This window comes from Zingiber officinale, chromosome 4A (genome assembly GCF_018446385.1).
Source record: "Zingiber officinale cultivar Zhangliang chromosome 4A, Zo_v1.1, whole genome shotgun sequence".
NCBI lineage: Eukaryota > Viridiplantae > Streptophyta > Magnoliopsida > Zingiberales > Zingiberaceae > Zingiber > Zingiber officinale.
The window spans coordinates 118687980-118760068 of record NC_055992.1 but is presented as its reverse complement, the minus strand read 5'-3'; positions in this window follow the sequence as shown (position 1 = coordinate 118760068).

Genomic DNA, 72089 nt, shown 5'->3' with positions numbered 1-72089 from the left:
CCAAATCAACTAGACACATGCCTAGGAATGCCTCAAAGAAAAATGACAAATCAAAAATTGAGGTATTAGAGAAGGAGAATCAAGTCTTGAGGTCAAGACTTGATACTTTGGAAAAGGCTCTTAAGAACTTGGAGAAGTCATCTCTAGGGTTTAAGGGTCAAAAACCAATGTCCAAGGACAAAAAGGGTTTGGGTCACAAACCTAAGTCCCAAGTGGTCAAGCCCACTTATCATAATGTTCCATTCAATTATGGAACAAAACCTAGGGCTAGGAAGACCACCACCAAGGTCACAAGGGGAGTCACCCCTAGAGTTGATCTTGATGAGTCCCAAATGACCAAGGCTTTAAAGCCTAAGAGGGTCATTAGGAGGGTTGCTAGGGAAGTCATCCCTAGTGAATTTTTAGTGAACCCAATGAGCTCAAGTAGGTATTGGGTTCCTAGGAGCATTTTCTCTACCCCATAGATGGGTTAGAGAGTGTCAACTCCAATAAGAAGGGTAGTTAACCCAACTTTGAGGAAATTGACACTCAAGGAGCATTTTCAAGGTTTTTGGGAACCTTTGAAAATGAAATGGAATAATCTTTATCATTCACTCCTTGGAAGAGTAAAATGTGCCATTATGGAAAAGAATGATTTTAATTGGCACAATTTGAGGAAAACCTAGAGAAATACCATAATTGGGATTTTGGTTTTCTCTTAGGGATATATGGGCAATCTAGGGTTAGATTTTAAGTTAGCTAAGGCTAAGGATACTTAGATACGGATTTAGGTATTTTATTTGAGCTAACTTGCCATGATTGGTTGCCATATGCCATGCCATGACATCATATTTATTTTATTATCATTTGAAATGTCATGATAATACTTAGGCTAGTTTATATGTCATGTGTTAGTTTAGTTTCAAACTTTATGCCATGACATCATGACATTGGCACATGTTCTCATTTATGATACCATTTTATGCCATGTCATCATCTCTTGCATTAATAATCAATTGAATTGATTTAAGGATGAAAAACATATTTTGATATTGAGATCAAATTTGTGTTTAGAAAATGCATGAGACCTTAGCCTAAGATACCTAAACCCATATCTCACATCAAAATTGACATGGATGTGCTTGATACACTTTAGATGTGTGTGAGATATTAGGATCATGAATTAGGATCAAGGTGCATAGTTCTTGTACCTAGATGAGCCTAATTCAAGATATGGAGGATCATAGGGAAAGCTTGTGTACAAGTTATGTGCATATAGCCCTAAGATTATGGTCCTAAATTCAAATGGTTTTAAAAGCATTTTAAAATTGATTTGAAAAACCTTGATGAAGCTTTCCTAGTGATAGCATTCATCATTGAACATTGTGATACAAAGTTGAGTTAAACTTGAACTTTTTCAAAGTTTTTGAACTTTGTATCAAGATTGAAAAATGGAAACTATCTTCATAGAAAATTATTTTTCCATGATAGTGTATGATATGAGGAATGTATCCTCAAAATTTCACAATTTTGAATTTTGGAATTTATTAGGGTTTTCGAATTTCGGGAGAAGAAAATCAGAAATCGTCATCAGTGTCTGGATCGGTCATTGGACCGATCCAGGGGGGATCGGTCCTTGGACCGATCCAGTCTTATGGATCGTCCGTGACCGATCCGGAGGTCTGATAAGCGTGCAATGTCAAATTCACGCATGTCCGAAATTTCGGTGACGATTAGTTTTAGATTTATAAAGGTTTGAAACTCTCCAAGACATTGTTGGTGCAATGGTCAAGGGGAGTTGCCTTAGGGGAGTTTTAACTATTAGAAGGGGAGTTGACTTTAGGGAGTTTTACTCCTTGAGGATTAGTGATATGGGATTATCACTAAGTGGATTGTTGAGCTTAGTATCAAGGGAAATTAAGAGTTTCAATGAAAGGTATGAGACTTTCATTAAGAAGAAACTCTTGACCTTGATACTCTCCTTTTCTTTTGATGTGTGTGTCAAGAAGAGCTGTTTGAGAGTTATTGGAGAACCCAAGTTAGGTTATCGGTTTAACCTAAGCTAGGGAAGAATGTCAAGGAATGTTCGAGGAAGAACATTGGAATTCTTTTGATGTGTGTCAAAAAGGGGGAGAATTATTGGAGAACCCAAGTTAGGTTATCGGGTTAACCTAAGGGGAGAATGTCCAGAGAATGTTCAAGGAAAGAACATTGGACATTGGAAGATGGTTGGAAAACCTAAGTTAGGTTATCGGGTTAACCTAACTTGATTATGATTTTGTCAAACATCAAAAAGGGGGAGATTGTTGGTGCAACCTTAGGTCAAGGTTGACCTGGTTGACCCGACTCAAGTTGACTTGACTCGAGTTGTATTTTGATGTTTGACTTGGGAAGATTGTTGATGCAACTTTAGGTCAAGGTTGACCTAGTTGAGTTGCATGTTGATGTTTGACACTCGTGAGGGAGTTCTATTCTTGATATGGGACAAGAATAGATGTTTGGGAGATTATTGGTGTAACCGTAGGTCAAGGTTGACCTGGTTGACCTGAAAAGTCCAAGTATGGAGACTTGGCACTGGAAAGGTCCAAGCAGGGAGCTTGGCATCGAAAAGTCCAAGTATGGAGACTTGGCACGGAAAAGTCCAAGTATGGAGACTTGGCGAAAAGTCCAAGTATGGAGACTTGGCACGGAGAAGTCTAAGCAGGGAGCTTGGCACGAGGGAAAGTCCCGGTGAGTGAAGCCAGGCGGTGGGAAAGTCCTAACGGGATGTTAGGCGGTGTGGAAAGTCCCGTGAGTGAAGCCAGGTGGAGAAGTCCCGGTGAGTGAAGCCAGGCGGTGGGAAAGTCCTAACTGGATGTTAGGCGGTGTGGAAAGTCCGGTGAGTGAAGCCATGAGAAGTCCCGTGAGTGAAGCCAGCAATGGAAAGTCCAGTGAGTGAAGCCAGTCAGAAGTCCCGTGAGTGAAGCCAGGCAGTCAGGAAATCCTGGTGAGTGAAGCCAGGTGAAAATCCTAGTGAGTGAAGCTAGGTGAAGGGAAAGTCCTTGGTAAGTGAAGCCAGGCATTCGGGAAAGTCCTGGTGAGTGAAGCCAGGCAGTTCGGAAGTCCTGGTGAGTGAAGCCAGGCAGTTGTGGAAATCCTAGTGAGTGAAGCCAGGTGAAAACCCTAGTGAGTGAAGCTAGGTGAAAGTCCTGGTGAGTGAAGCCGGGCAAGGGAAAATCCAGATGGATCAAGGGTGATCGGACATCTGGTGTTGGGAAGTCCAAGTAGATCAAGGGAGTGATCAGATACTTGGCACGAAGAGGAAAGTCCAAGTGGGTCAAAGGGATTGACCGGACACTTGGTGGAGAGTCTTAGCAGGTCAAGGGAGTGACCAGATGCTAGGAATTAAGTACCAACAGGTCGAGGTTGACCGAATGTTGGTTTGGGAGACTTGGGACTTGGTTTGGGCAAAAACCAAGCTCTGGATCGGTCTGCAGACCGATCCAGTGATACGTTTGTGTATCTGATCGGTCTGGTGACCGATCAGATAACAAACAGAAGGCAAAGCAAGCTTACTGATCGGTCTGGGGACCGATCAGCATGAAGCTTGATCGGTCTCCACGACCGATCAGAGACGCAGCCGGGAGAGGTGGGATCGGTCTGTGGACCGATCCAGCTGTGACCTGATCGGTCCACAGACCGATCAGGAAACGAACAGAAAGGTGGGCAACTTTCTGTGAATGAAGCTGATCGGTCTGGGGACCGATCAGTAGGTTCCCTGATCGGTCCACAGACCGATCAGGGCACTAGCCGTTGCAACGCAACGGCTAGATTTCTTCTCCGCTGGCTTCTGTCTTCGCAGGTATAAAAGAATCGAGGGCATCTTCTGTGCGACAACTCTTCTTCCTCCTTCCTGTTGCTAAGTGCTGCTGTGCTTGAGTTTTGTTGAGCTCGTCCAAAGCTTCGCGTGAGCTTCCCCGACTGGAACAGCTGCTGCTGTTAGAGTTTTTGAAGCTGCTGCTTCATCCGGACTCCAGTCGACGAGAAAGCAAGATTGGTAGAGTGCTTGTGTATCCTTATTGTATTTCTTGCTTACTCTTTGTTCTTGTACTCTTTGTTTGCTGTTGCAAACGTTTGTGGCGAGGTTTCTCCACCCACAAGGAGTTTATTGTATTAGCCGGTTCTCCGGGGACTCATCCACCGACGGATTGACTGGACTCGTCCACCTTACGGACACGCCGAGGAGTAGGAGCCCTAATCTCCGAACCTCGTTACATCCTTGCGTTTGAGGTTTGCTTTCTTCTCCTTAGTTTCTTCCTTGTATTTCCGCTGCAACTAACCTAATCGTAGGAAGAAACGCGAAAGTTTGGGGTCGGCTATTCACACCCCCCTCTCTAGCCGTACAAAGGATCCTAACACTTAACACGTTTGATCCAAAACTTAATCTATTTGTTCTTTTAGGTTTTGACTTGGATCTCCTGCGGAACTTAACACGTTCGACCCAAATCGCCTTAAGTTATTAATTCCATTAAATATTAATTTCCATAATTGGTTCCCAGTACTGACGTGGCGAGGCACATGACCTTCTTGGATATGGGAGCAACCACCACCGACTAGACAAAACCTTTTATAGAAATCTAATATTTAATTTCCTAAAATAACTTTAGGTTAACCGAAAAGAACAATCAAATCACAAGGAAAAAATAAAACAAAAGAACACAACTTCGAAAAACATATTCGAAATACTATAATCGTAAGCATCTTGTATTTGGTATTATTTCCATAAATAACTAGCATGATGCGGAAAGAAAAATTACTAGTTATACCTTCTAGAAAGACCTCTTGATCTTCTACCGTATTCCTCTTCTAACCTCGGACGTTGTGTGGGCAACGATCTTCCGAGATGAGAAACCACCAAGCACCTTCTTCTTCTCCTAGCTAGGTTCGGCCAACACAAAGAAGCTTCACCAAGGACGAAGAACAAAACACCAACCAAGCTCTAAGGGATACAAGCTTTCTCTCCTTCTTCTTCTTCTTCTCCAAGTAGTATCCGGCCACCACAAGAACTCCAAGCAAGAGATAGGTTTCGGCCACCACAAAAGAGGAAGAAAGGAAGAGGATGGCCGGCCACAACAATTTTCTTCAAGGATGAAGAATTTCGGCCACCACCAATGCTCCAAGGGATGCTAGAGATGAGACTTGCTTTCTCTCCTTCTTCTCCTTCCTTGATCCGGCCACAAACAAAAGCTCCACCAAGAAGATAGGTTTCGGCCAACAAGAGGAGAAGAGAGAAAGGGAAGGGCCGGCCACCACACCAAGGAAAAGAGGAAGAAAAATAATAGAGGTTATTCACCATGAAGGCACCCTCACCCCTTCTTTTATATTCCTTGGCCTAGACAAATTAGGAAATTTAATTACAATAAAATTTCCTTAATTTTCCTTGACATGAATTAATTTGAAGTATTAAATAAAACTTCCTTTTTATCCATGTATTGGCCGACCACAATCAATAGAGAAAAATTAGGAGAATTTCAATCAACAAATTAAAACTTCCTAATTTATCTCCGGAAATTTTAAAATTAAAATTTCTCTTCAAAAATTCCTTCATGGTTGATAAAAAAAAATTTCTATAATTTTATTTTTCAACATGTGAATAATTCTACAAAGAGAAAATAAAATATCTTTCCAATCTATAAATAAGGAAAGAGATCTAATCTCTTTCTTTAATCTTTTGTAGATCCTTTTAAGAGAGATATTTTAATTTTAATTTTCTCCAATAAATTATATCTTTCACATAAGAAAAAATTAAAATTAAAATTCTTTTTATTTTATTATGGCCGGCCCCCTCTAGCTTGGGTTTAAGCTTAGGGCCGACCACCTCATTAACCATGCTTAGGCCGGCCCTAGCTTGATCCAAGCTAGCTTGGCCGGCCCCCTTTAGGTGGGTATAGAAGGTGGATATAGTACTCTATAATTAAGAGGCTACGATAGGGACCAAGAGAAGGAATTGGTTTTGGTCTCCCGATAAAATTAAGCATCCCGTGTTCGCCCTGAACACACAACTTAATTTTATCAATAATAATTCATTCCACTAAAGAACTATTATTGAACTACCGCACCAATCCCAAATTACATTTTTGGGCTCCTTCTTATTATGAGTGTGTTAGTCTCCCTGTGTTTAAGATATCGAATGTCCACTAATTAAGTGAGTTACTGACAACTCATTTAATTAATATCTTAGTCCAAGAGTAGTACCACTCAACCTTATCGTCATGTTGGACTAAGTCCACCTGCAGGGTTTAACATGACAATCCTTATGAGCTCCTCTTGAGGACATTATCAACCTAGTATCTCTAGGACACAGTTTCCTTCTATAATCAACAACACACACTATAAGTGATATCATTTCCAAACTTATCGGGCTTATTGATTCATCGAACTAAATCTCACCCATTGATAAATTAAAGAAATAAATATCAAATATATGTGCTTGTTATTATATTAGGATTAAGAGCACACACTTCCATAATAACTGAAGTCTTTGTTCCTTTATAAAGTCAGTATAAAAAAAATGACCTCAAATGGTCCTACTCAATACACTCTAAGTGTACTAGTGTAATTATATAGTTAAGATAAACTAATACCTAATTACACTACGATCTTCCAATGGTTTGTTCCTTTCCATCTTGGTCGTGAGCTATTGTTTATAATTTATAAGGAACCGATAACATGATTTTCTGTGTGTGACACCACACACCATGTTATCTACAATATAAATTAATTGAACAACTACATTTATCATAAATGTAGACATTTGACCAATGTGATTCTTATTTCTAAATAAATGTTTATACCAAAAGCTAGGCTTTTAGTATACATCCCAACAGCTTGGATAGACACAGGACCATACAAATCAGAATGAACCAGTTCTAACACATCTTTGGCTCTATACCCCTTGGTCTTAAAAGGTCTCTTGGTCATCTTTCCTTCCAAGCAAGACTCGCAGTTTGGAAAATTTTTCACCACCAATGAATCCAAAAGTCCATTAGCTATTAACCTTTGAATTCTACTCAAGTTAATATGACCTAGCCTAAGATGCCAAAGATATGTTTGGTTCATTTCCGAAGGTTCTTTTCTCTTATTAGAATTAGAAGATGTGTTATTAATTTTCATTTGTTGCTTTGTGGGAGTAATTGGATTTAGAGTATACAAATTATCAACTAATGTACCTGAACAGATAATTACTCTACTTTTCTTGACAGCCATATTGTTATCAAAAGTAACAGAATATTCATCCAAAAATAGTTTAGAAACTGAAATTAAATTCTTTCTGAAACTTGGTACATAAAGACAATTTCTCAAAATCAAAGTTCTATTCCTATCAAATGATAAGTAGATGTCTTCCACTATAACAGCCGCCACTTTCTTAGCATTGCCCATTTAGACGGTTATCTCTCCTTCATGTAGTTGTCGGATTTCCTGGAACCCCTACAATGAATTATAGACATGATCAGTGGCTCCCGTATCTACACACTAGGTACAAGTAGATAACACCGCTAAACATGTTTCAACAACTATAGAATAAGATATACCTTTATTGTTCTCTTTCCTACGAGGACAACCCGCCTTCCAATGTCCTGCCTGCTTGCAAATGAAGCACTTGCCTTTCGGCTTCTTCACTCCAACCTTTAGTCCAGTATCTAGAGATCAATTCACTTTCTTTGCCGAACCAGCTTGTTTCTTTTTCTTCTTCTTGCCTTTCGACTTAGAAGTAGAAACATTTTCAGCAAAGTGAATATGAGAACTATGACGAAATATACCTTCTGCTGCCTGAAGTTCTGTCAGAAGTTCCGCCAACATATAAGCCCTTTTGTTCATATTATAGTTTAGGCAGAACTGCTCAAAACTTCTGGATAGCGTTTGGAGAATAATATCGATCTGGGTTTCCCCATCGATTTCAGCTCCAAGGATTTGTATTTCGTTTAAGTAAGCCATCATCTTTAGGATATGATCCCTTACGGGTGTCCCCTCTGACATGACGGCTGTCATTAATTTTCTCATTGCCTCTTACCTAGCAGCCCAATTCTGATGTCCGAAGAGTTCCTTGAGATTGTTCATCATGTCATAAGCAGTTGGTAAGTCCTGATGCTGATGTTGCAGCATATTTGACATTGAAGCCAAAATGTAACACCGCGTCATTTCATCTGCCTTTACTCATTTCTTATGATACTCAATCTCCTCTTCACTAGAATCAATATTAGGCACATTAAGGTAGACCTCTAACAGTACAAACTTATAGCCTTCAGCAGTTAGGACAATGTCCAGGTTTCTTTTCCAATCTATGTAATTGGGACTAGTAAATTTGTTCTCTTTCAGTATAATAGCCAGTGGGTTGAAAGTCATCCTAAAAATCACAAAATAAGTTTTGGTCAAGACTCTAAATTTAGAATAATATTGATTCCTCAAACAATACTATTTAAATTTACCAACACCTCAAAACACCGTGAATTTTGCATGCCACGTTAGTGTGGACATATACAAATTCAAACATTTATAAGAGGAGGTTTTACCCATTAATTTTATTATCTTGTCATTCAAACTTTATGACAAATAAAATTAATAGTTGATTTTCCTTTAGTCACGTAAAAAATAGCAGTGACTCAGTTGGGGAGGATACTATTGAATGCGTCTAAGTGTATACCATTACTTGATACTTAGTCCATTAAATAGGATTGTGCCCCTTCAGTTGGAGAAGATCACACGCTCCTAAATAATTTCCTATAATCATCCATAAAAGGAAGTTTGATCTAGTGACCCGCAAACAAACTCATCCGTTGTGGAGGAAGGCACTCAGAGCCAACACGCAAGTTTGTTTGCATCACTTTCAAACCAGTAATGGAGGCCGTGGAATTTATTTAAAATCCTCTTCCACTTAATTATTTAAGGTGAGGAATTTTATCATGCAAGCACACATCACATGCACACACACATCACAATAAATAAAAGCAATAAATATGAAAATTAATTTTCCAACTATTATGACTTCTTCCATCACTGCCCTCCGTGTGTTGTCAGCCCTAGCGTTCATGTCGTCGGGTCCATTGAGCTTCCTTTTCTGCTGCGCCTCTGGTCCTCCAATAGTACCACACCTTGCAAGGATATGATCCGCGACAAAAATAGAATTTTACATATATCGATCCCATATTCCACAAGAAAATGTACATGAAGTCTAGATCGAACAAAAATGTAAAATCCTAGGGCTAATATAGCTCCTACTGTATTTAATAAATACAATCATACACACACATAAAATACCCTTCACATGTCCAAGGGTCCAATCACACACAATCACAATAAGCCATAATAGTTGGAGCCTGCAACCACAGAGTTAGCATATCCTACTATTATCCTGCCTAAATTATGTATGACATGTGCATAATTAAATTGAAAAACCAAACACACAGAGTCAAACCCTACCTCTGATACCAATTGTTGGTTGCTACTCGGAATATCGTACTGGTTTTCCTGTACAAAAATTTTGTACAAGCCCCGAATATTTCCTAACAACCTATTGTGTTCTTTAGAAATTAAATTTGGAATCGCAAATAGAACTTAACATTATTGATTCCAAATTCAACTTATCTGTTCTTAGAGGTTTAGACTTGGATCGCAAACGATGCTTAACATTATTAATCCAAATCTACCCATGTTACAAATTTGATTAAATATTTATTTCAGAGATCGGTTTCCAGGTTAAACATGGCGAGGTAATAGACCTTCTTGGGTATGGGATCACCCACCACTTCTTAGACAAAGTCTTTCAACGAAATTCAATATTTAATCTCCTTATAGTAACCCTAGGTTTAACCATTAAGAACAATCAAATCACAAGATCGAAAAATAAAAGAAACACAAAATCGAAACATAAATTCGATAGCCTAGAATCGTTAGCCTCTTGTGTTTGGTATTTCAAGATCTAAACAAAAGAATGAACTAGTTATGATGCGGAAACTAATAATTAATTATACCTTTTGTAGCTTATAGACCTCACGACCTTCTGTCGTATTCCTCTTCTTATCTCGGACGTCGTGTTTGCGATGATCTACCGATATGAGAATCCACCCAAGCCTCCTTCTTCTCCTTGCAAGTTTTGGCCACCACCACCAAGCTCCAAGGGATGCTAGGAAACAAAGCCTCCTTTCTCTTCTTCTTCCTCAAGCAAGATCCAGCCACCAAAAGCTCCAAGAGATGTGATGTCGCTGGCCTCCAAGGAAGAAGAGAAGAGGATGAGCAAGAGAATAGGGTCGGCCACCACCAAGGAAAAGAGAGGAGAGAAATAATAGATGTGTTGTGAGGTGAGGCATCTCTACCCTCTGTTTTATATTCCTTGGTCTTGACAAATAAGGAAAGTTTTAAAACATAATTAAAATTTCCTTATTTTCCTTGCCAATGTCTAAGAAGGAAAATTTAATTAAAAACTTCTTTATAAACCTTTAATGGCCGGCCCCTACCTTGTCCTCCAAATAAGAAAAGTTTTAAACAAAAAAATTAGAACTTCCTTAATTGTTTCTGATAAGAAATTTTAATAAAATTTCTCTTTTAAAATTCTCTTCATGGTTGGTCATAAAAGAAAACTTTTATAAATTAAAAATCTCTCTTTTAAAACATGTGGATGGTTACAATTAAGGAAAGTTTTCTCCAAAATTAAAATCTTCCTTTTAACTACAAATAAGAAAAGATATCAAACTTTTCTCTTAATCCATTGTAGAAAGCTATAAAAGGAAAGATTTAAAATTTTAAACTCTCTTTTAAAACCATTGCTTCCACATAAGGAAAGATTTTAAAATTAAAATCCCCTTTTAATTTATTGTGGCCGGCCACCTACTTGGGCTCCAAGCTAGGGCCGACCACCATTTGAACCCATCTAGCCTTGGTTTGGCCGACCCTAACTTGGGCTCCAAGCTAGGCTTGACCGACCATCTTAAGGTGGGTAAGAAGTTGAGTTTGGGTGGGTGTAAGACTTTATAAATAAGAGCCTATGACAGAGGCCGAGAGGAGGAATTGGTTTTGGTCTCCCGATGAACTTGAGCTTCCCGTGTTCTCCCCGAACACCCAACTCGAGTTCATCAATAATAACTCATACCACTAAAGAGTTATTATTGAACTACCGCACCAATCCCATATTACTATATGAGCTCCTTCTTATCATGAGTGTGTTAATCTCCCTGTGTTAAGATATCGAATGTCCACTAATTAAATGAGTTACTGACAACTCACTTAATTAATATCTAGCTCCAAGAGTAGTATCACTCAACCTTATTGTCATGTCGGACTAAGTCCACCTACAGAGTTTACATGACAATCCTTATGAGCTTCTCAAGGGGACATCATCAACCTAGATTACTAGAACACAGTTTCATTCTATAATCAACAACACACCATATAAATAATATCATTTCCCAACTTATAGGCCTATTGATTTATTGAACTAAATCACACCCTTTGATAAATTAAAGAAATAAATATTAAGTATACGTGCTTATTATTATATCATGATTAAGAGTACATACTTTCATAATAACAGAGGTCTTGTTCTTTTAAAGAGTCAGTATAAAAAGAAACTACCTCAAATGGTCCTGCTCAATACACTCAAGAGTGTACTAGTGTAATTTTATAGTTAAGATAAACTAATACCAAATTACACTACGACTATTCCAATGGTTTGTTCCTATCCATCTTAGTCATGAGTTACTATTTATAACTTATAAGGAACTGATAACATGATCTTCTGTGTGTGACACCACATACCATGTTATCTACAATATAAATTAATTGAACAACTACACTTAGCATATAAATATAGACATTTGACCAATGTGATTCTTTATTTCAAAGTAAATATTTACAAAAAGCTAGGCTTTTAGTATACACTATAACAGAGGTCGCGTTGAGTGCCAAGCGGGAGAGTTAATCAGCAGAGCAAGCTGCGGCGAAGGTCCAACTCCCCGCTAAGAATGCTGACTTGGCCTCGCTGAAGGCCGAATTGGAGGTATCCCGATCGGCCTTCTAAATTTATCAAGATGCAGTGCTCGATCGGCTTGAAGTCTTCAAGTGGGATTATCTCCGCTTGGACTCCTTCAATGACCGGCTCACAGACCGCGCACTCCGCCTCTTCAACTTTGGCATTGACAGGACCCTCAACCAACTGAAGGATGATAGCTATCTCCCTTCCACAGTGACCAACGCGATCATCAATAGGGAGAAGCTGACCGACTCGCTGCCAGATGACGTACTAGATTATCTCGAGTGATCCCCCCTGCCCCACATGCCTTCTTTTGTACTGTCTCCTAATGCCTTGTAAAAGATTTCTACGTGCCAATGCATGATTGCTCGTTTGGCGCATCTTAATTTCTTCAATTATTTTTTGCAAGTGTTCCCTTATGCATTGTCGTTTGACATCTCTTCACTTCTCTAGATTTAACAAACGCTCCTTCATGCCCTGCCGTTTAGTGTTCCTTTACTTTGTTAAATTTTGTAGACACTCCTTCGCGCCTTGCCGTTCAGCTCCAGTGGGTTGTGTACTACTTAGCGTTTTGTGAAATTTCTCTAAGTATAATTCATTACTTTCCCAATTGTCAGTAAAACTAGTCTCTGAGACATCCGAATGCTCATTCCAGCATAAGCTGAACGTCCATACCGCAGCGATGTGCCCCTGCTTTGGTCACTACTCGACCTGTCAACTTTACTTTTGAGCTTTATGGAAGCCGCTTGACTTTATTCATCACCGGTTCAGTTTTAGGCCTCCGCTCGGCTATTATTTGTCGTAGACTCGAGTTTATAGCTGCCGCTTGGCTGTTGTTCATCGTAGACTCGAGTTTATAATCGTCGCTTGACTGTTGATGTGTAAACTTGGGTTTATAGTCGTTGTTCGACTGTTGATGCGTAGACTTGGGTTATAGTCGCCGCTCAACTATTGACAAAGACTAGGGTTTATAGTCGTCGCTTGACTATTGACGAAGACTAGAATTTATAGTCGCCGCTTGACTGTTGACGAAGACTAGAGTTTATAGTCGTCACTCAACTGTTGACGAAGAGTAGGGTTTATAGTCATCGCTCGACTGTTGACGAAAACTAGGGTTTATAGTTGTCGCTCGACTGTTGACGAAGATTAGGATTTATAGTCGCCGCTCGACTATTGATGAAGACTAGGATTTATAGTTGTCACTCGACTTTTAACTTGGACGAACGACATAAGAGTCTAAAACACTTGGGATTTTTATTCATTATCTTCCTGCATCCACAAGACATACACTTGTACAAGTACATTTGATTTAACCATGCACCTCTCACCCGGCCGTATAGGGCTGGAGATAGTTCGCGCTCCAGGGTCGTTCGAGCCTTCTCCTATCTTTATCCTGTAGGTAGTAGGCTCTCGAGTGTAGCTTCTGGATTACTTTAAAAGGTCCTCCCCAGGGAGACTCCAGCTTGGTGACATCGACGATTGGCTTTATTCTTTTCTACACTAGGTCGCCAATCTGGAATGACCTTGGAATCACCCTCCAGTTGTAGTTTTGCTTCATTCTCTACTTATACGTTGTGAGCCGGAAGGCGGCCTTATCTCGGACTTCATCTACCAAGTCAAACTCTATGAGTCTCCGCTCGGCGCTCCCCTTGTCGTAGAGTTATACCCGATCAGATTCTACTCATACTTCCACTAGAACCACCGCTTCACCATCATACACCAGATGAAATGGTGTGACGCGGGTCACCTCTCTTGGTATAGTGCGATGGGTCCACAGTACGCTGGGGAGCTCATCGACCTAGCTGCCTCCAGCGTGGTCGAGTCAAGCTCGTAACCCTCTGAGGATCTCCCGGTTGGTGACTTTCGCTTGGCCGTTGCTCTGGGGGTAGGTCACCAAGGTGAAAGTATGTACAATGACATAACCTTCGCACCACTCCCTGAGCCTCCGTCCTGCAAATTGTCATCCATTATCTGAGACGAGCCGACGAGGGATGCCAAATCGACACAAGATATTCTGCCATATAAACTTGATGACCATGTGTTCGGTTATCTTGGCTAGCGGTTCGGCCTCCACCCACTTTAAGAAATAATCTACTGCGACAAATAGAAATCTACGCTGACCGATCGCCATTAGAAATGGTCCAATGATATTCATGCCCCATTGGGCGAACGGGTAAGACACCATCGATGCATTTATCTCCTCGGTTGGTCGGTGAAGGATGTTGTGATATTTTTGACACGATAGGCAGGTGGCCACTATCCGAGCAGCATCATCTTGCAGTGTGGGCCAAAAATATCTCGCTAACAGAATATTTTGGGCCAACGATCTGCCGCCCGGATGACTTCCAAGGAGTCCTGATGTAGTTCTTGAAGGATGTATTTCACGTCCTCCAATTTGATACACTTGAGCAGCGGTTTTGAAAAAGCTCTTTTCTGGTTCCCGATCAGAGTGAACTATCTGACCCTCTTTTTCAACAAGCTAAGCGAGCTTCTTCCTAATCGACTAGAGTGCTACCCGATCGAAGGAACTCTATCAATGGGGTCCTCTAGTTGCTCGGAAAGATTATTCCGTCCATCCTATTGATGTGTGCCACCAATGAGACCTGCTCGATCGACTGGCTTATCACGATCGATGATAATTGTTGGAGTAATCCCAATGGTCCGTGCGACCATGTGTTTTGGTGTTTGGACAAAGGGTTAAGTTAGGTTGACCATTATATTTGACATGTGTATATGAGTGTGTAGATTTGTAGGATACACATATGACTCAGCTTGATGGCTTCGGGTCCAGTGAAGGATGGAGCATCCAAGGGACCGTGGACAAGGCATTAAGGACAAGGGCCGAGGGAATAGACTTCGAGGCATACGCGAAGGATGACATTAGGGATGAGCCAGAGGCTTGGATGCATCCGAGGGACGACAACCAAAGGAAGTAGGCTTGAAGGTAAGAGGTCAAGACTGCAAAGAAGTGTTAAGTGAGTCATAAGAGTGAGGGTCCGAGTGCTAAGAGACTATACTCAGGGTACCAATTGACTGATGGAAATAGTAGTCGACTGGTACAGTTGACTGGGAAGTCGAGTGGGAGCAAACAGAATGTTTCTGTTCGCTCGACCAGTGTGGAGCAGTCGACTGGTACTTTCACTAGTCGACTGGTATCGAGCCGTTGAGTTGAAACAGTCGAATTTCCATAGAGGACAGTCAATTGGTGGTTTCATCAGTCGATTGGTAGGTGGAGTTTTCCAACCCATGGCCTATATAACCAAGGTTTAGAAGCTTGGTTAAGGTTGACGAAATAGAAGTGGTCAACCTCTATTAGTAGTCTACCAGTGCTCTAGCTTCTAAAGAGTTCTTGTGAGAGTTGTGGTGAGGTTTCTCCACCCACAAGGAGCTACATAAGCTAGACAGAGGTCTTCCGGGGAATAATCCACTGACAGATAGGGATCGTCCACCTTACGGACAACCATGAAGTAGGAGCCTTATCTTCAAACCACGTTAACCAACATGTAGTGGTTTGCTTATTTCTTCTTTGTCTTTAGCTTTCTTCTTTGTATTATTTGTATTCTACTGCGCAAACTAACAAGTGTAGGAAGCTATCAATTTAGGGGTACCGACTATTCAACCCCCCTTCTAGCCAGCCATACAAGATCCAAGATCTCCAATAAGTGGTATCAGAACGAGGACGCTCTCCTTTGGAATAACCGCCGAGGAAGTAAAAGATGTCCGAATTGATAGCACCTCCGAAGTTTGAAGGAGGAGGCTTGTGGGACATCACCTATTGGATAATGAAGATGGAGGTCTTCTTCAATATAGATTGGGACACCATGATGGTGGTCAAGGAGTCATTCAAAGTCCCAAGAGACAAGAAAGGGAAGAGATTTCGACCACATCCTTGGACGGAGGAGCAAACCTCATGATCAAAGGCAAATGATAAGGTAATATCTATTTTGATTTATATTTTATCTAATGATGTGATGAGCCGTGTAGGTGAATACAAGAATGCCTACGATTTGTGGAGCAAGATAAAGAAGGTTCCTTGGGAAGAACCTATGCCTACACAAGAAGAAGAAGAAGAAGAAGAAGAAGAAGAAGAAGAAGAATGCGAAGAAGAGCATGAAGTGGCTCAAATAGAGGAGGAGCAACCGGAAGATGCCATATGTTCAACTTCCGAGGAGGAGAAGGATGATGAAATGTCATCCACAAGTGTGGATGAGGAAACAACCTCAAACGTTGAAGAAGAATCCAAGACAAGTGAAGAAGAAGAAGTCTTGGAAGTCAACCTAGTGAGCATCTCCACCAAAGTGAAGTTAAAGGACCACGTCATTTACTTTGGGTGCAATGAGAAGGGACACTACAAGAGTAGGTGTCCATTGGATAAGAATAAGGTAACTCCTAAACTCATTCAAGTTAATTTAAATACTAACAAGGGTTGTAGGAAGAAGAAGGAGAAGAAGCACATTAGATGCTTCATGTGTGGTGAAATGGGACACTATCACACAAAATGCCTAAGGAAGAGAGAGTCAAGAAGTTGGAGCAATTGAAGTAATGGGAGAAAGAGAAGAAGAGGAGGTCAAGTCAAGGGGGAGCTTCAAGGGTAAGGTAGGTATACCCTAATTTAAAGTGTAATTCAAATTTAAATTCTTATACTCTCATACATGCTAGGAATAATTTTCATTATTTACCCATGCAAATTTTGGCTTTAGGTATTATGATAGAAATAGGATAAATATTAGAGATAACCCTAAGGTACCTATGCATGATAGATCTAGAGATGTCAAATTCTCATTACCTAAGAAGAAGAAGGTAATGGAGAACTTAAGCATTAATCCCAAGAAGGGCAGATATATGCCTAAGAAGGGTAGGTCTAGGAATGCCCAATGTGGATAAGTCAATTCTAGGGTTAGGAACCTAGAATGGGAAAATCAAGCTTTGAAGGGAAAACCTAATCAATTGGAGAAAACCCTAGATAGATTCAATGTTGGATCTAGAGGGTTAAGTATGGTGTTGGGTAGCTAAAGACCCAATGATGTGCGTAAATACTATGATCATTTATGCATGTTTTAACGCACATTCACTTACTTTATGCTTGCATATTCTTTACATAATTGTCTCTTTATTCATATGCTCATCATAAATACTCTTTTGTTCGGAGATCTGCTCTTTGTTTGGTTTTGTGTTGACAGGGATAACTTTTGGAGCAAAAATAGCAATTGTCGATGCACCGAAATGATACAGAGAACACGGCTGTGCAACCTCGCATGACCGTGTGGACAAACATAGGCAGAATGGTGCATGGCCGTGTAACTCTTGCACGACCGTGCAATCGAAGTAGAAGCAAGTCAGCACACGGCCGTGCAACCCTGCACGGTCGTGCCACCCTAGACAGAGGCGAAGCTTTGCACGATCGTGCAAACCTGCATGGCCATGTCCCAGGAGATAGAGCCCAGAGATCACACGACCGTGCCAAATGGCACGGCCATGACAAATGGCACGGCCGTGCCAACCTCCCAGAGGCAAGGAAGGTCACGGCCGTGTGAATCCACACGATCGTGTGACCTCGGCAGAGACGAAGAAGGCCACGGCCGTGTGACTCAACCTGAGAGGAAGCCGTGTGAGGTCGTGTGGATTCCACGCGGCCGTGCGACGAAGAACGTGGGCCATGCCATGCCAAGACAGAGTTGTGCTGAATTCTGGGCAGATTGCAGACCGATCATAATTCGGCCATAACTTTGTGCTCTGTTGGATTTTTGGGATGTTCTTTATACCTAAACGTAGATGACTTCAAGATCTACAACTTTGCTTCAGATCCAACAGAGAGAAAGAATTGTTTACCCGTTCTAAATGGCATGGTCGTGCCTCCCAACCGCGGGTTCAACTGGACCTCCGCCCAGACTGCAGACCAAACTTTAAACCGCCAAACTTTCAGCTTGGTTGGACCCATGGCTCGATCCAAGTATCAGATTAAAGATAATTTCAAGGGCTACAACTTTGGTTCAGGGTAAATCATGAGAAAACCTGGTTTAATAGGTGAAAATACCGGTTTACCGGACCCCTATAATCCTGATTTTCCTGGGCAGTATGGAGGAGGTATAAAAGGGTCAAGAACCCTATTCTTGGGTTCATCTTTGGTTCGGGACTTCGTCCCTCCCCTGGGGGAAGGCCGTCGAGCTTCATCTACCACCGTCTCTTCATGATCCGTCCATCTCCGAAGCAAGGAAGCATCCCCAAGACATCGGAATCATCAAGCATCTCTTCTTCCTTTCCTTCTAAGGGTTGTAAGTATACTTTTCTTTATGTTCTGGGGTTGTTCTTTCCCCACAATGGAGTAGACATCCTCTTCTAGGATTAGGGAGTATTTGTAATGCGATGGAGATGTAGAACTATGTAGATTCATCCTGTTTCTATTCGATGACTTATCAATATCTTGTTCATGCTTGTGTGACATGTTTATATTTCTATGCTTTGATTGATTGATGTGGAGGATTGTTGATCTCACAAAGGGGATACCTTAGAGCGTATTGACCAAGGTACCCTAGTGACAGGGGTAACCCTTTTCGGACGCCTAAGACGTTCCCTCAAAAGGAGAAACAATCCCTTAGGAACTGCTGCTCTCGTAAAGAGAGTGCTCTAGATCGTATACCCGAGGGGCCTTAGTGATAAGGGTAACCCGTTCATGGATGTTTAGGACATTCTCTTGAAAGGAGAGGCAATTCCTCCATAAGGAAATAGGCAACCGTACCGAACCTCTACCCTTATTCTTATTGTTCTTTACTAGATATGTATCCAAGTGATCTACCGAGGCGCCCTCGTGACAGGGGGGTTAACTGTTACAGGATTTCACAGGGATCATCTCTACGTGATACTTAGGGATACTGGCCAATCTAATTTCCTGCAAGAGCATTGACATAGAGGATGGAAGCTAAGCAATCTATGTAGTATCTCTTAGTATTATAATGAAACTGAAATCCTAGAATCCATCTCCCAAAGCTCATTCCCTCCAAGATCAGTTCTCTCTTTTCTCTCTTCTCACTTTCCTCTTCTCTCTCTCTCTCCTCTCTCTTCGTCTTAGCCTTCTTTTTCTCTCTTCAATCACTCTCGTTAGTTTGCAAGCGCCAAAGCCAATTAGCGACCGTCTAGATAACTTACTTTGCGACATCTCTAGTGCTTAATCAACAGTCCCTGTGGTTCGACAATCTTATATATTACTGACGACGAATCCGTGCACTTGCGGAATCGTAACAAGTTTTTGGCGTCATTGTCGGGGACTGTTCGCATTAACATTAGTAGATTAGTAATTTAGTTAATCTAGACTTGTGAATAGCTTTGGTTTTTCTACTTTCATAATTTTTAAAAAAAATCTGCATCTTCTTTCTTGTTTTTAAATTCTGCATTTATTTTTTTGTTTATTTTTCATATAGCATTTTATTTCTTGTCTTTCATTTTTCTCATATATATTTTTTTAGATATCTTGAGCACTAACATGTCAAGTAGGTCTTCAAGAGAATTTTTCACACCCATATGCGCAAGATCTTCCATTGATGAATATTATGATTTAGAAGATGATCAATTTGAGTTCCTTTGTGGAGTGTATGGTAGCACATCTCAACCAGCTGCTATTTGCCATTTTTTCCAAAAGACTGCTATAACTCTGGAACTTCAGTGTTTGGGTCAACCTCAACATCAAGATACCTATGAGTAAGTTCCTGATACTTATGGCTATAACTGGGAAGATCATCAAATTTAGAACCTTCAACCCCAGTTCATTTTAGAGCAGAGTGAGCAGTCATCTTCCCAGCAGCAGAACTCTAACCCACCTCAGCACTACAATCAGGATTGGAGGGATTATCAAAATTTTAATTATAGAAGTGTGCAAGGTGTTGATCATTCTTTTCAAGCATCTCAAAGTTTCTCAGAGTTTCAGGATGATTTTTCACTAGGCAGACCACATCATTCACAACCAGAAGAGCCGATTGACTTGGAGGACTCCCAACACACAAATATCCTTATTCCAAGTCAGATGGAGACCACAACACAAGTTTTTGAAGAGCTAATAGTGCAACTGGGGATCTCAGCTTTACGATTATTATTTCAAATATCTGATAATGTTGTTGATCCCTCCATTGATGTTATTGATGTTAGTGGACTCCTCAATACTTTTGATGGTGATGTGATGGATAAAAGTGTAGGGACGTGTACTATGGAGGAAACGTCCCAAGAATCACTTCCTTTGATCATTCAACCAATTGACACTATGGAAGTTGAAAGAATGGAATTGGTTGATGATAAATGTGTAGGGACTTGTGCGATGGAAGCAAAGCCCCAAGAATCACCATTTTCAAAAGTACCACCACTTGAGTCAGAGCTAGAACTAGTACTTAATTCTGAAGAAGTCACATCCACATGTTTAGAACTCTCACGTATATCTCAACAAAGCAAGGTTAGTATCTTTTGTGATTTTTTGGAAAATTTCATAGATATACCAATAGTAGATTTTGTTGGATGTGATTCAATTTGTGATACATACTTAGTTCATCTTAATAAGGTTCTAGTTCTATCTAATATAGCATGCTTGGGAGAGGTATGTTTTTCTTTTGGGTGTGCAGATTTTCATGGGGCCTGTAAATGGAAGTTCGATCTGAACCGTCTTCAACCACCTGAAATAACTTTAAAGAAGACGAAGATGGAGAGGGTGATTCTTCACTCTTTGATGAAAGCTCCTTCCATAATAAGAGCCCTTGGTAAGAAGGTTCTAAAATATCTTACCCCTCCAAGAGCGAGATTTAAATGACTCTAATGAGGTGGTCGAGCTAATGACCTTAAAGAAGCGCTTCTTGGGAGGCAACCTAAGTTCATTTTCCTTGTTTTCTTTTTAGTTTCTTTTTACTTCATTGATAATAAATCATACCCTCTACTTAATTTTTCTTGTCTATCTTATTTTTGTAGATTTCAAAGTTGTGGAGGAATGTAAGCATTGGATAGAGGAGTATCTTCAAAAACATGAATGTCAATGATTTGAAGCTCATCACTTGGTAACTTCTCTAAACTTCATAAATTTCCTTCACATTACATTTCTAGTTTTCATCGGGACGATGAAAAGTTTAAGTCTGGGGGGATGCATTAGATGCATTTAGTTTAGTTCAGCTTTTGCTTATTTCTTTTTGCATAATAAAATTTTTGCTAGTTGCATCCTACATCACATTATGATTGTTTGTTCCTTAATGCAAAATACTAGCACGTCTATTCTAGATTTTATGTGGTTCATGTGTTACTTATGTTTAGTGATCTATCTTTTTCTATCTATGATAGCATGAAGTGAGCAATGTTGTTACTATAAGAGTTTAAGTATTGGCCTTGTTTTAGGACCTCTATACACTATGTCTATTTTTGATGGTTGATAACTCTAAAATAGTCATGATTCATAGAATTGGACTAGTACTTGTACTTTTATGGTGACATCTCAACTACATTTTGGTTACTGGATAAACTCATATCATGTAAGCTCATTTGGAAAAATCAATCCAAAAAAAAAATTGAAGGTTTGTTCAAGTTTGAAACTTTGCAAACATTCAAAGATAAAAAAATGAAAAAAAAATAATAAGGGATAAAAAATAGTTGTCGTGAGTGGAAACTAGCAATTCACCCTTTTGAAATCGAGTTAGGTTACTGGGGAAATAAATGCTATGTTTCTCTTGATACTGAGTACTCCTTTGAGACTTTGTGTAGATGATGCATAGCATTTTTGAGAGGAACGAACCTTGCGTGTGGCAGGTAAGTGCCTATCGCCGAAAGCATAAGGAACACAATTTTATGATGGCTTGACTAGGCTTAGGGATTGAAACTTGATAAATTTATGTCACTTTTACACTGAGCACGGAGGACTACTACTTAGGTCATACTCAGACTACTTTTGTATCTTGCTTACCAATGAAATCATTTGATAGGATTAGATTGACTTGCTAGAGGTTATGATGCACTATTTAACCACATGAATCTAGATTGTGGGTTTTGCTTGAGGACAAGCAAAGGTTCAAGTCTGGGGATGTGATGTGCGTAAATAGTATGATCATTTATGCATGTTTTAACGCACATTCACTTACTTTATGCTTGCATATTCTTTACATAATCGTCTCTTTATTCATATGCTCATCATAAATACTCTTTTGTTCGGAGATCTGCTCTTTGTTTGGTTTTGTGTTGACAGGGATAACTTTTGGAGCAAAAACAGCAATTGTCGATGCACTGCAACAAGGAAGAGAACATGACCGTGCAACCTTGCACGGTCGTGTGGACAAACAAAGGCAGAATGGTGCATGGCCGTGCAACTCTTGCACGACCGTGCAACAGAAGCAGAAGCAAGTCAGCACACAGCCTTGTAACCCTACACGACCGTGCCACCCAAACAGAGGCGAAGCTTTGTACGGCCGTGCAAACTTGCACAGCCGTGTCCCAGGAGACAGAGCCCAGAGACCACACGGCCGTGCCAACCTCCCAGAGGCAAGGAAGGTCACGACCGTGTGAATCCACACGACCATGTGACCTCGGCAGAGACGAAGAAGGCCACGGCCGTGTGACCCCACACGACCATGTGACTCAACCCGGGAGGAAGCCGTGTGAGGCCGTGTGGATTCCACACGGCCGTGCGACGAAGAACACGGGCCGTGCCAGGCCAAGACAGAGTTGTGCTGAATTTTGGGCAGATTGCAGACCGATCATAATTTGGCCATAACTTTGTGCTCCGTTGGAGTTTCAGACTGTTCTTTATACCAAAACGTATCTGACTTCAAGATCTACAACTTTTCTTCAGATACAACAGAGAGAAAGAATTGTTTACCCATGCTAAATGGCACGGCCGTACCTCCCAACCGTGGGTTCAACTGGACTTCCGCTCAGACTGCAGACCAAACTTTAAACCGCCATAACTTTCGGCTTGGTTAGACCCAGGGCTCAATCCAAGTATCAGATTGAAGATAATTTCAAGAGCTACAACTTTGGTTCAGGGTGAATCACGAGAAAACCTGGTTTAATAGATGAAAATACCAGTTTACCGGACCCCTATAATCTTGGTTTTCTTGGGCAGCATGGAGGAGGTATAAAAGGGTCAAGAACCCTATTCTTGGGTACATCTTTGGTTCGGGACTTAGTCCCTCCCCTGGGGGAAGGACGTCGAGCTTCATCCACCGTCGTCTCTTCACGATCCATCGATTTCCGGAGCAAGAAAGCATCCCCAAGACATCGGAATCATCAAGCATCTCTTCTTCCTTTCCTTCTAAGGGTTGTAAGTATGCTTTTCTTTATTTTCTGGGGTTGTTCTTTCCCCACAATGGAGTAGACATCCTCTTCTAGGATTAGGGAGTATTTGTAATGCGATGGAGATGTAGAACTATGTAGATTCATCCTGTTTTTATTCGATGACTTGTCAATATCTTGTTCATGCTTATGTGACATGTTTATATTTCTATGCTTTGATTGATTGATGTGGAGGATTGTTGATCCCGCAAAGGGGATACCTTAGAGCGTATTGACCAAGGTACCCTAGTGACAGGGGTAACCCTTTCCGGACGCCTAAGACGTTCCCTCAAAAGGAGAAACAATCCCTTAGGAACTGCTGCTCTCGTAAAGAGAGTGCTCTAGATCATATACAAGAGAGGCCCTAGTGATAAGGGTAACCCGTTCACGGATGTCTAGGACATTCTCTTGAAAGGAGAGGCAATTCCTCCATAAGGAAGTAGGCAACCGTACCGAACCTCTACCCTTATTCTTATTGTTCTTTACTAGATATGTATCCAAGTGATCTACCGAGGCACCATCGTGACAGGTAGGGGTGAGCATTCGGTTAATTCGGTTAATTTGATATTAATTTTGTATAAATTCTTGTTATTATTATTTTAAATAAATTTAGTTAATTCGGTGTTAACCGAAATAACCGATTCGGTTAATTCAGTTTTAGTAAAACTTTGATTTGATTCGGTTAGTCAACATTAAATCGATTTTCGGTTAATTCGGTTAATTTATGGACCGAATTAACCGAATACTCACCCCTAGTGATAGGGGGGTTAACCGTTATAGGATTTCATAGGGATCATCTCTATGTGATATTTAGGGATACTGGCCAATCTAACTTCCTGCAAGAGCATTAACATAGAGGATGGAAACTAAGCAATCTATGTAGTATCTCCTAGTATTATAATGAAACTGAAATCCTAGAATCCATCTTCCAAAGCTCATTCCCTCCAAGATCAGTTCTCTCTTTTCTCTCTTCTCACTTTCCTCTTCTCTCTCTCTCCTCTCTCTTCGTCTTAGCTTTCTTTTTCTCTCTTCAATCACTCTCATTAGTTTGCAAGCGTCAAAGCCAACTAGCGGTCGTCTAGATAACTTACTTTGCGACATCTCTAGTGCTTAATCAACAGTCCCTGTGGTTCGACAATCTTATATATTACTGACAATGAATCCGTGCACTTGCAGAATCGTAACACCCAACAATGATAGATCGGGTTTGAGATATAGATCTAGTGTCTCCATGGCTAAGGGAAAGTCTTATACTATGGTTGCATATGACTATAGCAAGGAGAAGGCAATAAATGGCAAGGGAAAGCCATTTAATGGTAAGGAGAAGTTAACCAAGGACAAGGTGTCCAAGGTTAAGAAGGTTAGGTTTGTAGGCCAAATGTCACTAGAGTTGCACCGATGTGGCCTAGCAATTATGGATGAGTCACCTAGAGAGGCGACCAAGGTTAAGAGCTCTAGGGGGAGCTCAAAGAGTCAATTTGAGACCCATGACAAATGGATCTTAGGTGAGTTTTACTTGGAAGTCTAGATTGGGTCATGAAATGTGCCAAGTGGTTTGGAGACGGATTTGAGTCTCAACCTTAGTAAATTGACACAATTAGGATGTGTTTCATGCAAGAAATATGACATTGGGGGTCATATTGCATGATAATTAATTTTGGATGTATAGATGCCATATAAACTAATGCTAGGGATGCATTGTGATTTAGTACTGGCAAATACATCAAGAGGAAGTCAAAACTAGGACTTTATGTCAAGGTTAAATTGAATCATTTAGTTAGTTTTAGATTTTGTGTCAATCTTGGGATTGGTGATAGATACAATTTTAGATGTATTTTTCCCAAGTAGACATGGGTAAAACAAACCTCTCCACAAAATTTGGAGGTTTTTGGATGGCTGTGAAATTTTTTATGCATTTATGAAATTAGGTTCAAAATATTATTTAGGATGAAATCAAGGTGCCAATCGACTGGTACAGTTACCAGTCGATTGGTAATAATGTATTTTGAACATAGAATGGTTCTGTGGGTTTGTTTCGATAAGGGCAGTCATCTGGTGCTTCTGACAGTCGACTAATATACCAACGTAAAACTATTTTCAGCATTGGTTAGTGACCAGGTCAGCTCGTATAGGTGTATGAGATCCTTGGGGGATAAGTACACGAGTTTAGGGTCAGTTTAATGATAAGTTTCTGTTGGTGCGGGAAGCATCCGACGATCGAACCTGAGTTTTGATAATGGCAAAGGATTCAAAGTTAAGGGTTGTTGTGATCTAACATACTTGAATGAGTATTTCAGGAAAGTCCTAACTGCGGTTAGGCAGGTGGAAAACCCTAGGGGGTGGTAACCCTAGGTCATAGGGGGTGGTAACCCTATGCGGAAAGTCTTGACAGGTCGATGGCTTCAGGCAAAAGTCCTAGGGGGTGGTAACCCTAGGTGGAAAGTCCTGGTGTCACGAACCAGGTGAAAGACTGGACTAGCCGAGAAGCGGATGTCCAGCAGGAAGTCCGGAAGCGTCGAGTGTTGAGCAAAAGTCCAGTCAATCTGAGGATCGACTAGCAACAGGTAAATCTCCTGAGTGGAGTAGGTGAGGACGCGTTCCCCGTAGAGGGAACAGTAGGCGTCGGGTCGACCTAGGATTTTCGGTTGGAAATCCGAAGTCATACTCGGACAGTCCGAAGACTGTCAATTCTTTGTTACGATGTTTTATCTTATTCTAACACTGTTTTGCAGGGGATTTTGCTCGGACTAACCTTTGTTTGCAGGTGAGGAACCTGCTGGAAAAAGGCTGTCCGGGCGCCCGGGATGGATCCGGGCGCCCGGAGGTCCGGGCGCCCGGGACCAACTTTTATCCCTGCCGCGACTTCGCCACGTGGAGCATTCTGGTTGGTTGGCCACGTCACACTCCAGGCGCCCGGAAGGGATCCAGGCGCCCGGAACTTCATATAAAAGAAGGGTCGAGGTGCAGCTTCAATATACAACAATCCAAAGTAATCTCCCTGCGACAGGCTGCTAACGACTCGATCCAGAAAGTGCTGCAACGACACCCCGACAACCCGGAGCTTCGATTTAGTCTTTTGTTGTCGGTATAATCTGTTTACTGCTTTGAATTGTAGTTAATCTGTAATAGTTTTATCGTGCTTATAGTTGTTGCCCACAGAAAGCGATCAAGGATCGCGGGCCTTCGAGTAGGAGTCGCTTTAGGCTCCGAACGAAGTAAATCTTCCTGTCTCTCTGTGTTTGTTATTTCTTTATTCCGTTGTGCTTTTACTCGTTTGTTTTACGAATCGAAAGAAATAGCCACGAACGCTATTCACTCCCCCTCTAGCGTGGTCTCGATCATCGGAAGGTAGCTGAAGTCCCGTCTTAATGATCATCCATGTTTCGAACTGAATCTTCAGATACGTCTCCATTCTTCCCTTCCAGTAACCGAAATCATCTCCGGAGAATAGTGGGGGACGAACAGTACTGAACCCCTCTTGTTGAGCCATTTGTAATATGCAACAAAAACAACAAAAATATATGTTCCAAGACTACGTCTTGGATTAGTAGTGCGGGAATAAAGAATAGTAATAATAACGAGCTCGAGTGGTGTTGCACCAACTTCGGGCAAAAGCCGATTCGATAAAAGAATTAGAATAAAGCTTTAAGGCTAGATTCTAATTGACTCCGAAAAATATAAAATCAAAAGAAAAAATTTGTTTTGAAAGGTGGTTGCACCAATTCAAAACGACCCCGCTCTGATACCAATTGTTGGATCGAAAAGAATTTAGATATCTCCACAATTGCATGATATTGTCCACTTTGGGCCTAAGCCCTCATGGTTTTGCTCTTGGGCTCTCCCCAAAAGGCCTCATGCCAATGGAGATATCTTTTCTCTTTATAAACTCATGATCTTTCCCATGTGTTTCCAATATGGGACTATGTTTGCAACCTTGCAACCCCAACAATTTCAACAATTGGGATATTGTTAGAGTTTTTTAATGTTAGGCAAAGGGAGAGAAGTAAAGTTTAGTTGGAAAAACCTTAAATGCCTTCGCATGAAATTCCTAGCTCAATAGGGAGCTTAGGTATAGGGAGAGCATTGGGATAGGTTCCAATGCATATTTGCATATTTGTTTCGGCGATGTAAGTCCAAGTGTGTAGCCTTGGTAACGTAAGTCCATTCGGCGGTGTAAGTCGAAGTGTGTAGCCTTGGCAACGTAAGTCCATTCGGCGGTGTAAGTCCAAGTGTGTAGCCTTGGCAACGTAAGTCCATTGTTTTTAGCATGTTTATTTGCTATTATGTTTTTCCTAACTTAAACGTATTGCCAAACATCAAAAAAGGGGAGATTGTTGGAGTAATCCCAATGGTCCATGCGACCATGTGTTTTGGTGTTTGGGCAAAGGGTTTAAGTTTGTTTCACCCTTGTATTTGATATATGTATATGAGTGTGCAGGTTTGCAAGATACACATATGATTCAGCTTGATGGCTTTGGATCCGATGAAGGATGGAGCATCCGAGGGACCGTGGGTAAGGCAGTAAGGACAAGGGACGAGGGAAACGACTTTAAGGCATACGCGAAGGATGGCATTGGGGATGAGTCGTGGGCTTGGATGCATCCGAGGAATGAGAGCCAAAGGAAGTAGGCTTGAAGGCAAGAGGTCAAGGCTGCAAAGAAGCATCAAGTGAGTCGTAAGGGTGAGGGTCTGAGTACTAAGAGACTGTATTTGGGGTACCAGTCAACTGATGGAAATAGCAATCGACTGGGAGTGAACAGAATGTTTCTGTTCACTCGGCCAGTGTGAAGCAGTCGACTGGTAGTTTCACCAGTCGATTGGTATCGAGTCGTTGGATTGTAATGGTTAAATTTCCACAGAGGGTAGTCGACTGGTGGTTTCATCAGTCAACTAGTAGACGGAGTTTTCCAACCTGTGGCCTATATAACCAAGGCTTGGAAGTTTGGTTACGGTTGATGAAATAGATGTGGTCAACCCCTATTAGTAATCTACCAGTGCTCTAGCTTCTCAAGAGTTCTTGTGAGAGTTGTGGTAAGGTTTCTCCACCCACAAGGAACTATGTAAGCTAGCTGGTGGTCTTCCGAGGAGTAATCCACCGACGAATATGAATCGTCCACCTTACGCACAGTCGTAGAGTAGGAGCTTTATCTTCGAACCACATTAAACAACGTGTAGTGGTTTGCTTGTTTCTTCTTTGTCTTTAGCTTTTGTATTTGTGTTTGTATTCCGCTGCGCAAACTAACATGTGTAGGAAACTATCAATTTGGGGGCATCAACTATTCAACTCCCCTTCTAGCTAAACATACAAGATCCAAGATCTCCAACAATAATGAACTGGCTAACTTAGTCAGCTCGTCTATGGCCTAGTTGTCTGATTGAGGGATCTTCTGTATAACAATTTCTGGGAAGTTTCTCTTTAACTTCTCGAAAGCTTTTGCATATAGCTTGAGTGGGGAGCTGTTTATTTTGAATGCCCCCAATAGTTGCTGGGCGGCCAGCTGAGAATATGAGTTTGATGTGGACTTTTACAGCTCCAACATGCCGAGCCACCTGCAAGTCGGCTATTAGGGCCTCGTACTCGGCTTCATTATTTGTAGCCTGATAATCTAGCCGCACGAACAATTGCATCCTGTCCTCCTGTGGAGAAATCAAGAGGATGCTGATCCTGCTACCTTGCCGTGTAGATGATCCGTCTACATATATTTTCCAAGTTACGTCTGACTCGGCGTTCTGGACCTTAGTGACGAAATCAGCTAAGGCCTAGGCCTTGATCACCGTCCGAGCTTGATATTGTATGTCGAACTTGCTCAACTCGGTTGTCCATTTGATCAGCTGTTCGGATGCCTCTCCATTAAGGAGGTCTCTTCCCAAGTCTCTATTGGTCATCACGACGATAGGATGTGATAGGAAGTATGGACAAAGCCTCCGAGCAGCGAGTACTAGCGCGTAAGTCAATTTTTCAAGACCGGTGTAACGGGATTCTGCATCTTTTAATATATAACTCAGAAAATATATAGGTTATTGCTTAAAGCTGTTCTAGCGCACCAACGCCGAGCTAAACACATACTCGGTGAATGACAAGTAAATCCATAGTGGCTCGCCAGCGATGGGCTTGGCCAATACAGGTAAGGAGGTAAGGTATTTCTTGAGCTCTTTTAGCGCCTTGTCTCATTCTGCGTCCCACTGGAACTTAGTTACTCGGTGCAATATCTTGAAGAATGGATGACTTCGGTCGGATGATTTGGAGATGAATGTTGATAGTGCAGTAATCCGTCCGGTCAACCGTTGGGCCTCCTTTAAGTTGTGGGGAGGGAGCATGTCTTGTAATGCCTTCACCTTGCTCGGATTTGCCTCGATTCCCCATTCGGTGACGATGTTTTTGAGGAAGCGACCACTCTTTGCTCTGAATAGACACTTATTCGGGTTCATCTTTATTCCATACGCCTTCAGGGTTTAGTAAGTTTCTTCGATGTCTGCACAAAGGTCAGCAACTCGGAAGGATTTTATTAATATGTCATCGACATATACCTCCATGTTACGGTTGATTTGCCATCGAAACACCTTGTTCATCAGTCTCTGGTAGGCGGTGCTGGCATTCTTCAATTTGAACGACATGACATTGTAACAGTAAGTCCCATTGGCTGTGATAAAGCTGACCTTCTCTTGATTCTCTCGGGGGAGCAACACTTGGTGGTAACCTTGGTATGTGTCGAACATTCAAATCAGCTCGTAACTCACCATGGAGTCCACCATCTGCTCTATCCTGGGCAGGGGATAAAAGTCCTTCAGGAAAGCCTTGTTTAGATCACGAAAGTCAATGCAGACTCGTCATTTGTTGCCTGACTTAAAGACTAGCACGACGTTGGCGAGCCAGCTCAGAAACTGAACCTCATGGGTATGACCAGCTTCCAATAGTTTTTCTATCTCTACCTGGATGATCTGGTTCTGCTCCGCACTGAAGTCCCTCTTTCACTGGTTCACCGACTGAGCATCCAGTTGAACGTGAAGCTCGTGCTGAGTTACACTTGGTGAGATGCCCGGGAGCTCATGGGTTGACCAGGCGAACATATCGTGATTTCTCCTAAGACAAGTGACCAACTCTGCCTTCTTCTCCTTTATCAGGTCTGAGGCGATGAAGGTAGTGGCCTCTGACGAACTGGAATGGATCTGGATTTCCTCTTTTTCCTCATAGACCAGCAAGGGAGGCTCTTCCCTGATGGTGTTTACTTCCATGTGCGGGATCTTCCTCGCGACTCTTGCTTCGAACTTTCCATCTCAACGTAGCATCGCTAAGCAGCCAGTTGATTGCCTTTAACTTCGCCCACCTCGTTGTCCATTGGAAACTTAATTTTCTGGAAGAAAGTGGATACCACTGTTCGGAACTCGTTAAAGTTCGATCAACCCAATATAACATTGTAGGCAGATAACATGCCCACCACAATGAAGTTTATGGTCCTTGTCCTCTTGAGTGACTCCTCTCCGAGTGATATGGCCAATCGAGCCTGATCGATAGGTAATACTTCATTGACTGTAAACCCGTAGAGTGAGGTTGTCATTGGCTGCAACTCACTTCGGTCAATTTACAGCTGGTTGAATACCTTCTTGAATATAATATTCACTGTGCTTCCTGTATCAACAAAGGTTCGGTGAATAGTGTAATTAACTATTACCGCTAGGATGATCAAGGTGTCGTCGTGAGGGATCTCCACTCTCTCCATCAAACCCCTCGACCTTCTCCTTGCTGTATCCAACAGCATGTATTTCTAGACGCCGAGCATGCAACTTCCTCACTTGATTTGAATCACCCTCGGTCGACCCATCGCTGATCATTCTAATCTCTCCCCGAGTAGCATTGCTCCTATTTTCTTCCTCTCGAGTCGAGGGTCTGTTCCGTTCAGCGGAAGCTCGAACCAGACTTGCATTATTTCTTCTTTGAGGTTGATGGTGGCGTGGTTCGACTGTCGTTCTTTCTTCATCCCTTCTCCTAGTTGGCGCCCATGGCATCGATCAGGAGATGGTGATCAATGGCGACATCCCCGTGGAGCCGGTCTGCTCACAATTGGTCTCAGGTCGTAGTAGTTGCACGTGTTGTGTGTTGTCGACTGGTGGAAGGAGCAAAATAATTACGTCCATGACTTGCCTTTTGCAGTTTTTGAGCGACCGGCTGCCACATGTTGCACGACATATGTTATGAGCTCCTGATGTTGCTATGCTCCTCCCACTCGGGGCCCCTTAGGTGATTGATTGTTGCTCGGTGGTCGCCACTTAGGCGCTGCCGTGGGCTCGGCGGACGCCTCCTTTATTCTCACCCTTGGGCCTCTTCCACGTTTATGTACTTCATGACCCTCCTGAGCATGTGGTCGAAGTCCTTCGAAGGCTTCCAGATGAGTGAACGGAAGAACTCTCCTTCAGTGAGCCCCTAAGCGAATGTGTTCACCAAAATTTTAGAGGAGACCGATGGAATATTCTGTTGGGACCGTGATGTCTGCTTGAGGGGGGTGAATATCATTTCGTTGCGCTTGTCGGTTGCTTCGTCTTGATGATGTGTAGCGGAAATAAACACAAGACACACACAACGCTAATAACTAGGATTTACTTGGTATCCACCTCAAGAAGAGGTGACTAATCCAAGGATCCACACATGACACGCTATCTCCACTATGAAATACTCATTCTCGATCGCAGCCGGAGGCGGAGAAGCCTCATACAAACTCACACAACAACACACACAAAAATACAAGAAGAGAGTACAAGATACAAATGAAAACACAACTTCTTCTTGCTTCCTTGTAGCTTGTTGTTGCCTCTTGAACCTTGGAAAAGCCCCTCCAAGTGCCTTCAAGACTGGCAGTGAAAGTCGGAGAAAGCGCTGTGAAGATCGCACACAAATTGCAGATGAAGCTCGCAAAAAACTACAGAGAAAATGCTCCGTCAATGTTTTAAATAGTGCTCCCAATCGATCCAATCCATCCTCAATCGATTGCCATGTCAGCACCCAGCAATCCCAGCCGTCCATCGCCTGCAACCTATGCAACGGTCACTTCCCATTCGATCGATTGATCGATTGGGACTGCCTGAATCGATCGACCGATCGATTCAGAGCCTTTCTGTGCTCTCGCGCCCGCGCAAGAGCTTCTGCTGCCCAATCGATCGACCGATCGATTGACAACTCCTAATTGATCGCCCGATCGATTGGGAAAGCTTCCATGCTCGCGATTTCCTGACCCCAATCGATCGGTCGATCGATTGGGTCATCCCAACAATCACAGCATACTCCAATCGATTGGCTGATCGATTGGAGCCTGTTCAATTGATCGCCCGATCGATTGAACACCCTGGACTTGACTCAAACTCAAGTCCATCTTCCCAAACCCAACTCTCGGTCAACCGTGACCTGTTGGGTTTGCATGTCTAGCATTTGGCTACTCCCGACCAACCTCGAACTAGCCTTCTAGCCTCCTCCATCAGCCTTGCGTCCCTCTGATATCTCCCCATCCTTCACGCCTTACCTTCTAGAGCTTTTATCGGCCTTATCCTAGTTGTCGGGTTCTCATCGCCAAGTCACACTAGGACTTACCTTGCCAAGACCATATGCTTGGACTTACAACTTTTGCCAAGATCACACTTGAACTTTCCAATTGCCTAGCTCCTCACCAGGACTTTCTCCTTTGCCAAGATCACACTTGGACATACCTTGCCAAGACCACATGCTTGGACTTACAACCTGTGCTAAGATCACACTTGGACTTCCCAATTGCCTGGCTCCTCACCAGGACTTTCACCACCAAGTTTGGTCAACACTAATCTACTTGGATTTTCGCTCTTGCCAACCTTCCTATTGGACTTATCTTTGCCTAATCTCCAATTAGGACTTTCCCAGTCAAGTCTCTTGTCAACCTTGACCTACTTGACTTCTCTCTTGCCTAACCTTCAGTTAGGACTTTCCCATTGCCTAATCTCCAGTTAGGACTTCTCCCCTGCCTAACCTCCAGTTAGGACTTCTCCACTGCCTAACCTCCAGTTAGGACTTCCAGACGCCTAACCTCCAGTTAGGACTTACCCAGTCAAGTCTCCTGTCATCCCTGACCTACTTAACTTGTCTTCTTCTCAACCTGGCAAACCCTTTGACCATCTCCATAACTGGACGATTGCCCTAGCAATCTCCATATATTGTCAAACATCAAAACTCAAATCCCGACTCAAGCTTGACTCAACTCAAGCTTAGTTAAACTGGTCAAGCATGACCTAGGGAAATTGCCCCAACAATCTCCCCCTTTTTAATGTTTGACAATACCACTAAGTTAGGTTAAATCTCATATCCTTAACTTCTTCTTTACACTAAGGCTAAATCCCATAACCTTAACCTCTTCTTTATCACAAGTCTAAATCCCATAGTCTTACCTCTTCTTTACACCAAGGCTAAATCTCATAACCTTAACCTCTTCTTTACTCCAAGGCTAAATCTCATAGCCTTATCTCTTCTTTACACTAAGACTAAATCTCATAGTCTTAACCTCTTCTTTACTCTAAGGCTAAATCCCATAACCTTAACCTCTTCTTTATACTAAGGCTAAATCTCATAGTCTTAACCCTTTCATTACAAAGCATGAATGAAGATTTCCTTCATTCTCTCCCTTTCCTAGAGGGCAAACTCCCTCTTCTTGGGATGAAGGTCTAACTTAACCTTCCATTCTCCCCCTTTGTCACACATCAAAAACCGAAAACAAACTCTTCTCCATAAGAGTTACCTCTACGTTGTTTACAACCTTATATGTTGTTAACAAGCCCACAATGAAGATCTCATACTCTTCATTACCGCCAAAGCTCCCCCTTGAGCTCTACTTCACTTCAAAATGCTCATCCCAGAGCATGCATTAACTTCCCAATGAAAATCTCATTCATTGTAGACAATGCTCCCTCTTGAGCAGTAATCTTCTTCTCAATGCTCATCCAAGAGCATTTTTCACTTTACGAATGAAGGTCCGATCCCCTTCATTAATCCAATGCTCCTCCTTGAGCAGTAATCTACTACACAATGCTCATCCGAGAGCATTTATCATCCTAGCAATAAAGATAACCAATCTTCCATTGCTCCCCAATACTCGACCCTGAGTATTATCCAACACGAAGGTTTAACTCACCTTCCAAGGTCTTTGAAAGGATTTTTATGTTTTCAAAGAGTAACTCCCCCTAAAAACATGGTCAAACTTCTATCATTGCTCCAACAATGACTTGGGGTTCCTAAATAATTAGGAAAACCAAAATTCGAAGTTTTGAGGTTCACAATTCAATAATGAAACTAAACCACAACCTAAATGTCACCTAAGTCTATCTTAACCAATCCATACTTGTTTTCATCATGAAAACTCCCCCTAAATGTATATAAGTATATACCAAAGGACTAGGAATGGTTAATGACCCTTGAAAATCAAAACTTGAAGTTTTAAGGTTCCAAAATTCAGAATTGAAACTAAACCTCATCCTAAACTTCACTTTGGTTTCTCTTAACCAATCCATACTTGTTTTCATCATGAAAACTCCCCCTAAATGTATACAAATGTATTCCAAAGGGGTTTGGAATGGTTAACAGGACTCAAAGTGACTTGAAGTGCTAAAATTAGGCTTTTCAGGCGAAAATTAGACTTCCCAATCAATTGAAGTTGGGACTCAATCGATTGAAATCACTTAAATCGATCCATTGATCGATTCTGCAAGCTACTGCTCGTAGAAATACCCTCTGAATCGATCCGCTGATCGATCCAGCCTGGGTCAATCGATCGGCTGATCGATTCACTACCCTTCTGTTTGCGGGGAATGGCTTCCCAATCGATCAGCTGATCGATCGAACCCATCGCAATCGATCGACTGATCGATTGGGTTTCTGATTTCCTGAAATTCAATTTAAGCAAAATTCAGAAACTCCCCAATAATTCTAAAAAATTCTAAAAATCATGAAAATTCATATAGACATTATTTAGGGTATACTTTATCAAGGAAAAATAGTTTTCTATGAAAATAGTTCTTATTTTCAAAGATTGACACAAATTTAAAAACTTGTAAAAACTTTAGTGTTTTCTTTAAGTTTGTGTCTAACTATTTAATGATGATCACTATCAAAAGATAGTCTTCACCAAGGTTTTCTAAAAGCATTTTAAAATTATTTTCAAAACCAATATCCAACCATGTTCTTTAGGCTCAATGTGCATGACTTGTACATTAGCTTTCCCAATGATTGGAAGACACATAACTATGTGTTTTGATGAACCTAAAACTCAACAAGATGTACTAAATCAACATCTTGAGTTTTGTTCACCATCGTAACATCTCACTTGTATCTAACGAGTATTAAAACACATACAAGTCACCTTAAGATTCTTTGTGAGATGTACATTTGGTTTTACCCTAATTTAAGGGATCATGCATATCTATCTAGGCATTGTGAGAACCATGATCATCCACCAAGGATGTCACTTGGCATAAGCCCACAATTGTTGACATTTGTCCTTAATTACAAGGAAATTAACATAATGCATGATATGTTATGACATACATTAAAAAGAAAGAATTTTCAAAAGAAAATTTCCTATAGCTACATGATGTATGTATGACATGACATGGTATTTTTGATATTTTTCATAATAATCATGAATGCAAAAATAAATATTATATCATGACATATGATGGGCAAACAATCATGACATTTTAGCATAAATAAAATATACCTAGATAATCTATCTAAGTATCCTTAATTCTTAGCTAAACCTTAAAATTAAATCCTAGATTGCCCAATTTCATCAAGAATGTGCCAAACCCAATTTTTACATTTCTTTTTCCCTTTCTAAATTTGTGCCATTTTAAATTAAACAAATTCCTCAAAATATGACACATTTTACTCTTTTAAAGAGTAAATAAAATTAAATTAAGGCTTAGATTTGCCTTTAACCTTCTAAGAAAATGTCAAAACCCCAACTTGACATTTCTTATCCTTTCCTAAATGTGTCAACTTAAATCAAGTTCAAATCCTCAAAATTTGACACAAATTACTCCTCTTAAGGATTAACCGTTGAGACTTAAGATTTAGATTTGCTCTTAGTTCCTTAAGAACATACTAAGATCTCAACTAGCCATTTCGTATCCTTTTTCCAAGTGTACCAACTTACATTAAGTGTGATTCCTCAAAGTTTGGCACAACTTACTCTTCCAAGGAGTAATTATCTTACATTAGGACCTTGATTTTCCTTTAATTGCCCTAAGAAAATACCAAAATCTCAATTGAGTATTTCTTATGTTTTTCCAATTGTGCCAATTTAATTCAACCATAATTTCTTAAGATTTGGCACATGTTACTCTTTCCAAGAATGACCATTTGGATTAAGGTATACATTTCCCTTAATTCCATAAGAAAATGCCAAATTCCGAATTTGGAATTACTTTTGCTTCTCAAGTGTGCCAATTTAACCTAATTTCAAATCCTCACACTTGGCACCTTTTTGCCCTTCAAGGCTTAATCACATTTGATTAAAGCATGAGTTTTCTCTTAATTCCTTAAGAAAGTATCAAAATTCTAACTCAATTTTTCTTATACTTTTCTTAAGTATATCAATTTAGATTGAGTTCAACTCTTCAAATTTTGGCACATATATCACTCTTTCAAAGAGTAACCCTATAATCCTTTTCATTTTTGAAGGTTAACAATAACCTTGAAAATGCTCTCAAGTGTCAACTTTCCCAAGGTTGGGTTAACTACATTTCCAAATGGAGTTGACACTCTCTAAACCCATCTAGGATGTAGAAAATATGCTCCTAGGAACCCAAAATCTATTGGTGCTCCTTGGATGCTCTAGGTACTCAGTAAGGATGACTTCCCTAGATACCTTCCTAAGGACCTTTCTAGGCTTTTTAGAAGCCTTGGTCACTTCTACTAGGTCAACTCTAGGGATTTCTTCCCTTGTAACCTTCTTTGTGACTTTATTAGGCCTTTTGGAGCCTTAGTCACCTTTACTAGATCAACTTTAGGGATGACCTCCCTTGTGACCTTCTTTGTGACTTTGTTAGACTTCTTAGAAGTCTTGGTCACATTGGTCTTGCCAAAAGAACCTTTAGGGCTTCCTTCCCTAGTATCTTTGACTTGACCTCTAAACCTAGGGTTGGTCCCATAGCTATATGGAACTCTATGAAAGGAAGTCACATCCTTCTTGACTTTAGGTTTATATCCCAAACCTCTATATCCATTGGATGGCTCTTATCTAGACTTTCCTAGGTTAAGCTCATTTTGACCTTTAAGTATATTTTCCATTTTTGCTAGGGTTCTTTCTAAGTTATCAAGTCTTAATCTCAAGACTTGGTTCTCCGTCATTAAATCCATAGATTTGGATTTTTCTTGACCCTTATGAGCATTTCTATATTTAGGCATATATCTATAATCCTTAGAGTTATTGCATAAATTATTGTCTATCTTCCTAACATTAGGTGTGGTAGTTCTAGCATGAGGAGGAATATATTTTCCCTTAACACTATCATGCTTCCTACTTTCATGATAATTTGCATTAAAATGATAAGTGTTATTTCTAACATGTATTTTATCATGACTAAAAGGAATTGTACTATTAAAGATTACCTTGGGTTTTCTTTTAGAAGCTCCCCCTAGATTTGTGCTTCCTCTAATCACCTTGGTTGACTTCTTCCCTTTAGGACATTGACTTCGGTAATGTCCTCTCTGATTGCAAGAGAAGTACACAATGTGCTCCTTGCTTCTCTTTATTGTGGGGTTGGTTTCCTTGAGCTTTTCTTTTCCCTTTGTTGCTACTTGGCCCTTCTTCTTGGCCAATTTGGGGCATTTAATCTTGTAGTGTCCATACTCCCTACACTCAAAGCAAATGATATGATTTTTATCTTTAATAATTGAAATTTTTATACCTTTGCTTGTAGGGTTGATGGTCGATCCTCCATTTGATTTTTCTTGCAATGTAGAGATGATATCATCTTCTATTTCTTCCTCTTCACTTGAGGATGTGGACTCTTTCACTTCTTCATCTCTTGAGGATGTGGAAGATCTCTCCTCTTCCACCTCTTCCTTCTCTTTCTCTTCCTCCTCTTCCTTTTCTTCCTCGAATGTTGACTTCTCGTCAACATTGGATTGCATCTTTTCTTCCTCATCTTCTTCAGATGTTGACCTCGTGTCAACATCGAATTGGTCCTTCTCTTCTTGGACCAATGCACCCTTCTCCTTGGGCTCTTCCACTCCTTGGGCTTGTATAGGGTCTTCATGATAGGTAATGTTCTTTTTCCAAAGATCACTTGCATTTGTGGTTTCACCTACACTCAACAAAATATTAGAAGGTAGTAAATTATGCAAAATTCTCGTTACCTCCTTGTCTGCCTCCGATTGCTCTCGTTGCTCTTCGGTCCAATGTCGAGGTCAGAGGCATTTACCCTTCTTGTCCGTAGGAGCTTCAAATGGGTCACTCAAGACAATCCATTGGTTCCACTCCATTTGGAACCATGTCTCCAGCCGATTCCTCCAAAAGGCAAAGTCTTCCTTGTCGTATGGCGGAGGAATCTGGATGTCCCATCCAAGTGGACCTCCTAAGTCCATCTTCTTCTTCCTCTAGCTTCTTGCTCTCTTGGCGGTTAGTCCATAGAAGAGCGACCTCGCTCTAATACCAATTGTTGGGATCATGATGTCCACTAGAGGGGGGGTGAATAGCGTTTCGTTGCGCTTATCGGTTGCTTCGTCTTGATGATGTGCAGCGGAAATAAACACAAGACACACACAACGTTAACTACTAGGATTTACTTGGTATCCACCTCAAAAAGAGGTGACTAATCCAAGGATCCACACACGACATGCTATCTCCACTATGAAACACTCCTTCTCGGTCGCAGCCGGAGGTGGAGAAGCCTCGTACAAACTCACACAACAACACACACAAAAATACAAGAAGAGAGTACAAGATACAAATGAAAACACTACTTCTTCTTGCTTACTTGTAGCTTGTTGTTGCCTCTTGAACCTTGGAGAAGCCCCTCCAAGTGCCTTCAAGACTGGCAGTGAAAGTCGGAGAAAGCGCTATGAAGATCGCACACAAATCGCAGATGAAGCTCGCAAAAAACTACGGAGAAAATGCTCCTCCAAGGTTTTAAACAGCGCTCCCAATCGATCCAATCTATCCTCAATCGATTGCCACGTCAGCACCTAGCAATCCCAGTCGTCCATTGCCTGCAACCTGCGCAACAGTCACTTCCCAATCGATCGACCGATCGATTGGGACTGCCTGAATCGATCGACCGATCGATTCAGAGCCTTTCTGTGCTCTCGCGTCCGCGTGAGAGCTTCTGCTGCCCAATCGATCGACCGATCGATTGGCAGCTCCCAATCAATGCCCGATCGATTGGGAAAGCTTCCGTGCTCGCGATTTCCTGACCCCAATCGATCGATCGATCGATTGGGTCATCCCAACAATCGCAACACACTCCAATCGATCGGCTGATTGATTGGAGCATGTTCAATTGATCGCCCGATCGATTGAACACCTTGGACTTGACTCAAACTCAAGTCCAGCTTCCCAAACCCAACTCTCGGTCAACCGTGACCTGTTGGGTTTGCACGCCTAGCATTCGGCTACTCCCAACCAACCTCGAACTAGCCTTCTAGCCTCCTCCATCAGCCTTGCGTCCCTCTGATATCTCCCCATCCTTCACGCCTTGCCTTCTGGAGCTTCCATCGGCCTCATCCTAGTTGTTGGGTTCTCCTCGCCAAGTCACACTAGGACTTACCTTGCCAAGACCATATGCTTGGACTTACAACCTTTGCCAAGATCACACTTGGACTTTCTAATTGCCTAGCTCCTCACCAGGACTTTCTCCTTTGCCAAGATCACACTTGGATTTACCTTGCCAAGACCACATGCTTGGACTTACAACCTGTGTCAAGATCACACTTGGACTTCCCAATTGCCTGGCTCCTCACCAGGACTTTCACCACCAAGTCTGGTCAACACTGACTTACTTGGATTTTCACTCTTGCCAACCTTCATGTTAGACTTACCTTTGCCTAATCTCCAATTAGGACTTTCCCAGTTAAGTCTCTTGTCAACCTTGACCTACTTGACTTTTCTCTTGCCTAACCTCCAGTTAGGACTTTCCCATTGCCTAACCTCCAGTTAGGACTTCACCACTGCCTAACCTCCAGTTAGGACTTCACCACTGCCTAACCTCTAGTTAGGACTTCTCCACTACCTAACCTCCAGTTAGGACTTACCCAGTCAAGTCTCCTGCCATCCCTGACCTACTTGACTTGTCTTCTTCTCAACCTGGTCAACCCTTTGACCATGTCCATAACTGGACGATTGCCCTAGCAATCTCTATATATTGTCAAATATCAAAACTCAAATCTCGACTCAAGCTTGACTCAACTCAAGCTTAGTCAAACTGGTCGAACATGACCTAGGGAAATTGCCCCAACATATTCATGGTCATCTGGTTGAAGTGCTTGATGTAGGCACTCAATGCCTTCTTGGGCCCCTACTTCAAAGCGAACAGATTAACGCTCATCTTCTGGTAGCGTCAGCTGCTGGCAAAGTGATGTAAGAACACCACTCGGAAATCTTTGAAGCTATGGATTGATCTGTTCGGCAATCTCTTGAACCAGCGTTGCGCCGATTCGGAGAGGGTAGAAAGGAAGACTCGGCACTTCACTCCGTCGGTGTACTAATGAAGTGTTGTCGTGTTATCAAACTTGGCCAAGTGGTATTTTGGATCAGTCATTCCATTGTACTCCTCGATCATTAGTTGGGTGTAGTGTCTTGGCAGAGGGTCGTCCAAGATCCCCTGAGAGAATTTTTTATTGATCCGCTCGGGTGAATCATCGTTCCTTGGTGCTTTCCCCTTCCACACGTCTCGAACGGGTGTGTCATCCGAGGAGGATCCTCGTTTCCTATCTTCTCAACCTAGCTCCTCTAATGGAGTGTGAAACAATGCTCGATGGAAGAGAATCGACGCATTGGGCGTGTCTTCGTATGTGCCGGTCGATTTCTTATTCTGTCCCTGAATGGGTACATGATCCACTCGATCTCCATATCCGGCTTAATGACTCGTGTTGAGGCCGCGAGCTCTTGTACCTGGCACTCGACCAGCACCTATTGCTATTGTTGCTCCACCATTTTTGTCGCTCAGGCTTGTATCAGCATATCCAACTCCTCCTTTGTCAAAGTCACCATGCTGAGTTATCCAACATCCTCCATCTTTGTGTTTCGGATGCAGGCTACGTTCCCACAGATGACGCCAATATGATCTTGTCTGAAAATTGGGAAGATGTTGGAACCCGTGGTAGTTTGATGTGATCAACCAGGTTAAGTTAGATCCTGTTGTGTTTGATCCTTGTATCTAAGTGTGCAGGAGCTTAGGAACACAAGAAGTCGAGTGGAAGATGCAACAAGCGAAAAGGATGACACGGGAAGGGAGCCGACGGGCTCGGTGTATTTGAGGGACGAGGTGCTGCAGAAGAGTACACCGATAGACGACAAGGATGTGCACGACATTCCGAGGGACGAGAAGTCAAAGCGGAAGCCTGCTCGAGGAGAAGGTTAGAAAATGAGTTCAGGTGAGTCCTATCCCAGATAACCACGATCACCCAGGTTATCAGAGTAGCAGAAGAGTAAAAAGAAGGCTGGAAATACTGCTGGAGGCGCCTTTAAAGGGAGTTGAAGGCGCCTTTGAGGCACCTCCGTACCTTCACTGTGGAAGGCGCCTTCCATGGCTGTAAGGCACCTTCGATGAACAGTATGAAGGCACCTTCAACTAGGCTGAGTTTAGCCATTGCCAAAGGATAAAGCTTTCTCCTTTGGTGCCTTGCTGGAGGCACCTTCCAGCCTTAGATAAGATTTTCTAGGGGTTATAAAAAGACCCCTAGACCTAGGAAATAGATATCAACTCTAGTATTCATTTCCTAGCACATTTTTGAGCCTTTCAACGAGTGTAATAGGCTTCTTCGCCTACACGAAGGAGATCTTTTCAGCGCTTTCTTTTACCTTGGATTAACAACCCCCTAAATTGTAACCAAGTAATTCCTTTGTGTCTCTTGTTTAATTATTTGTCATTTCTTTTTATAAGTGTGTTACTAATTTGAGTTGAAAGATCGAGAAGGTATTACTTTTTATTTTTGATAGGCAATTCACTCCCTCAAGCCAGCCGCCAAGGGACCCAACAAGTGGTATTATAGCCCAACCGTCTCAGAAGGACTAACCGCCAACTGAAGCACCGAAACGATAGCCAGACCGACAATCTACCCGTCAAAATTTGAGGGAGAATTTACGTCTTAGAAGAAACGCATGGAGGTATTTTTTAAAACCGATTTTGATTTATTATTAATATTAAAATATGCATTTGTAGCACCAAAAGACAAAGAGGAGTATCAATGGACCAAAAAGGAGCAAGTGGATTTTATGGCAAATGGACGAGTCGAATTCCATCTACTAAGCGTGCTACCTCCACAAGAAGTCAACAGAATCAATGCCTATGAATCAGCAAAGGAACTTTGGGAGAAGTTCCTGGAACTGCACGAAGGTACATTCGAAACCAAACTCACAAAACGAGATCTACTCCGGAACCAAATAAGCAATCTCTGAATAGAAGAAGACGAATCGGTTGCTCAACTACATGGAAGAATCAAGGAGCTAATCACCAGCCATACCTCGGAGAAACGGTGACCAATCGGGACGCACTAAGGTATGCTTTAAATGCGTTCCCGAGAACACCAGAATGGACATCTATAGTAGACTCCTACTATATCTCCAAAGATCTCAAGGTGAGTACTTTAAAAAATCTTTTCTCTACTTTCAAATTACACGAATCTCGGTGTGTAGGACAAAGAAAAGGACCGAGTCAGAACATTGCCCTAAAGTCAAGAACGGACGATCTAGACTCCGAAGAGTCAATTGATGGAGACGAAGCAGCTCTAATAGTAAGCAAATTTAGTAAATATATTAAATCTAATAAATTTAATAAGTCACAGGCAAATAAACACTTTCGGAGTAAAAGAAAGGTCTGATGTTACAACTGCCAAGGGGAAGGGCACATCAAAGATGAATGCCCTAAACTAAAGAAGAAAGAGAAAGACAAGGGCAACAGACCAAAGCACAAGAACTTGAAGGCCACATGGGATGAATCATCATCCTCTGAGTTCGAGATGGAGGCCTTCTCTAGACTAGCCTTACTGGCCGACTACCAAGAAGAAGATGAAAGCAGCTCAGAAATGAGCATCAATGAAGGGGGAGAATCATCAGAGGAAAACTACAATGAAGGGGGAGCATCAGAACATGAGGTAAGTGAGGTACGTGCACTATCTTCCAAGTAATCGTTTAATTTCATTAAGATTCTTTCCAAGAATTTTGTAAAATTAGAAAAGGAGAACATTGATTTAAAAAGATAATTATATAGTTTAAAACTAGAAAATGATAAATTAAAAATACAAATCGAAACTTTGGAAAAAGAACATGCATGTTTTAAATTAAGTAACGTTCAAAAATTAAAATTAGAAATTATGGTAGACTAAATTGGTATTTACGATTTCACAGGAGTCAAATTAGAAAGATCCCCAGAAGTTATATACTTCTAAAATTTTTAATTAATCCAGTAGATAGGAAACTATATTGGGTTCCAAAGTCATGCTTAGACTATTTTTAAAAAAAAAATTAGGTTAAAATGTCAGAAAGGAAATTAAATATTAATTTCTTTAAAAGGTTTTGTCTAAGAAAGTGGTTATTGTTCTAATATCCAAGAAGACCTAGTGTCTCGCCACAGCCTGGAAGTCAATTATTGAATTTAATATTTAATTAGCTAACTATTAAACAATTTCCTATTATAATATTTTAACAAGTTTTAAAATTCTTTAAGGATTAGTCGAACTTTTAGAATTGATAAAAATTTTCCTTTAAAACTCTTTCTTGTCAAATACAAAGTATGACTTTATGGAAATTTTTTAAGTCCCCTAAAAATTTATTTCAAACTTTCTAACTTTTTATGTTATTTTCCTATTATTTTGATGTGATCAAAGAGGAGGAATATGTACAAATTTAGGGGGAGATTTTAAAATTTTGAATTTTACAAATTTTGAATTTTGCTAACTCATTTGCAACATTATAAAAATTTGAATTTTGCTAACTTATTTGCAACATTATAAAATTTTGAATTTTGCAACATTATACTTAAGGTTTCTATAATGTTATTTGTGCAATTTCTTTATAATATTTATTGCACTGTTTTTACCCTAACTTGAACTTGGGTTGATACACATCAAAAAGGGGGAGATTGTTGGAACCCCGTGGTAGTTTTGATGCGATCAACCATGTTAAGTTACGTCATGTTGTGTTTGATCCTTGTGTCTAAGTGTGCAGGAAGATGCGACTAGCGAAAAGGATGGTACGGGAAGGGAACCGACGAGCTTGGTGCATTCGAGGGACGAGGTACTGCGAAAGAGTACACCAGTATACGAGAAGGACATGCGCGACATTCCGAGGGATGAGAAGCTAGAGCGGAAGCCTGCTCGAGGAGAAGGCTAGAAAATGGGTTTGGGTGAGCCCTATCCCGGATGGCCGCGATCACCCAGGCTATTGGAGCAGCAAAAGAGCAAAAAGAAGGCTGGAAATACTGTCGGAGGGCGCCTTCAAAGGGAGTCGAAGGCGCCTCCGAGGCGCCTCCGCGTGCCTCCACACCTTCACACTAGAAGGCGCCTTCCATGGCTGGAAGGCACCTTCGATGAACAGTACGAAGGCGCCTTCCAGCCCTATGGAAGGAGCCTTCGACCAAGCTGAGTTTAGCCGTTGCTAAAGGATAAAGCTTTATCCTTTGACGCCTCACTGGAGGCACCTTCCAGCCTGTTAAAGGCGCCTTCCAGCCTGTTAAAGGCGCCTTCCAGCCTCGGATAAGATTTTACAGGGGCTATAAAAAGACCCCTAGACCTAAGAAATAGATATCAACTCTAGTATTCATTTCCTAGCACATTTCTGAGCCTTTCAACAAGTGTAATAGGCTTCTCTGCCTATACGAAGGAGATCTTTTCAGTGCTTCCTTTTGCCTTGGATTAACAACCCCTTAGGTTGTAACCAAGTAATTCCTTGGTGTCTCTTGTTTAATTATTTGTCCAATTTCTTTTTATAAGTGTGCTACTAATCTGAGTTGAAAGATCGAGAAGATATTATTTTTATTTTTGATAGGCAATTCACTCCCGCAAGCCGGCCGCCAAGGGACCCAACAGAAGATGGCTGGCTGGGGATGTAGCTGCTGCATTGACTAGATGTGTCATGCCCCCAAGGGGTCCCTACCAACGAAAATCCAGCAGCATCTCCCCTGTACCGGTGACAATATGAATCCTGAAATACATAGCCCTTAGGGCCTCACAATCCTCAGCCAACACGGCCGGAACATATACCATAAAGTAAATAACACATTCCACGCAGTTTATTATAGTACATCCTCCGATTGACTATACATCAAATCACAACCGCACAGTTTAATAAAGGCAGCCTCTGGTTGTCAACATAAAACATAAAGAATGCAATGATATTTAAAACATCACAGATATATAAAATACCTACTCCACTACAACGAGGAAAACCAACCCACCTAGAAAACCTTCGCAGCGGAAAACGAGAGTAGCATACCCAAAACTCGATATAAAAATCCACGAGTATAAGAACTACACATCACAAGTCTGTAGATCACATGGCAAGGTAACAAAAGACCAAAAATAGAAACCGTTGTGACATGGAGAGGGGACTAGCAGCTGGAACCTCCTGACGGCTTCAACCTGAAATAGGAATAAATCAACGGAGTGAGTTTAATGAACTCAGCGGGTATTTAGCAGACATGCATAGTAATATAACTATCAGTAATAATTATGCAATACAGTCTCCTGAACAATAATAGGTAAAGCAAATTGAACAATAGAAAAACTGTACTCACCAGGACCTCCTATCCTGACATAAGAGTGTGAACCATACGCATAGATGTAGGGTCGTCAGACCAAATATATAATATCTCCTATATGCATGTCAATCATATATAGCCACCAAAATGCAGCAATCACACACAAATAAATGCAATTCATGCATAAGGTATAAATGGCATGGTCACCCCTGATGCCATTCAGCCACTGTCATCGCGATGATGAGGTCGAGTGGGTAGGGCTATGATAACTGTGCACTCTGCCGTCACTACTCCTGAGTAACTGAGTGAACAGGATACTGTCGGAGTATACCTCTTGTTGGGATCATTGGGTCAACTAGAAGGGGGGTTGAATAGCTCTAAAAAAAACAAACACAACTCTTCTCGGACTTTTATTGTAATACTTGCATAAATTAAATAAACAGAAAGAAACTAAAAGAAGAGGCTCACAGACTTGACTTGGTTACAACCGGGGAGGTTGTTAATCCAAGAAATGAATCACATACTAAAAGATCTCCTTCAGGCGAAGAAGTCTCTTATAGCAGTGAAAGCGCAAAAAGAGAAGATAAACTAGAAATGGAAGCTCACAAGTGTTGTATTGCTAATTCTTGTTGTTGTTGAAAAGCTTCTTGACCAAGGCTGTATTTATAGCCTTGGTCAGGGTGTCTGGAGGGTTCCAGGAGCCTAGAAGGGGGATAAAGTTTTATCCCCTTTGCAACGGATCGGGCCCTCTGCTCCGGTGTTGGTCGCCTCGGTCCGGGTTGTTAGAGTGTATACTAAAAGCCTAGCTTTTGTATAAACTTTTATATAAAGAATCACATTGGTCAAATGTCTACATTTATATGATAAGTGTAGTTGTTCAATTAATTTATATTATAGATAACATAGCGTATGGTGTCACACATAGAGAAGATCATGTTATCAATTCCTTATAAATTATAAACAGTAGCTCACGACTAAGATGGAAAGGAACAAACCATTAGAATAGTCGTAGTGTATTTTGGTATTAGTTTATCTTGACTATGAAATTACACTAGTACACTCTAATTGTATTGAGCAAGACCATTTAAGGTAAGTTCTTTCTATATTGACTGAATAAAAAAATAAGACTTTTGTTATTATGGAAGTGTGTGGTCTTAATCCTGATATAATAACAAGCACATATATCTAGTATTTATTTCTTTGACTTATCAATGGGTGAGATTTAGTTCGATAAATTAATAGGCCCGATAAGTTGGGAAATGATATTATTTATAGTGTGTGTTGCTGATTGTAGAAGGAAACTGTGTCTTAGTAATATAGGTTGATAATGTCCCCAAGAGGAGCTCATAAGGATTGTCATATAAACCCTACAGGTGGACTTAGTCTGACATGACAATAAGGTTGAGTGGTACTACTCTTGGAGCTAGATATTAATTAAGTGAGTTGTCAGTAACTCATTTAATTAGTGGGCGTTCGATATCTTAAACACAGAGAGATTAATACACTCATAATAAGAAGGAGCCAATATAGTAATATGGGATTGGTGCGGTAGTTCAATAATAACTCTTTAGTGGTATGAGTTATTATTGATGAACTCGAGTTGGGTGTTCGGGGCGAACACGGGAAGCTCAAGTTCATCAGGAGACCAAAACCAATTCCTCCTCCTGGTCCCTGTCGTAGCCTCTTATTTATAAAGTCTTATACCCACCTAAACCCAACTTCTTACCCACCTTAAGGTGGCTGGCCGAGCCTAGATTGGAGCCCAAGCTAGGGTCGGCCAAACCAAGGCTAGATGGGTTCAAGAGGTGGCTGGCCCTAGCTTGGAGTCCAAGTAGGGTGGTCGGTCATATTAGATTAAAAGAATTTTATTTTTTAAAAATCTTTTTTTATGTGGAAGCCATGGTTTTAATAGAGAGTTTAAAATTTAAATCTTCCCTTTTATAGCTTTCTACAAAAGATTAAGAGAAATGTTTGATATCTTTTCTTATTTGTAGTTAAAAGGAATATTTTAATTTTTGATAAAACTTTCCTTTTTTGTAACCATCCTCATGGTTTTAAAAGAGAGTTTTAAAATTTAAATCTTTCCTTTTATAGTTTCTACAAAAGATTAAGAGAAAAGATTTAATATCTTTCCTTATTTGTAGATTGAAAAGGAAGATTTTAATTTTGAGAAAATTTTCCCTTTTGGTAATCATCCACATATTTTAAAAGAGATATTTTAATTTATAAAAGTTTCCTTTTATAACCGACCATGAAGGGAATTTTTTAAGAGAAATTTTTATTTTAAAAAATTTTCAGAAACAAATTAGGAAGTTTTAATTTTGTGTTTAAAACTTTCCTTTTTTGGAGGGATTAAGGTGGCCGGCCATATATAGTTTAAAAGGGAAATTTTTATTAAACTTTCCTTTCATTGGCAAAGAGAATAAGGAAGGTTTTAATAAAACTTTCCTTATTTGCCAAGACCAAGGAATATAAAAAAGAGGGTAGAGGTGTCTCACCTCATAACAATATCTCTTCTATTATTCCTCTCTTCCTTGGTTGGTGGTCGACCCCTCTCTTCCTCTCCATCTCCTATTCTTCTTCCATTGGTGGCCGGCGGCATCTACTCTCAAGGAGTTCAAGGTGGTCGGATCTTGTTAGAGGAAAAAGGAGAGATAGGAGACTTTGTTTCTTAGCATCCCTTGGAGCTTGGTTGATGGTTGAAGTTCTTCATCTCGAGGAGTTTGTTGATTGGCCGAAACTTGCTTGAAGAAGAAGGAAGCTTGGGTGGATTCTCGTCTCGGTAGATCGTTGTCCACACGACGTCCGAGATAAGAAGAGGAATACGACAGAAGATCATGAGGTCTATAAGCTACATAAAGTATAACTAGTTATTAGTCTCCGCATCATAACTAGTTCATCCTTTTGTTTAGATCTTGAAATACCAAACACAAGAGGTTAGTGATTCTAGGTTTCAGATTTGTGATTCAAATTTGTGTTTCTTTTATTTTTTTCGATCTTGTGATTCGATTGTTCTTATTGGTTAAACCTAGGGTTACTATAAGGAAATTAAATATTAAATTTCGTTGAAAGACTTTGTCTAGGAAGTGGTGGATGCTCCCATACCTAAGAAGGCCTAGTGTCTCGCCATGTTTAACCTGGAAGCTAATCTCTGAAATTAATATTTAATTGAATTTGTAACATGGGGGGATTTGGATCAATAATGTTAAGCATCGTTTGCGATCCAAGTCTAAACCTCTAAGAACAGATAAGTTAAATTTGGAATCAATAATGTAAGTTCCGTTTGCGATTCCAAATTTAATTTCTAAAGAACACAATAGGTTGTTAGGAAAGGTTCAAGACTTGTACAAAATTTTTATACAGGGGAACCGGTATGATATTCTGAGTATCAACCAACATGGGTCTTCTGCTCCGGCTCCGCTTGCTTGGGTGATTTCAGCCAACCGAAATAAGGCTCACCTAAACCCAATTTCGGCATTCTCGAGCAACCTTCTGCTCCGGCTTCTCATCTCTCGAAAATGTCGCGCGCCTCCTTCTCGTCTGCCCGCGTACTCTTCTGCAGCACCTCGTACCTCAGACGCATCGAGCCCGTCGGCTCTCTCCCTTGTCGTCCTTCTTGCTAGCTGCGTCTTTTGCTCGACTCCCTGTGCTCCTAAGCTCCTACATACTTAGACATAATGTTAAAACACCACAGGACCTAACTTAACTTGTTGATCACATCAAAATAACCTTGGGATTCCAACAATCTCTCCTTTTTTGATGTGAGCAATGTAAGTTAAGGTAGGGTAAATAGACATAAACGTAAAACAGATAATATTGCAATAAAGTACAAAAAATAAGAAATTGTAATCTACCTCCCCCTAGACTTAATCTTTTCCTTCTCCTCCTTTGATCACATAAAAAAAATGGGATACCAAGGGAAAATCTAAGGGTAATAATTTTGAAAACTTTAAAAAATTTGAAACTTATTTCAATACTTTTTAGAAAAAAATTTCTAAGTAAAAGAAAATTTCAAGAAGAAAAAAATTTTCTAAGTTAAAAAATTCTAAGTTTAGACAATTTTGCAAAAAAATATCCAATTTTTTTTCTAAAATTTTGCAAGCATATTTTTGAGAATTTACAAACGAATTGAGTAACCCTTTTAAAGCACTAATTAATTTCAATTTAATGCTTTTTCAGTTAGTCAATTAAACTTTTTATTTCAATATCTGGCTTCCAAGCAGTGGTGAGGTACTAGACCTTCTTGGTTATTGGAGCAACAACCACTTTCTAGACAAAACCTCATAAAGAAATTAAATGTTTAATTTTCTCACTGAAAGCGCTAAGTCTAATTAAAGTTTAATTAGTTAGACAAGACTTTAGAACCTAATATAAGTTCCAGCCAATTGGATTAACTAAGAACTTTTTGGAGATATATTTCTTTGAAATATTCCTAATTTGTCCCTTGTGATATCTATAATACCAATTTAAATTAGTGAATTTTCTAAAGCTTGTATTTGATGAACATGTATGATTTTTCAAGTTATATACTTGTCTTTTCAAATTTTCATTTTCAAATTTACTTTGTCTGACTCTTCTAATGGGCAAGATTTAGCTAGAATTAATTTTAAAATTTTAATCTCTTTTTCAAATTTGCAGCAATCTTTAGTTAATAATTTAACGAACTTAAATAATTTATCAGGAGGAAGAGATCATACCTGACTTATCTTGTCAATCTCGTTATTCGTGTCTCCCCCTGAACTGCTGCTTTCGTCCGACATAGCTCCCCCTTCATCGATGCTCTCGATACTCATTTCGGACGAGTTTGAATCATAGTCCTCGTCTTGATGACTTGCCATTAATGCAAGTCCAAAAAAAACCTCGACTTCCAATTCGGACGACGTATCGTCCCACGTCGCTTTTAGTGTCTTGAATTTGTTTAGTTGGACAGGCTTCTTTCCTTTGTCCTTGTTTCTTAGCTTGGGCCAGTTGTCCTTGACGTGCCCTTCTTTGTTGTAGTGTTAGCATTGGAGTCCTTTTCTTTCTACCCTATGGATGGTTAGTTTTTCTAGATTTACATAATTTCTTAAAGCGCCTTACCATCATTACCAGCTCCTCATTGTCAAGAGAAGACTCTGACTCAGGTTCGTCTCTCGATGCTTTGAGGGCAACGTTGTGCTTCGTCTCCTTCATACCTGCACATCTCGATTCATGTACTTTAAATGTGGAAAATAAATCTTCTAAGGAAATAGTTTCTAAGTCTTTAGATATATATAAAAGAATCTACTATGATGCCCATTTTGTGTTCCTAGGGAAGGCATTAAGAGCGTACCTTAGTGAATCTCGGCTACTTACCTTTTCTCCAAGATTTGAGAGTCCGGTGACGAGCTCCTTAATCCTCGAGTGGAGATGTGCAATGGTTTCGTCCTCTCCGAATTGCAGGTTGGTGAGATGGTTACGAAGTAAATCCCATTTTGTGAGCTTGGTTTCGGACGTCCCTTCGTGTAGCTCAAGGAACTTCTCCTAAAGTTCCTTTGCTGAGTTGTAGGTGTCGATCCGGTTGACTTCTTGTGGCGGAAGGATGCTTAGCAGATGAAACTCTGCTTTACCGTTTGCTATATAGTTGGTCTGCTCCTTTTTCGTCCACTAGTATTCCTCCTTATCTTCGGGTGCTATAAAACCAAACTTCATTATTAAAAGTAATTTAAAGTCAGTTTTAAAAAAATACCTGCATTCGCTTTTTCCAGCTAGCGAATTCCCCTTTGAACTTCGACGGGTATATGCTTGGTCCGGCAATTGATTCGGTGCTTCGATCAACGGTTAGTCCTCCTGAAGCGTCCTGGCTCTGATACCACTTGTTGGGATCATTGGGCCAGCTAGAGGGGGGTTGAATAGCTCTAAAAAAAAATAAACACAACCCTTCTCGAACTTTTATTGTAACACTTACATAAATTAAATAAATAGAAAGAAACAAAAAGAAGAGGCTTATAGACTTGACTTGGTTACAATCGAGGAGGTTGTTAATCCAAGAAATGAATCATACACTAAAAGATCTCCTTCAGGCGGAGAAGCCTCTTACAACAGTAAAAGTGTAAAAAGAGAAGCTAAACTAGAAATGGAAGCTCATAAGTGTTGTATTGCTAATTCTTGTTGTTGTTGAAAAGCTTATGGACCAATGTTGTATTTATAGCCTTGGTCGGGGTGCCTGGAGGGTTCCAAGCACCTGGAAGGGGGATAAAGTTTTATCCCCTTCACAACGGATCGCGGTCAAACGTGATCCGGTCAAAATCAAGTTCCAGGTGCCCGGAATCGCTCCGAGCGCCCGGACGATCAGGGCGCACAGACGGTCTGAGCGCTGGAATGGCTCCGAGCGCCCGGACCACTAAAGTCAACTTAGTTGACTTTTGGTTCTAGCCCTCTGCTCTGGTGCTTCTCGCCTCGGTCTGGGTCTTCCGCTTCGACTCTGCTCGCTTGGGTGATTTCATCCAACCGAAATAAGGCTCACCCGAACCCAATTTCGGCCTTCTCGAGCAACCTTCCACTCCGGCTTCTCGTCCCTCGGAAACGTCATGCGCTTCCTTCTCGTCCGCCTGCGTACTCTTCTGTAGCACCTCGTCCCTCGGACGCACCGAGCCCGTCGGCTCTCTCCCGTGTCGTCCTTCTTTCTAGCTGCGTCTTTTGTTTGACTCCCTGTGCTCCTAAGATCCTGCACACTTAGACACAAGGTTAAAACATCACATGACCTAACTTAACTTGCTGATCACATCAAAACAACCTTGGGGTTCCAACACCTATTCTCCTACCCCAATTAAATGGGGGAGCCTAAGCTCTCATCTCCCTATGTCATAGTCAAGAGGAGGGATCCTTGTCCGCTATCACGCTGTGTCACCACTACCCATGAGCGGTCGAGCGGAGTCCTAACAGAGCAGCTGCACACACCCTGCCTGATGTGCCACTAACCCATGAGTGGTTGTGTGTGCAGATCATGTAACTGGCGATGTGCTCAACCACAAAGGAGCTGACAACCGCTCAACATGCAATCATACAAGATGGTGCATGACACTAAAGCATGTAACACCTGACAATATGCGCCTCCATCTAATATGTACCAAAAGAACAATGAATCCATAACAATAAACTATGTATCATAATGTCTAGGTACACATGCTAGGTATAACTAGTAGTTAGTCATGTATCCAATAATGCATTGTATGTCACTACTTCTATAAACATAAGTACACATGGCAAGAATCAAGATGATATAGGCCTAAACGCATATCAGATAAAATAAAGGCATACCTCACGTATCAAGTAGTGACATACCAAGGCAGATATAAACATAACAATTACTAGTAGCTATAACATACTATGTATATCATAATGACCATATCAAAAGAAGATAAGTCAAAGGTACCCGCCTTTATATGTCGAACATGCTAACCAATCCCACATCAAGATGCTCGTCTCAAATCAAAGTCCTGCCAAATCATATAATGTCCAGTCATATAATGTATAGTTTAGCTAATCACATTATGCATCAACTAGCTAAACTTTGTTCCCAAACCCATAGGAAAACCCTAATCAAATGATCAACCTTGATTCACCCAATTTCATTAGTTGAATTAGATCTAACTCATTATTACAAACTCCTTAATGGATCCATGTAACAATCCATTACCACTAAGTTTACCCATCATGAATCTATTCCATCCCAACACATCACAAAATCAACTTAATGAACTTGAATAACGATCATGTAATCATCTACAACAAACCACCATCGATCATAAACTCCATCGACTTATATCTATTAATCAATCCAATGTAGACATAAAATCCACCAAATCTAGTACCCAAAGCCAACTTACACTAATTGGATTGCTCCTCCGTCGACTCACAGCCAAAGAACCTTGCTACCGAGCATTAGTGGCACAATCTGTAGATCATCCTCAATGGGGATGGCTAGAGCTACAAAGGTCGGTCAACCAATTAAGCTAAATATCCTAATATAGTAAATGCAATCAGATCTTGCTAATCGAATACAAAACTCATCTTACCCCAAATCAGATATGAATCTTCCTCTCTGATAAACTCCAACTGCTATTGTAGTGACGTGCCAGGGCAGAGGTGGGCGGTGACGACGCTAGTGCACGACTCAATGATACATCAGAGAAGACAAAAGGGGAAGAGTGCACGACTCAATGATACATCAGAGAAGACAAAAGGGGAAGATAGAAGGGTCGGTGGCAGGTCTATGTCGACGAGGAACATGTTCTGTAAATCCAATGAAGAGGAGGCGGCGATGGACCTCCCTGATTAAACCGTCACTACTTTGCACAGATCCACAAATGAGGGAAAGAGTTTTCCCTCAGCCCCCTTCATCAACTCCACCCTCCCGGCGATGATGGCTCCGAGTGGTGGATGCTTCCCTCTACGCGGATCGCATGAGAGAAAAGAACTCGGGAAGATGGGTGGCGTCTGGAGATGAGACGCGAGGAGAAGAGATCAGTGAAGACTCCCATTCAACCGACGACATCGCCTCCTGCTACGGTTGTTGTGTCGCCGGTGAGTCTTGCGTGAGAGGCCAGCGATGGTCGGGTTGTGGTGTCTGCAAAGAAAACTGAAGGAGAAGACTCGAGAAGAAAGGGATTGAAGCTAGGGCACGACCTCGGCGATAGAGGGGCTCTACGGCTCTAGCGATAGCTGACAACGTCGTCGACGGGTCTCGTGTGAATGGACGGCGATGGGTGGTGACGACCGACATCAGGTTGTGGTGGTCGGTAGCAACGCAGAGGGGAGAAGGGAGAGAGGCGCTCGATCAGGGAAGGAAGAGATAGAAACGGGAGAGATATTAGGTATTTAGATAGCTGCTCGGCTAAATACTCCTCCGCTCGGTTGGCCTTGGTTGCTCTTTCACGCGGTGATGAGTTTTGATAGTTTATTTCCGCCTAACCGTCCTAACGCTCTTGTCGTCCCAACGCTCCTCTGCTCCGTGGTGAACATATGATGATCTTAGCTACATGGGCACTTCGCTCAGACCAGTCTCTTGTCGATCAAACATTGCTTGCACCGATCGACCAGTGTAGTCGACCTCCGCTCGGCCCACCTTCGGTGAGCCCATTGGTTCGCTGGCGTTGACTTCCTTGACTTTGACCTCTACGTTGGCTACTATCCCCGTCCTTTAACCCGTACTTAGTGGGCCCCCTTTATCACCGTATCAATATATATAATTAAAAAAAATAGATTGAGATCTATATAACATATTCCTAATATTAACAAAAATAGTTAATGTATTTTGGAAAAAAAAAATCTCTCTATATATGTACACCATTTTGCTTTGCTACGGACTTCGGGCTCCTGAATTGAATCCAAGTGCCCAACGTTGAATCTAAGAGCCTAGATTCAATCAAAATATTATTTTTTTTATTTTTTTATTTATTTTTTGAGGTATATTGTATGTATTTAGGGTTTAAAATTTTAGGATTTAGGAGTTGAGTTATAATGAGTTTGAGTCAATAAGATTTTTCCTGGGTTCAGGCTTTCCTATTGGGTTATAGTGTTCAAAATTAAAAATTTTAGATAGTCACGAGATATATTATATATATTTAGGGTTTAAAATTTTAAAATTTAGGGGTTGAGTTAGAATGAGTTTAAGCTAATAAGATTTTCACTCTAGGATTCAGACTTCCCTCTTGGGTTATAGTGTTCAAGATTAAAAATTTTAGATGCTTATGTGGTGTGGTATATTATTTCTTTAAGGAAATGTTGTTTTAAAAAAAATAAAAATTGAATCCAGACGCCTGGACCACTGTTGCGCACCAGCATGCAGTGTATGATCCGCAGCAGAGATTCGTTATATATATATATATATATATATATATATATATATATATATAGCCGATGATACTTACTGGAATGCGGGCCAAGTCAAAAGAGAGAAGGGGGTGAGCTGTCTTTTAAGTTGACTGAGTCATTGGATCCAAAAAAAATACCAAGAAAAGGAAACTAAAGGTGTCAGAAAGTCCCCCATCAATGGTGCCTACAAAGCTACTGGAAGACATGTAAAGGGAGACAGAATGTTAGAGGGGAGTCCGGGTTGCTGCGACCTTCCACTCTGACGCTGAAGTCAATATTCGACGAAGTATGTGAAATAGATAAATAGTATTATAATAAGATTGAATGTAAAAGAATACCAGGCCTGCAAGAGTGAGCTAAAGGTGGAATAGAGCCAGAGTTGGAGGACGGCGTGGAGCCAGAGGCGGCGCGAAGCGGGAGGACGGCGCGGAGTCGAAGGACAATGCGGAGCCGGAGGACGGCGCAGAGCTGGAGGACGAGGCAAAACCGGAGAGATTTAGCAGGAACCTAACCAGAATATAGCCACTACACGAAGGCCAGAACACAACCACAGCTCGCATGCTAAAATATAACAACGGTGAGAAGGCTAAAACATGACATGAGGGTCGAAACATAACCACAACTCATAGCTCGAAATATAGCAGTAGTTCTCAAGCCGAGTGGCTCAAAGACCGAAACACAACAACGGTGGATTGAAGCCTGGAACAACAGATAGCGAGGACGGTTAGAGGGCAGTGTTGGCTGGCTGTGACACAAGGACAACACTGAAGCGGGGGAGATCGGAGATCTGCTCGTGATGCTGTCTGTAGGAGTCGGAGGAAATTGTCATCCCTGCTCGAGGGCCACTCTAACACTGCCCCCACATGATCTAGAAGGGAGGTAAGTCACAAAGGATTGGTCTAGCACATTAGCCTTTTGTATAAGTACAAGTGACCATCAAGACATTACGCATATACTATAGATTGATCTCATGATCTATTATAATAATATCACATATAAATACTAACCGTGTCTAACTCGTGGAAACCTTTCAAACTTGAAGACAATTTACCAAAAGGCATAGCTTGGATATTGTATTTATCAAAAGGCGTATAGTAGTTCTGTATTTACCAAAGGGCACAGTCAATTCATGTGGAATTCCAATTTTAACCCTCATGCCAACCTCCCCTCTTTCATTGTGAGTTTCCAGGCATCCGAACCATAATTTGAATTAGTTAGATTTAAAAATAATACTGCGATCATTTTTCTCCCTCTGTCTCCTTGGTGGTCTTCGTAAGTCTCCGATTGCAGCTCTAATATTGTGGCAAAATCGTCCCCCTAGTGAAACCCTACGTAATGTCTTCGTACCTTGATCAAGCAGCATCTAGCATTTAGACCTTCCGAAGCAACGTTTGCGAGGGCCGGGTGTAGGCTTTTAGGGTTTCCATCAATAATATTCTTTCATAATGGCACAAAGAAGGGGATCGGGTGGATCGTCCTCTCCACTTCAATTATCTGTAAAGGTATCACCTTTCGAAACTATGTAAATTTAAAACTCTGTGATTTTGAAAAGCTCAAAGAGTATGATTTAAAAAAATTTTAATTTTCAAAATTTAGGGTTCAGTGGATGTTGGACAGAAACTGCATTAGAACAGTGTTTTAGGTCACTTTAAAAGTTTTTTTCAAGCATCCACAAAGAAAGGAATGCATCATGGATCTGTGATTTTACATAATCAACACATAGCAGTGATTAAACAGTCACCCTTTAGCGTGTTTTTGGACATACAAGATATGCAGCATATCCGTGGTATTTTGGCCAATATATTTCTAAATTGGGATTCAAGTACTCAAACATTCAGATTCTCAGGTACAATGTAATCTTATTACGAAGTAGTTGTATTTTAAAATCAAATATTTTGCAAAGGTGAATATTTTAGTCAGCTAATGGCATGATAGTGGATTCTTATTGTAAACCAGGGGTTTTATGCCTGAAACAATTTCGTATCAGGCCTAACGTGGGCCTGATACGATATTGTATATATCAGGCCCACCGTGTGGCGAATACTTATGTATATGCTTGTAGATGTCAACTAATCATTTAACTTGGGCAAGCGTTCCGGTTGCCTTCACAAGAAGAAACGTTTCATTGCTGCTTGGTATTGTAAACTGAGGAGCTTCAATTCCGATCAATTCAAATAAAGTATGTTGTGATATCTTTCTAACATACTTCTTAAACAAAAAAGAAACTACTAGATCAAGAATTGAGGAGTTGCTTAAATTTTATGGCAATCGTGTTAAAGGAGAAGATGATGTTGTATTATTTTACAAATTCTATATTTTGTATATATTTGTTTGTGTCTTATTTTCTTCTAGTACATATAAGGTCCCGTTATATCTCATAGATATAGTAGATGATTTTGATAATCTTGCTAGATTCAACTGGGTTGAAGCTATCCATAAATTTATGTCTCCACAATTACCTAAGATTGGGGACATATTTTCTTCAACTTGGACAACACATCCTAACACCAACCTCCCTTACCTAAAGGGCTTTGCTGGTCTTTTGGCAGTAAGTTTAAAAATGATGGTAAATTTAACAATAATTTGTGGACATGTATGAATAGTTAACACTTGTGATGGTGAACAATGCATGATTTTTGGAGCATGTTCCAATCCAAAAACTATACAAAATAGAAGGAACAAGAATAAATAAGTAGAGGAATATTCCTTCACATATTAGTAAGGTGAGAGATTTGTTGGATCGAGTCTCATCTGAAGAGGTATTTTTTTTTTACTGTGACTTAAGTTTGGTTAAAAGGAATTTTTTAAACATGTGTTTTAATATTTTGATAGGTTTTGATTGACCTAATCCCTACCTAATATGAGAATTCATTGGTTGAGAACCTTGTTGGCGTTGATGACATTACACGTGCAATGGTGACATCACAGTTTGAAGTAAAGGAAGAAGGAAGACAAAGTAATAAGGGATGTTGTAATTGCATTATTCAAGCAAACAAAATTAAGGAGTTAATAATGGAGAACATGCATTTGAATGATAGGGTCAAAGACTTACTTAAAGTAATAGAAAATAAAGGCATGCAATCTCAATATAGCGAGTCTGTAGACGATCCTCAATGTGAACTAGTAGCTTTTACAACTAGAAGTAGGAGAGGACGTGACAGAAGTCGCTATGATTACAGGGATACTCCAATTGATAGTCCACTGTGGCTCCAAATTTTATCTAAGAGCAGCGAAGAAATATACAAATATGTGAGCCTGCAGAGAACGTTTCAAGACAATGAGAGGGGAAAAAAGTTTAAAGGAACATGATGTCCTGGAGAAGGGTAAAGGAAAAATTAATGTGAATGATATGGAAGAAGAAAGAGAGATTGTAGAATTGAAGGAAGATGAATCTGAAGAAGAGGCAGAGAATGATGCAGATAGGATTGTCTCACATAACCAAATGAGGAAACAAGACATTGATGCAAGTAGATATTTACAAAATTTATAGTTATTAGTTTGATTTAATTCACTATTTAAAATTCTTTTATGTTGATGGACATAGTTTGTGAAGAAGCAATTTAAGACTTCGAAGAAAAAAAACAAGATCAAGATGTGGCGTACTTGTTAAAAGTGTTGGAGAAACTAAAGTATGTAAATTACATAGTTGATTTAATTAATTTATAAGTCAAGACAATTATATGCTTTTCTAATTTAGATGATTATATGGTTCTCTATTTAAATTCTGTGAATTATAATCATTGTTATACTTTGTAGGTTTACAAAAGAATTCGTTTAGGAGGATCCACCCTTTGCTTTAAATGTGTATTCCCTTTTTTCTGGTGTGAAGGGACAGATGTTGACAAATAGGGAGGTAATTGACATGTATTGTAAGATTCTATTTAGGGGGCATCCTCGTCTGGTAGGACATATAACAAGTCTATTTATTGTTCAACCTTCTTCACAGTAAGGAATTTATTTGAGAATAATTAATATTTGAATACAATTTATTATGGTTAAGTATGTATGAATTTGCTTGTTTGTAGTCATTAATAAAATTCTCAAGCAAGGTTGCCTTCCAACAAGTGATAAAGACATATACAGATGATGAAAATGTTAGGTATATTTTTATACCATTGTGCAATGATAATGTACACTTCCACTTGTTGTTGGTAGACACCTATTCATTGACGTTCAATCATTACAATTCTCTAGCAAGTGGAAGAAAATACAACTATGAATTTGATGCAGCGATGAGCATCCAATATTCATGTGTATGTTTGTTTTGTAGTCTAAATGCTAGTTAATGTCAAAGTTAAATTTCCTCCTCAATCTTACAGGTATCAGATTTAAAACTCTATAGTCGTGAGCATCTTGCTGCTATTTATCCAAAATTTGAAAGGCATCATCCCTTCGATCAATGGATGTCTCGTACAATAGAATGTCCACAACAAGAAGCCAGGTAAGTTGAGAAAATAGTCTGAACAGAAAAAATTGATTTAAAATATTGAACATTAAAATGGTGATGTTATTTACAGCCTTGACCGTGGCTTCTTTGTGATGCAATACATTCGATGTCTTCTATACGACATAAAGATGGACTTCAAGCAACGAGACATGAAAAAAAAAATAGAATTGATGTAATTGTATCAATTTTAAGGGATAAGTTTTGTAAAACATTGGATTAAATAGTCATAGTGTTGTAAGCCAAAAAGTTGGTAGGCAATGTAAAAGTACTATTCACAACCGTGTTTGTAGTTTTATATTTGTGTATGTAGTCTATGTGGATTAATACAGTTGTATGTATGATATGAGAAGGGTATACTAAATTGTAACAAGAATAATAATACTATTGCATAGTGATTAGTGAACTAAAAATAACAATATCCAAATTGTCATGCCGATGCTTATCAGTTAAAAGAGACATAATTTATATAAATCATTATATTGCACATCATATCTATCTTCTGAAAACTAAAAAATTGTTTGTTATCCTGTTAACTCCAAGCTTCACATATTCTGTGCCAAATGGCACGGAGCAAGAACTTCTTAGCCAGGGAGTATAAATAAGGTTTGACACCATATGTAGCTCCTCCCAACTCAGACCTTCACAAGGAACGTGGTTCCAAGTAAATCCAAGTAGGGGAGGGCCATCAGTGAGTTTTGGTCAAAATCTACTGATGGACCTAGACACCTCTGATTGGACCCATTTCAGTTCGAGTTGGATCCTGGAATTGCAAGGACCCCAACGGTGGCAGCAAATCCTGAGTTACAACTCTGTATGCGTGGTAGCAAGTATTGAAAAAAAAATAGCCTCTGTTGGGCCTAATATGAGACCATATCAGGCCCAATATGGGCCTGATATGATAGCATATCAGGCCCAATGTGAGTTTGATAAGAGAGTATATCAGGCACAATGTGGGCCTAATAGGTTTCGTTTCAGAAAACATGATTCAATCTCCCCCTTCTATAAACTCAAAATGTGCTACCATATGGTTTAAGTCAACATCATTTCACTTACAAAATTAAAAACATGATTCACGATAATGTTAACCATATCAGTTGTGAATATTCAGAAACATAATAGGTTTATTATATCTCTGTAATTTAATTTAACAAGAAGGGGTTTGTAATTTCAAAGTCGTGTAAATATGTTTTGAAATATAAATGAGTTAAAACTCGGACAAAGGGATTGTAGTGATCCTTGAAAAATATAATTGGACAGTGGTTCTCGTTCATTGAAAAAGAAAAAAGGTGCACTGTTGCGTGTCAAATGGCATGGAGTAAGAACTTCTTAGCCAGGGGATATAAATAAGGTTTGACACCATATATAGCTCCTCCCAACTCAAACCTTCACAGGGAACGTGGTTCCAGGTAAATCCAAGTAGGGGAAGGCCATCAGTGGATTTTGGTCAAAATCCACTGATGGACCTAGACACCTCTGATTGGACCCATTTTAGTTTGAGTTGGATCTTGGAATTGCAAGGACTCCATCAGTGGTAGCAAATCCTGAGTTACAGCTCTGTATGGGTGGTAACAAGTATTGAAAAAAAAAGGCTCTGCTGGGCCTGATATGAGACCATATCAGGCCCAACGTGGGCCTTATAGGTTTTGTTTCAGAAAACATGATGCAATCTTCCCCTTCTATAAACTCAAAACATGCTACCATATGGTTTAAGTCTACAGCATTTCACTTACAAAATTGAAAACATGATTCACCATAATGTTAACCATATCAGTTGTGAATATTCAAAAATATAATAGGTTTATTATATCTCTGTAATTCAATTCAACAGGAAGGGGTTTGTAATTTCAAAGTCATGTAAATATGTTTTGAAATATAAATGAGTTAAAACTCGGACAAAGGGACTGTAGTGATCCTTGAAAAATATAATTGGACAGTGGTTCTCGTTCATTGAAAAAGAAAAGAGGTGCAGCGTTGCGTGCCAAATGGCACGGAGCAAGAACTTCTTAACCAAGGGGTATAAATAAGGTTTGCCACCATATATAGCTCCTCCCAACTCAGACCTTCACAGGGAACGTGGTTCCAAGTAAATCCAAGTAGGGGAGGGCCATCAGTGGGTTTTGGTCAAAACCCACTGATGGACTTAGACACCTTTGATTGGACGCATTTCAATTTGAATTGGATCCTGAAATTACAAGGACCCTAACAGTGGTAGCAAATCCTGTGTATAGCTTTGTATGCGTGGTAGCATGTATTAAAAAAACAGCCGCTGTTGGGCCTGATATGAGACCATATCAGGCCCAACGTGGGCCTGATATGATAGCATATCAGGCCTAACGTGGGCCTGATATGAGAGCATATCAGGCCCAACGTGGGCCTGATATGAGAGCATATCAGGCCCAACGTGTGCCTGATAGGTTTCGTTTCAGAAAAAATGATTCAATCTCCCCCTTTTATAAACTTAAAACGTGCTATCATATGGTTTAAGTCTACAGCATTTCACTTACAAAATTGAAAACATGATTCACCATAATGTTAACCATATCAGTTGTGAATATTTAAAAACATAATATGTTTATTATATCTCTGTAATTAAATTCAACAGGAAGGGGTTTATAATTTCAAAGTCATGTAAATATGTTTTGAAATATAAATGAGTTAAAACTCAGACAAAGGGATTGTAGTGATCCTTGAAAAATATAATTGGATAGCGGTTCTCATTCATTGAAAAAGAAAAGAGGTGCACCGTTGCGTGTCAAATGGCATGGAGCAAGAACTTCTTAGCTAGGGGGTATAAATAAGGTTTGACACCATATATAGCTCCTCCCAACTTAGACCTTCACGGGGAACGTAGTTCCAGGTAAATCCAAGTAGGGGAGGGCCATCAGTGGGTTTTGGTCAAAACCCACTGATGGAGCTAGACACCTCTGATTGGACCCATTTCAGTTTGAATTGGATCCTGGAATTGCAAGGACCCCAACGGTGGTAGCAAATCCTGTTTACAGCTTTGTATACATGGTAGCAACTATTGAAAAAAAAAAATCAGCCTCCATTGGGCTTGATATGAGAGCATATCAGGCCCAACGTGGGCCTTATAGGTTTTATTTCCGAAAATATGATGCAATCTTCCCTTTCTATAAACTCAAAACGTGCTACCATATGATTTAAGTCTACAACATTTCACTTACAAAATTGAAAACATTATTCACCATAATGTTAACCATATCAGTTGTGAATATTCAGAAACATAATAGGGTTATTATATCTCTGCAATTCAATTCAATAAGAAAGGGTTTGTAATTTCAAAGTCATGTAAATATGTTTTGAAATATAAATGAGTTAAAACTCAGACAAAGGGATTGTAGTGATCCTTGAAAAAATATAATTGGACAGCGATTCTCGTTTATTGAAAAAGAAAAGAGGTGCACCGTTGCGTGTCAAATGGCACGGAGCAAGAACTTCTTAGCCAGGAGGTATAAATAAGGTTTGACACCATATATAGCTCCTCCCAACTCAGACCTTCACAGGGAACGTGGTTCTAGGTAAATCCAAGTAGGAGAGGGTCATCACTGGGTTTTAGTCAAAACCCACTGGTGGACCTAGACACCTCTGATTAGACCTATTTCAGTTCGAGTGAGATTCTGGAATTGCAAAGACTCCATCAGTGGTAGCAAATCTTGAGTTACAACTTTGTATGGGTGGTAACAAGTATTGAAAAAAAATAGCCTTTGTTGGGCCTGATATAAGACCATATCAGGCCCAACGTGGGTCTGATATGATAGCATATCAAGCCCAACGTGGGCCTTATAGGTTTTGTTTCAGAAAACATGATTCAATCTTCCCCTTCTATAAACTCAAAACGTGCTACCATATGATTTAAGTCTACAACATTTCACTTACAAAATTGAAAACATGATTCACCATAATGTTAATTTACACAAACAATAAATCATTACAAGAATAGTCTATTACAAATTTTCATTTTCTACAATATAAAGTTTTTGTCAGACATGATTTTATGTCCAAGTCTAAATCTATAAGCTCTCATATCAACTTGTTTAAAGTCTACATATCTCTGAAACATCAAACTCTCTGCATAACACATCGTAAAAAAGGCACAATCCAACCTACAAAACAGAAGTAGTATTATAATTGTGAGAGCCTATTATGAGGCAAAGATGATGAAACATACACAAATACTTACGATTTGCTTTATGTGGGGTCATTAACTTGAATGGTTTTAAACTCTCTCCCGGAGAAAGGTGCTAATCCTTTATGCCATATGTGATAGTATGACCAGTTTAACTCCTTAAAAAACACCACCTACATATAAAAGACAATAATAATTAATATATAACCAACGCTTATTGGATATAAGAAATGTGATACTTACAGTTTGATCAAAAATAGCAGTGTAATTTTCTGTGATGCCAAGAGAGTTATAATGAATTACACGACCTTCCTCCAGGTCCATGACCAATAGATGTCAATGATCATCTTCATTATTTAGAGGACAGAAAATATATCTAATGGGCTTGTCCTCATCAATTTTTGCAGTTTGTTTCAATGCATCGACATGCATCATTCCAAACAATTTCTATGCAAACAATATAGCTAATGAATTGACTGCAACCAATATATAGTAAAAACAATTTAAAATGAGATAAGAGATATACTCGAAATCCAACCCCACAAAATATGGATGGGTGGTACGGTGAGGTAGAGTTTTTGGCTTCATTAACAAGAATATTCCAATAAACATTAATGCAATCCCCATTGGTGTATTGCGTCCAATCAAAAATTGTCATAAAAGATTGCATATCTAAAGAGAAAGTATCATTCGACCATATTGGATGCACCGTCACCCTACACACAAAGATACAGACATTATACATTTAATAAATTAAATGTATAATAAATATTATTAAACTTCAATAATAATCATTTAGGCTATCAACTACCTTACCTTAACTGGCTGAGCTTCAATAATGCATCGGCTATCACACCATCTTTACTCTTCTTAAAGAATATCTTAGCTTGCTGAGATAATTAAAATACTACTGTCATTAAGGATTAAAAAATAACGGCTTACCTACTCTTGCCTGTACCTTCAATATTTTGGTCTTGACCTTGTTAAGTTCATCACATTTTATTTCTATATGTGATGAACTTGTGTCTTCGTTCTTTGATGGTGCAGGAGCATCTGGTTGGACATCCTGAACAATCTGTTTGCCTTTTATTTTTGTACCATCTGATTTAAAACTTCTATGAGTTCTCTTTCTTTTGGGGCCTACACGAAAATCAGTTGGAAGTATAGGCAGATTAGGAGCTATGCCTTCTGATGCTCATGGCTCCTTGATACCTTGCTTTGTATGACTTGTTGGAGCTCTTTAATTTGAATTTCGGCATCGGCTATGATTTTGTCCTTGACATTTAAAATTCTGTTATCCACGTCAGAATTGATAGTCGCAGCCTTGTTTCCACTCGTATCCCGTTCCTTACGCAATTTACTTATTTCTAGATTTTTTTCTTTAAGGATAGAATCCATCTCAGCAATTATAATATCCTTTGCTACTAAGAGACTATCCTTTTCATCTATGACCGTTGCCAGGTTTTTATTAGCTTCCTCCAAACTTTTAGTAGCTTTACGTAATTGTTGCTTTAAACTTTCAATTTGTTCTCCCTTTTCCTTGCACTAACTACAATCTACTGTATCTACACACTGCGGTATACCTTCTTCAGTTGGCGGAGCCCAGTTTGGTAGTAAATCCAGCTCAGACTCTATCAGAATTAAATACATTAAAATTTTATCTACACTTACACGGTCTATCAACTTTTTGACTGTGTCAACATGATAGTTAGGCCAACTCCACCATAGTATCCTAGGCAATTTATGAGGATGGTCTGGATCAATAATGCTGATGTGCTCACACACTCATACCTACAATATGATTAGAAAAATAAATCATATTCATTACAAATATCGTGATATATATGTAATCGAACTGACAACCAAAATATTTGGAAATCCCTTGAGCAAGGGGGCCTTGGGCGTTGAATCAGCAACCTGTGATTTTGGTCTCAATGTAAGCTCCAAGCCAATGGAGTTTAATTGAGGAGTCATGAAACTGTATACTGCATTGCACCAGTTAAACCTAGCTAAGTTGTCAAAATCATCTACACAGTCAATTAGAGAGAGCACAGGTATTCTAAGAACACTACTACTACCACAAAACAGAACCGTTGTAAAAAAAAATACAGGATATACAGCTGACAGTACAGCTTGTCATTTGATCTCGACTTCATAATCAGTTTCTCTAAATGTTTGGCAAAACAATCCGAATCTTGGAAAAACTCCATGTACAGAGCGCTTGAGGCCTCATTTAAATCGAGACGAACTATCTCTCCATTGTCGGGTAGGCCAAGAATCAGTGCCACATCTACCTTTGTAAATTTCAGTTTCTTGCCATGGAAGATATAGTTTTGTTCCTCCTGATCCCAATTATCAAACCTATTCTGGACCTGAGCTCTTACAAAAGAACTATTAGGGAGGTCGAGGATCCAAGAAAAACGTGTGCCTCGAATCTTCTATTCTTGTTCTATAGTCGGTTTAACAGAAGAAACAAATTTTCTGAAGTGACAAATGGTACTTTTCTAGTTCATTCTTTTAGTTCTTCCTCTATTGACGTAACTTGGATAACTTGGTCGATCAGCACTCACACTTGTCAACGCCTCTTTTGAAGCCATTGCAAACCTAGCTACTGTATAACCACACACAGGAAAACTACTCTTAGATTTTGTAATAAGGACTATACTGCTATTCTAAGATGCCCATAAAATTAACACAAACCCTAGGCGCAACCGTTATAGAAAGAACCACTAAATGAGCAACGAAGCTACATACGAACCTGATTCTAGCACGCCGGTGATGGTAGAGTCACGCCTCGAATGGAGCTACGTAGAATGTCTTCGAGAAGAAGATGACGGCTGAAGCAGGAGAGTGTGCGCTTTTGCTTTGATTGAAACGTGGGCCTGATATCCCATATTTATTTGTATGATTAATTATTATTATTTTTTAATATTAGTCTTTAATATCAGGCTCACGTTGGGCCTGATATGGTATCATATCAGGCCCAACAGAAGTAGAATTTTTTGGCGAACCTTCATAACACCCATATATATATATATAGTTAGTTAGTTAGTTAGTTAGTTAGTTAGTTAGATAGATTAGTACTCATATTTTATTTGAATTTAGGAGAACCAACAACCACCATCTTATTTTTAAGACTAATACTTAGTAGAGAATAAAGTCCACGTTGGGCCTGATATACTATCATATCAGGCCCAATAGAGGCTGATTTTTTTTCAATACTTGCTACCACGCATACAGAGCTGTAACTCAAGATTTGCTACCATCGTTGGGGTCCTTGCAATTCCAGGATCCAACTCGAACTGAAATGAGTCCAGTCAGAAGTGTCTAGGTCCATCAGTGAGTTTTGACTAAAACCTATTGATGGCCCTCCCCTATTTGGATTTACCTGGAACCACGTTCCCTGTGAAGGTCTAAGTTGGGAGGAGCTATATATGGTGTCAAACCTTATTTATACCCCCTGGCTAAGAAGTTCTTGCTCCGTGCCATTTGGCACGCAACGGTGCACCTCTTTTTGTTTTCAATGAACGAGAACCGCTGTCCAATTATATTTTTCAAGGATCACTACAATCCTTTTGTCCGAGTTTTAACTCATTTATATTTCAAAACATATTTTCATGACTTTAAAATTACAAACTCCTTCCTGTTGAATTGAATTGCAGAGATATAATAAACCTATTATGTTTATGAATATTCACAACTGATATGGTTAACATTATGGTGAATCATGTTTTCAATTTTGTAAGTGAAATGTTGTAGACTTAAACCATATGGTAGCACATTTTGAGTTTATATAAGGGGGAGATTGAATCATGTTTTCTGAAACAAAACCTATGAGGCCCACATTGGGCTTGATATGCTCTCATATCAGGCCCACGTTGAGCCTGATATGCTATCATATCAGACCCAATAAAGGCTGATTTTTTTTTCAATACTTGCTACCACGCATACAGAGCTATAACTCAGGATTTGCTATCACCGTTGGGGTCCTTGCAATTCCAGGATCCAACTCGAACTGAAATGGATCCAATTAGAGGTGTCTAGGTCCATCAGTGGATTTTAACCAAAATCCACTAATGGCCCTCCCTTACTTGAATTTATCTGGAACCACGTTCCCTGTGAAGGTCTGAGTTGGGAGGAGCTATATATAGTGTTAAACCTTATTTATACCCTCTGGCTAAGAAGTTCTTGCTCCGTGCCATTTGGCACGCAACGGTGCACCTCTTTTCTTTTTCAATGAACGAGAACCGCTGTCCAATTATATTTTTCAAGGATCACTACAATCCCTTTGTCCGAGTTTTAACTCATTTATATTTCAAAACATATTTACATGACTTTGAAATTATAAACCCCTTCCTGTTGAATTGAATTGCAGAGATATAATAAATCTATTATGTTTCTGAATATTCACAACTGGTAACGCATTTTTATTTTACTAAATGGAGATATGGTGTGATTTATTAGTTCTGTCTTGCAGGTGATGATTTACACTTCTCATACATATAATAACATTGTATCATAAAATAAATACTACATAAAACGATATAACAATAACATCACTTTCCAGACCTGTTTTTCTTACAATTATATGTATGTACTGCATATAAAACATATGAATCAACTCCTCCACTTTACAAGTCAAGACCCAGGGGCTGACAGCATTCTACAGGTCCTCCGATTATGGTCCAGTTGTTTACACCTACTGCATTTGATTTTTACCTTCCAGTATGTTTCAACTCGATCCTTGCTTTCTTTCGCCTACCCGGCTGCACAAGGCTACGGGGACATAGAACTATAATGTTGTTTGCTCCCCTAGGCCAAAATTCCTTGATTCAACAGGGGTAAATACGATCTATGTATGTCGCATTCTAATTCTGTGAATGAAAATAATGTTCACAATATGGGAGTGTATCCATGTTTCGGTGAATGATGACGACAATTGCATGTGAGCAAGGCAATCCTGAAATTTGAAACTCCCCACAGTTACAAAATTTTCTCGCCAAATCAACAATGTATGAAGCACCCCATGTCTCTACTTCCATTTCAGATTGAGAGTAGGGGTGGACTTTATATCGTCTAACTTTCTCCCTCCTTGATTCCATTTCTTTGGTAGCATGAGGTGTCAACACAAAATACCATTTCAAGACTTCCTCCCTACGGTTAAAGAACCATTGAGCTACCTTTCTTCTGGTATTATCAATTAACTTGTTTATGGGAAGTTCACGTGTCTCCTTGAACAAAGCATTTAGACTCTCTACACAATTGGTGGTTAGCATTGTGTACCTTCTGCCACTAAAGTGTGCATTAGCCCATCTTTTAGCAGTTCAGATCCCCTGTCCCTATTTCCCTCTGTCCCAATGTCCCATTGTCGATCGGACGGATCAGATTAAATCTCAAGGCATCATGACATCTTTAAAATATGTGCAGTATTCTCGTGATGTGCAAAGTATTCTTGAGATTTAATATGATCCGTCCGATCAACAATGGGACACGGGGACAGAGAGAAATGGGGACAGAGGATCTGAACTAATCTTTTAGGGTCAATGTTCTGAAGCCACTTATGAGCATCTGGATGTTTTTCAAGCATGGAATGCATTATAAGATCATATTGGAGTGTTGTGTTTGCTCGAGCTGCTGCCCAAAACAGGTCTAAACCTGACCTACTGCAAGTATCAGTTACCATATTGAAAGACATGTGGTGGCAAGAGAAAGCATGATGGGTAGTAGGGTATACTTTCTTAACTGCTGATATAATGTCACGATGTCTATCTGATACTATGTTCATTGACTCTAGCTCAACATCAAAGAATCTCTTCTTATGATCCAAAAACCACTTCCATGCAGACCCACATTCAACTTCAGCGATTCCAAAGGCTACTGGAGGACATTGTCATTAGTATCAATTATTGTAGCCATCAACAACACACCTGGATATTTGCCTCTTAGGTGTGTGGCATCAATTCCAATCAATTTGTGAAGATAAGACCTAAATACTCTTCTACAAGCTCCAAAACCCGAAAAACATCGTTGGAACTGATTATCCTCATTCCTGTGTAGTGCCACATAGGTTTCAGGATCCCTGACTCTTAACTCACGCAAATATAGTGGAAGATCTCTATATGGTTGGTCATAATCTTCAACGACTTTCTTCATCGCTTTCTCTCGAGCTATGTATGCTTTTCTGTATGATATGGTTACTCCAAACCTAGTTTTTATATCTGCTATAATCATACTTAGCTTGTATTGTTCATTAGCAAGAAATTTCTCTTCAACAAAAGAAGCTACAAAGGACGAAAAGCATGCTTGATGATCAGCACTTTCCCTAATGGTGTCACATTGGTGTTCCTTTATATATCTCGTAACAATGAACTCTACATCACCCCGGGCAACTACTCTCCAATTACACGGTTGATTGAAGCATACGACTTTTACTTTATTTTTCCGAGTGTCAACTGGGTTATATCTCATATGTTTAACTATGGCATGTTTCACAAGAGCATTCTTGAACTCTTGTCGAGAAGGAAAACTCTATCCAAGAAAAAATTCATGCTCATCTGTTGCCTCTTCAATTGACCTTTAGAGCAATCGAGAATTTAGAATATATGGATCATCAGCTATTGGGAACTCCTCCTCTAAGTCACTGTACTTCTCTGGAGATATTTCATATTGTTTAATCTGCATATCATCAGCTAAGAATTCTTGTATATCTGTATTACATAACAATTCCTCTCCAATTTGGTTATAATACCCTTCCTCCTCACTCCAAGTAGGCTCAAAGTAATCATCAAGTGTTGTACAAGGATTCAGAACATCATCTTCTTGAATACTAGTTTCTTCATTTAGATCAAATGTGAAATTACTGCTTCTATTTCCTATTTGTGTTAGACACACAACTATACTACGAAGATGGATTATTTGTTCTGGATAATTCTCCTGCATTAGCTCCATGTCCAATGCTATAATTTGTATCAAGTGTATTCCATATCTCAGAGAGAATTTCTTCAGTTATATGATCGTTCCTGATAAATAAAATACAAAGTAATTTAGAAAATTTACAACTACATAATCAGGTGTTATTGTTAATTTGTAATTTTGCTCAATTCAAACCACTAGGAAGGGTTGAGCGAGGAAAAAATCTATATGATATAAAAGTGAAATTTTAACCAAAGATCATGTTGGGCCTGATATCAATGATATCATGCCCTTATTGAAACAGACAATTCTTTCTTTAAACTTGGACCACCATTGACAGAATGCGAGGCCTAAATAAAAAATGGTTAGCCCAACTTAACTAACAACCTCAGAAACTAACAACACTTAAATCAATTACGTTTTTTATTACATCATATTGCAGGCATTGTTGAATATTTATTCCCCACACAACCAAAAGAAACCATAACAATGATTTTTCCCATCACCCTTTACAACAATACTGTAATTTTTTTTTACCATCACTACCCTAGCTATTTTTCAGT